The sequence below is a fragment of the Siphateles boraxobius genome, unplaced genomic scaffold (genome assembly GCF_051911475.1).
Source record: "Siphateles boraxobius isolate OS27281-9 unplaced genomic scaffold, OSU_SipBor_1 19, whole genome shotgun sequence".
NCBI lineage: Eukaryota > Metazoa > Chordata > Actinopteri > Cypriniformes > Leuciscidae > Siphateles > Siphateles boraxobius.
The window spans coordinates 16,232,089-16,300,971 of NW_027508799.1; the positions used below are offsets into that span (position 1 = coordinate 16,232,089).

Sequence of the window (68,883 nt, forward strand, 5' to 3'; positions counted from 1 at the left end):
ACTAATATACTGAAAATAGGCTTATCTAACGTGATTCATGTAGGCCTAATGTAATAATTAGTTTACTGTCATTGTGAGGTGACAAGAAACATTAAAGCCGTTTGCATCATGTTAGGCACAAGATTAATAATGAATGTGTACATGTTGAGAATTAATATAATACAATTTGTAGCCTTCAGTAAATCAAAAAAGTTCATTTTTAGGAGGGGAAGAGACCTTGGCAAAAAATGAGGAGACAGAGAAAAAGAAAGAGTGATGGAGATGAGGAGAGAGCAGGTATTGACAAAAAATCTATTGCCACTGACATGGTTTTGAAGCTATTTCTTATCCTTTTTTGTCCTTCAAATGTCTTGAAATGCACACATCAGAGAAATAAAAAAATTTGAACCCCCTGACAACCTTAAATTTAGGACCTCTTTGATTATAAAGCCCTGTCTACGGCCCTGGGTTAGGAATAAGATCAATAATGAATGTGTATATATTGTGAATGCATTTAATAAACTTAGTTAGGCTACCTAGCTTTCCTAGTAGCTTTCAGTAAATTAACGCATCTGAGAAAATGATTCATACATCAACCTATCAGTTGACCCTATGTTTACTTTCTTCACTGGCATCAGGAGAGAAAAATAATCAGCTGCATGACATGTTTTTAAAGTTGTTGTTAGCCAATTTTTTGGGATATGTAGATCAGAGAAATACAAATTATCTCGAACCCCCCTAACTAGCCTACCTCACATCCGGGACCTCAGAAATTATAAAACCCTGCCATCTGCATGTTAATGAAACTTGTTAATAGTAAGAATTAGACTCTAAACTAAAGTGTTAACTTTTTTAATCATACCCTCATTGGGGGCTGAGCCACAGACTGATTCATGTTCCACACTGGTCACACAAATTTCAGTTCAGTTAGAACCAGATGCATATTTGTATTGATGATTCTAATTTGATTATTTTATATCCAATTGTTGATATTTGTGTTTTTAAAAAGTTTTTGATTGATGTTCTGACTCCTAACCAATTTTCTACATTAAAAATTGTCTTTTTATTTGGGCTAGTAAAAAACATTTCGGGCTACCAAAATCTGAAGAGTGCCTGCCCGAAGGGCTACCAGCAATTTTTAAATTTTGCGAGCCCTGCGCATTATTCTGTTAATAAACGCAAGTTTATTATCGCTCGCTAAAGCGCCAAAAACGTAAAAAATAAAGCCTCACATTGATAAAGCCTCACAAATAACTTGCAAGTATTGAGGCCCCAGACAGCAGTCATTTAGTAATAGCCTATATTCCTTCTTTTTTTACCTACACACCAGTGGGAATATTTTCAGGTTTTGCATTTCAAATAAGGGCCAATATATAGGCTTCTCCTAGGCTTACGTTTTTAAATTACAAAGGGCCTACTGATGTTTTTGTTATTGTATTTTCAATATTATAGGCTTTTATTTGAGCATAAACATATCTGGTTATAGTAAATATACCGTTTGTTTGAAAACAACATATTTTGTCATCCTTGCTGCAAGCTTACAAGAGCGATAATATCATTAAATGTAAAGGGGGGCCCTAAAATATTTTATTGGGAAAAAGGGGGTCTCAGACCAAAAAAGGTTGGGAACCACTGCTTTAGATCTATCGTGACAAACCAGTCCTCGGACCTGATCTGTGACACGATCTGCTTGAGAGTCAGCATCTTGAACTTGAGCTTCCCTACTGAGCGATTTAATAGGCGCAGATCTAAAATTGGACGCAACCCCCCATCCTTCTTCGGAACGATGAAATATCGGCTGTAATAACCCAACTCTCTGCTGGGAGGAAGAACTCGTTCTATAGCCCTCTCTATAGCAGAGTTTTCACCTCCTGTTCCATAACCAGAGCCTGCTTGGGGTCCACCACTGTGGGAAGAACCCCTCTGAAGCGTGGCGGGCGTGATCTGAACTGAATCGCGTACCCGTGCTCGATAGTCTGCAGGACCCACTGAGAAATATTTGGAAGGCTGTTCCAATCCGCCAAAAATTCTACTAAGGGTAACAGTCTCTCGAGACTGGCCTCTGGAATATTTTGAGTGGCAGACACAGTGCCCTGTAACGGCGCACCGGCAGGGAACAACTGGTCTAACCGCATCACACCGCTCCTCGGAGCGAGCGAGCGTCCCTCGGGAAAGCATTCGCTGGGACCGTCTACGCCCCGGCACGCAGGCGGGGTTGGCAGAACAGGCCCCTGAGGGCACCGAGAGAGAACGGTCGCCGTGTACTGCGGCGAACACTTTTCTCTCTTGGTGGGGACCACCCTCAGTACCCTGACGTTTGTGGCGTCAGGGCTTCTTCGACGAAGCCTTCCTGGCGACAATAACCGTCCTCAAATCGGTTTTGCCCCTGGAAGGCCTCAACTGAGAGCGCCGCGCCTCGGCCCAGTCTTGCTGGGGAGGAGCACGAGACGCGACGCTCCTTTTCTGTTGCGCCCTGTGCGAAGAGATACTCAACGGCCGGGGCTGCTCTTTCCGCCCAGCAGCCCCGGGGACATGCACCCTAAGGGGGAGGAACTTCTGGAGCGCCGGTGCCTGCTTCTTCTCTTCTTGAAACCTCTCGATGACCATATTTACCGAGTCACCAAAGAGGCCAGCAGTCGACAGCGGGGCGTCCAGAAGGATAAGATTTAGGATAAGAACATATTGGAAAGATTTAGCCATAAGTGCCTCTCCGTTGCCACCAGGGCTGCCATAGAACGGCCTACTGATCTGGCCGTCTCCTTGGTGGCACGGAGAGAGAGATCGGCTGCCTGACGTAACTCTCTCAATACATCAGCACTCAATTCCTGCCCCTCACTAATATCTTTCAACAGATCAGCTTGATAGGCTTGAAGAATCGACATAGTGTGTAAACAGGATCCTGCCTGTCCAGCCGCCGAGTAAGCTTTGCCCACCAGAGCCGAAGTGTTTCTTAGTGGTCTGGTGGGCAACGCCGGTGTCTTGAAGGACGATGCCGGATCAGGAGATGCCTAAAGCTCGCCAACACTTCCTCAGCTTTAGGCATCGCCCCATAGCCATAAGATTTCGCCTCAGAAATATTAGAATATAACGATGTTTGTTGTGTGAATATTCTGGACGAAACCGGTCTTTTCCATGATCTCGAAACCTCGGTGTGGAGATCAGGAAAGAATGGCAGACACCGGCGCAGAGGTGCAGCGCGAGATGGCAAAAATCTCTCATCCAGCTTGCTCTTAGAACAAGACTCCTGTCTATCAGCTGGCCACTCAATGCTTAATCTTTCAACTGCACGAGTTAACACCTCTATAAGCTCCTCACTAGCAGGAGACTGAAGTGACGAGTCCCCAGTCTCTGCAGTGTCCACACTTTCAATGTCCAGTTCCTCAGAACTGGATAGCTGAAGTGATGGTGCCTCAGCCCGGGCGGAAGAAACCGCAGCGCGTGCTTCCAAAAATGATTTCACACACAGAGCGCTTGCTGAAGACTCAGAAGCTGACGCGCTTGTGTTTTGGGGTGCTTATATAGTTTCCTGGTCGATGAAGTCACCCGCCTATGACGTTCCGTCTCGCCATTGGACTGATTTCATACGTGCTTCATAACGCACTCACGCAGGGGCGTTCCCAAAGCGTTGTCACGCAGCTCGAGTTCCCTGGAACCATATTTAAGTAAACCATATTTACTTTTTCTGCGGTATATATTGCGATATAAAAACAAATTCACCTGATGATTTGAATAGCTCTATTTGAAAAGAATTAATCATTTTAGAATAATTGCAGTGATTTTTAGGGGGGTGCATAGAAAATAATAATTAAAAAATTACAAGTATATATACATGCAATAGAAGAAAGATACAATTTAAATTATCAGTGCTTTATGCTTTTCAGAGGGCTTTTCACAAAATGAGACCATTAAAGTTGGCATGAAACTGAAGTTGCGCTAGTCTTTTCTTTCCTATTGTGATGTATATCCGAGTGAAATGGCATCGCAAACAAGAACAAATCTACAGGGGGGTTGATTTTGTCCATGGGGAGTCCTCACAGTTCTAAGAATTTGGCCAGCAGGAACTACCTGAGAGGACTGGTTCTCCAACACCCACATTCATTCACGTGCATGAGGAGAACCACATACTGACAGAAACAGCGGAAAAATCCCCAAGGTCCACCGTACCAAACCCTCAGTGTGGGCTGACTGAGCAGTCCTGCTCTAGGGTGTATGCATTTAGCCAAGCTCCCTTAACTAGCTGGCAAAATACTAACAAAAAATGAATAGTTCTGAAGTCTCAGCTCATGGTTCTGTGATTCAGTGCAATTAAATTGATTCCTAGAGGAGCGATGTGGACAACACACTCACTTCAATCATGCCACAACACACCGCTGAAAATAAAAAGGTTCACACTATCAGTTCATCTGTATCACCTGTGCTTAGTTTATAATAATCATCATCATCATCATCTGTTTCACCTATCAATCTATGTTCATCTGTGTTTGGGCCTATTTAGTTCCCTTCTGTTCAGTCAGTCTTGGTCCGTTGTATTTTGTGTGTGTGTGTGTGCGTGTGTGGTGTGTGGTGTGTGGTGTGTGTGTGTGGTCTGTGGTCTGTGTGTTTGTGTGTGCGTGCGTGTGTGTGTGCGTGTGTGTGCGTGTGTGTGTGTGTGTGTGTGTGTGTGTGTGTGTGTGTGTGTGTGTGTGTGTGTGTGTGTGTGTGTGTGTGTGTGTGTGTGTGTGTGTGTGTGTGTGTGTGTGTGTGTGTGTGTCTTCTGCCAGTCTGTACCAGTTTAAGTTACATTGTTGTTAGTAAACACTTTTCTTTGGAACTTTGGACCCCTCATCTCCTTCTGCCTGCACCACACCCTGACAGTTATGCAACAACAGCCTGAAAGAAAATTGATTACACTGATGATTGAACAAAATCAAGTCAGTATTATAAAACTTGACATCAATAATAATACACGTATACATATTATATATGTAAGGTGCATACTATGTTTATAGATAAGTATGAACACATAAATCATTAAGGTTGATTAATTTACCCAAATTTATTTTGAAATCTGGCCCAATGTTAGTTCTAAAATGTAAAGATTTTGTAAAATGAGTTTGAAAATGTGCATAAATGAATCCGAACCTAGTGTTTAAATGAACGACAAATAAGTGATTGGGGTGATGTGCGTGTTTATATCTCACAAACTTCTTATCAGAATTGAATTTGGGCATGCACACACTGCACGAACATACATTTTACCACTGTTTGTGTATACAGTATTTGTTTTAAAGAGCAGACTTTACATTCATCTATTTCGGGTCCAGACTCGGAGACGACGAGCACATGAACAGTTATGCCGTGCTGTTTATATTTATCAAACAATAAAAACGCCCCATCCCGCGCCCAAAATTAAATTAAGTGTCTGTGGATGAGATTATGAAGTGAGGACTGATGGGATGTTGTTCTGCTCCAATTCACAGACGATGAGTGTTATGAGAATTTTCAGTGACATAGGGAGGAGCTGAAATCGGAGACGTGAAATCGGACACTTTCTGCTTCCCGTAGTGATGCTCGCGCTGTATTTGCACAGTTTATGACAGCTGAAGAGAAATATATGCATTTTTTTTCAAATACACAGATGTTTCAGAGACCTTTTTGATTTAATACTTTATGATCTGCTTAATATAGTGTCTGTACAAGAAGAATCTGTCTTCTTGTACAGTTTTATTTTGATAAACATGACAATTTAACATTGTGAATACATGAAAAGAGCTGCCCTTCATCTGCCCTTGAATCACTCTCTCGGTACTTTGATGCTTGATGACATACGTCACGCTCAATTCTAACAAAATTTCTAAACTCAATTCGGACAAAATTTCTAAACATGCACTGCTTCAAGTCAGCTGCTGATCGGTCTGCGTAAAGTGCTGCATGAAGTCGAACAAGCCTAATAACTAGCTCGTTCCACGTGTCATACATTATGCCATTTGTACGCCATTGCACATGTGCAGTTCATTCCAGTTTAGGTTTTAAATCCGATCATGTATTTACATGTTCTTTCAATCAGATTAGAAAATGAATCAACCACCCCTTTCAATCTGATCGAAATTTAATTCCGATCGAGCTCAACCGGATCGATGTTGGTGTTTACATGAAGGCTTTTCAGTCCGATTGAGCTGTCAATCCGATTACTAATGGATTATTTGGTTGCATGTAAAAGTAAGATCATTTGAGTGTTCCATTCCAATGGAATCATTAGTGATACATTCATTGCAGTTTGAGTTGGGAACATCAGACTTCATGACTGAACAAAATCTGGCAAAGAAATCAAGCAAATGCTTAAGAACTTACGGTGCATGTCCTGCCCAGGTGGTTGAAGAGCATTTTGTTTTCTTGTGGGGTGAGAAGAATGGAGCCAATATTCCTCACAACCTTCTGCCGTCGGCTGGTGACATCCATCAAGTTGTGCTTCTTACCTTTAAAAAAAATCTCATGTTTTGACAGTAGGAGTTGAAACACACTAAACAGGACTTGATGGCTTTGTTTTTTGTTCCAGTACAAATGTCAAACTCACCATCTCCAGGTACAGCGTAGCAGCGTAGTTTTGCATTCAATTTCTCCACCATTTCAGCAAACACCACATTTTTACATAAGACAGGTCTTGGAGTGAAGGTCTGTCTGCACTGAGGGCAACTGTAAACTCCCTTCAGATCCTCTTGATTCCAGCAGTCTGTAATACAGTTCATACAGTAACTGTGTCCACAGGGAATGGTCACTGGATCCTTCAGTAGATCCAGACAAACTGAACAGCTGAACTTGTCCTGAGCTATGGAAATGCTGGCTTCTGCCATTTTACAGAGACGTAAAGCAGCTCAGCAATCTCAGCTCAACAATCCACTTAATTGAAGAGTTTCCTGGTTCTGTCTTTGAGAAAGCGAAACTGTGAGGGTGCAGAACTGCAGTCAGCTGATAGATGGTAAAGTCTCTTCTGCCTGTTCTTTTATGCTATAGGTGTCTATGGAAGCGGAAACCCATACTTTTACATCAAATTTGGACGTTATTTAATAATTATCATTGGTTATATCTTGTGTTTTGACTTAATATTTTGACTTTTTATCTAATAATTTTGACCATGGTATGTCAAAGTTTGACTTTATCTCATATATAATTATGACTTAATGGCATCCAAAATGGCATCTTTTTATGTAATTTACTCTTTTCATGTCATCTCATAATGTTTGTCTGTCACAACACAGTGTTTTGGAAAGTACATAAACATGATGATGAAGATGAAAGGCAGTCTTTAATAAATCCACACGTAAGTAATCTAAAACAAAACGAGCAGCATACAACACACAGACGAGACCTGACAGCAATGAACAGAATCTGAGGAACTTAAGTACACGAGCAAACAAAGAAAAATTAATGACACACACCTGATCTAAATTAGGTTTTATTAACAAAGTTCAGGAACACATTCAAATAATATATCCGATCATCACATCATTCCAACCAGCAGTCAGCAATCAGTAATCAACATGTCTACCCAATCAGCATGAGTGGAGACTATATATACACAGTCAACCCACCTATGTTCCTTGATAGTTTTCAGCATCCCTCCACCCCCCTGTCTCCACACTCACCTGGTTACTTTCCTAACCAGAAATACTGGGGGAGTACTCTGGGTTCGGGAAAAATTCTGAGCTCTGAGTCCTCCCCTCGGACAGCACACCAAATACGCATACTACTTTGTGATTATTTGTAAGTGTGAACTTGTGAAAAGACAACTAATCTGAAACTATGACAACAAACTCAACTATGGAAATGGTGCAAGTCAGGACTGTCAGGGCTGCGGTCCACAGCGCCATCACTGGAGTGGGGAGGCATGGAGGAAGACTACCAGACAACACCATGGAGACAACCCGAGGCGATAGTGAAGCTGGAGATGGAGCCCACCGTGTACAAGGAGAGCTGATGAAGCAGAGAGACGCCCGTTACCTAGGCAGAGGTTGAGCTGGAGCAACCGAGGGCAGAGGTGGAGCCTGAGGGAGGGTGGAGATAGCCCCAGCCGAAGGGGCGAATGGCCCGGAAGTCCATTGCGAAGGGGGTGTGATGTCCGACCCAGGTGGAGCCGACGATCGAGGGAGCCAGGCCGAATGCCCAATGGTCACTGCTGGAGTCAAGGGAGGAAGGAGCTCAGGAGTCAAGGCGCGATGGGTTTAGGTGGAGTGTAGCGCTCTGAGGCCGGAGGCAGAGCCACAAGATCCTCACGCCCAGGAAGAGGTGGCTCCAGGCAGTCCCAAGGTGTATCCAAGCCAATTAGAGGAGGCTGAGGTGGTACTGAGGGGCTGATGTGAGACAGTGATGACTGGGTGGCACGAGTGGCTGAGCGCTGAAGCAGAGACTGAAGAAAAATGGAACAACCAACATAAAAGCCTTCCAAATGCTAGATTCGAGAGGTGGTGGGAGAGGGAGGCTGGGTGGGGTTACCACGACTGAAGATGAAGAATCACATTTGGGCATAATAAAGGGACACAGGGAACTCATCTCTCCACAAACTGGCATTTTCTGAGCCGTTGCTGTTCACTCTGTACATGTTACCCTTGGAAGAGATATCATTAGGAAGCATGGCATTAGTTTTCACTGTTATGCTGATGATACTCAGCTCTATATTTCTTCATGCCCTGACGAAATTTACTAATTCACAAAATTAACGGAATGCATAACTGATATAAAAAACTGGATGACTAGTAATTTCCTTCTACTTAATTCTGACTTCCAATCCAGTCTGATTTCTGACCTATAGTGCTACCAGAATTATAATCATACACTGAATATGTCACAGTGTTGGGTTTGTGTTCCCCAGGTGTCCACTTGATGTCCTCCTTCCCCACGGTGTCATTCACTTCATGAACTACATTTCCCTCGATCCTTGGCTTATCATTGCACTCAGCTGTTCCTCATCACTGATCATTGCACTCAGCCATTTCCCCATTATCATTGACAATTCCCTGTGTATATAACCCTGTCTGTTTCAGTGTGTGTCACGGAGTCCTTGCATTTATCACGTCACTTCTGATGACCTGTTTTCCTTGCTTCTTGTTTTGTTTCCTGTGTATATTGGATTGCCTTTGGATTTTGACCCTTGCTTGGACTTGTTTACGATTTTGGATTACCCTCAAATAAACTACTGCAGCTGGATCTTGCCTTTTGTTTCCTGAGTGTGGATGATGACAGAAGGACTCCGTCAAACCCAGATCCAGCGGTATGTTTTCTAATAGCTCTTCCCCAGTCACCGAGCGGGAGAGAAGGGAGATTTTTAAGGGGACCTGGTTTGTCAAGTTTCGCGGGTCCCATGGAGGTCACAGTGGAGGAGGTAGTCGGGAGATGATCCCTGTTCCGGTGGTCCCGGTTCCGGTGGTCCTGAGTCCGGTGGTCCGGAGAAGGAGACGCAGCCCGTCTGCCCAGTCAGAGACTGTTCACGTTTCGTCTGCCAAGTCAGAGACTGTTCACGTTCCATCTGCCCAGTCAGAGACTGTTCACGTCCCGTCTGCCCAGTCAGAGAATGTTCACGTCCCGTCTGCCCAGTCAGAGACCGTTCATGTTCCGTCTGCCCAGTCAGAGAATGGTCACGTCACGTCTACCCAGCCAGAGACTGTTCACGTCCCGTCTGCCCAGTCTGAGACAGATCAAGAGATGCCCATTCGTCTGGCCGCAAAGGCAATGCTGGACTATCTGGAGCATCTGGGTCGGATCCTGGACATGCCCGTGTCTGCCTTTCCAGAGCCGGAGCCAGTGTCTGCTGTTCCAGAGCCAGAGCCAGAGCCAGTGCCTGTTCCAGAGCCGGAACCAGAGCCAATGCCTGTTCCAGAGCCGGAGCCAGTGTCTGCTGTTCCAGAGCCGGAGCCAGTGTCTGATGTACCTGAGCCGGAGCCAGCGCCTGTTCCTGAACCAGTGTTTGTTTCTGTGTTTGTGTCTGTTCTTGTGGCTGTTACAGTTTTGGTGTCTGTTCCTGAGCCGGTGTCTGTTCCTGAGCCGGTGTCTGTTCCTGAGCTAATGCCTGTTCTAGAGCCAGAGCCAGAGCCAGTGGCTATCCTAGAGCCAGAGCCGGAGCCAGTGGCTGTTCTAGAGCCAGAGCCGGAGCCAGTGGCTGTTCTAGAGCCAGAGCCGGAGCCAGTGGCTGTTCTAGAGCCAGAGCCAGAGCCTGTGTCTGTTCCTGAGCCGGAGCCTGTGTCTGTTCCTGAGCCGGAGCCAGTGTCTGTTCCTGAGCCGGAGCCAGTGTCTGTTCCTGAGCCGGAGCCAGTGTCTGTTCCTGAGCCGTGCCGTGGCCGCCCGAGTGGTCGTCTTCGCCCTGGTCGCCCGAGGGGTCTGCACCGCCCTGGCCGCCCGAGGGGTCTTCACCGCCCTGGCCGCCCGATGGACTGTCGTCTCCGCCATGGCCGCCAGGTGAGCTGTCGTCTCCGTCCAGGCCGCCAGATGAGCTGTCGTCTTCACTCTGGCCGCCCGATGGACTGTTAGTTCCGACCTGGCTGTCAATTAGGCCATCGTCACTTGTCCCTGTTCCCCTCCACGGACCTGGCCCCCCATCCCTCCCCCTGAGCCTTTACTGTTCTGCCTCCCATCCTGGACTCTTGTTTTGTTTTGTGGTCTTTGTTGTCTTGGACCGTCTGGTAGCCGCTCCGTAGAGGGGGGGTTATGTCACAGTGTTGGGTTTGTGTTCCCCAGGTGTCCACTAGATGTCCTCCTTCCCCACGGTGTCATTCACTTCATGAACTACATTTCCCACGATCCTTGGCTTATCATTGCACTCAGCTGTTCCTCATCACTGATCATTGCACTCAGCCATTTCCCCATTATCATTGACAACTCCCTGTGTATATAACCCTGTCTGTTTCAGTGTGTGTCACGGAGTCCTTGCATTTATCACGCCACTTCTGATGTCCTGTTTTCCTTGCTTCTTGTTTTGTTTCCTGTGTATGTTGGATTGCCTTTGGATTTTGACCCTTGCTTGGACTTGTTTACGATTTTGGATTACCCTCAAATAAACTACTGCAGCTGGATCTTGCCTTTGTTTCCTCAGTGTGGATCGTGACAGAATAAGGCTGGTTTCTCTCAAGGTTTTTTCCTCCATCCTGCCACCTGATGGAGTTTTGCTTCCTTGCCACTGTCTCCTTTTTGCCTTTTTTTGCTTTTGTTTTCATTGGCAAACAAAATTAATAACTTTTTTACAACAAAATGAAACATCACTCAACTTACTTAAACTGGACTATGACGCTATTTCTTCTGGAAACAAACTTTGTTGCATTTTTCTGTTATCTCTGTAAAACTGCTTTGAAACAATCTGTCTTGTAAAAAGTGCTATAGAAATAAATGTGACTTGACTTGACTAAAATTATTAGATATTAAGTAATAATTATGAGATAAAAATTAGAAATTGACACACTACCATAATTAGCCATACATAATAAATACATAATATACATAATAAATACATAATAAAAAGTAAAAACTATAAATGTTAGAAAATAATAAATTATAATTATGAAATAAAGTCCAAAAAGTAAAAGTATGGACCTCCATAGACATTTATAGCATAAAATCACAGGCAGAAGTAGAAAATATTGTTTGAGACGTGAGCGCCCTCTGTAGACTGACTGCAGTTCTGCGCCCTCAGTTTCACTTTCTCAAAGACGAAACCAGGAAACTCGTCAAATCACGGAAAGAGATTATTGAGCTCCTTTACATGTCTGTAAAATGGCACAAGCCAGCATTTCCATGGCTCAGGACCAGTTCAGCTGTTCAGTTTGTCTGGATCTACTGAAGGATCCAGTGACCATTCCCTGTGGACACAGTTACTGTATGAACTGTATTACAGACTGCTGGAATCAGGAGGATCAGAAGGGAGTTTACAGCTGCCCTCAGTGCAGACAGACCTTCACTCCAAGACCTGTCTTATGTAAAAATGTGGTGTTTGCTGAAATGGTGGAGAAATTGAAGACAAAACTCCATGCAGTTGTTCCTGCTCACTTCTACGCTGGACCTGGAGATGTGGAGTGTGACATTTGCACTGGAACAAAATACAAAGCCATCAATTACTGTTTAGTGTGTCTCAACTCCTACTGTCAAAATCACCTCGAGCAACACAAGCATTTTTTTAAAGTTAAGAAGCACAACTTGATGGATGCCACCAGCAAACTACAGGAGGTGATCTGCCGTAAACATGATAAACTTTTGGATATCTACTGTCGTACTGACCAGCAGTGCATTTGTTATCTGTGTGGAATGGATGCACACAAAAACCATGACACTGTAACAGCTGTAGAAGAGAGGATGGAGAAGCAGGTATGATGAACACACATTCTAATGCAAACATTTATTTTATTTTATTTTGTTTTACTCTTTTTTTATGTATACAATCAATCAATATGTCATTATTTATCAGTGCTTAGCATTGTATATCTTCTGATGGGATTGCATGCATAACAAATGTCCTTGCAAATTGATATTTAATTATACAAATTTAAATTGGATATATTTAAATATGCTTAACTTTGCTACTTTGCTAACTATATACCTTCAATTAACACCGGAGCAAATGTAGTTGCTTTGCCATTTAGCAAACTGTATTTTTAAAATGTATGATTGTTTTAAAACTAAAATCTATCTATCTGTCTGTCTATCTATCTATCCATACATCCGTCCGTCTGTCCGTCTGTCTGTCTGTCTATAAAGATAAATAAATAGATAGATAGAGATAAGAATTTGTGGTAAATAAAGACAAAGTAATTTATGATCTAAACCACAATAATGAGTGCGGATTTTATTTTTATTTTATTCAATTTTCTTTGTTCGTTGTTCATTGGTTATTCATTCATTTACTCAAGTATTGCTACTGTAATTTTTGAAAATGAAATAAAGAAACCTATTCAAAAAACATAAAAAGTATAGACTTTGTACTGACTTATAGATCTAAAATAATTTAGATTCGACTTTTTTTAAGTATTTTAAAATATTTGCACTATACTATAACTTGCACATTGCATTTTTGTCCTGTAGGAACAGCTGAGAAAGACACAGACTGAGTTTAAAAAGAGAATCCAGCAGAAAGAGAAAGATTTTCAGGAGCTGAGAGAGACTGTAAAGTCACACAAGGTGAGTTTTGAGCACATGAGAAGAACAACATCTGTGTTCACTGTTGGACTAATGTCACGACTGTGTGTCGTATAACAGCGCTCTGCACTGGCAGCGGTGGAGGACAGTGAGAAGATCTTTACTGAGCTGATCCGCTCCATTGAGGGAAGATGTTCTGTGTTCACACAGCAAATCAGAGATCAGGAAAAAGCTACAGTGAGTCGAGCTGAACGACTCTTGAGGCGACTTGAGCAAGAGATCGATGACCTGAAGAGGACAGACGCTGAGCTAGAGCAGCTTTCACACACAGCCTATCACAGCAATTTCCTCCAGGTAACATTGATCTTAAAGCAGGTCTTTAGTTAAATTCTGATTTGCAGGTAAGGTTTAATAATTCAATGAATCATTAGGTGACTGGCAATGGTGTAAGCAAAAAACAATCATACACAGAATAAGTAAACACAGCTTTTTTTAGCACAAGTTGCTTTTTGATAGTTATCAGAAGCAAAGTAGAAAAGTTATTTGCTACTTTTAAAAAGTAGCCTTCATTATTTTGCCCAAAATACGTTGAAATTCACACCTCAGTTGTTCAATTTCAGCATTGGCATCACAAAAATACAGTAAAAACTGTAATACTGTGAAATTTATTTTAAAATAACAGTTTTCTATTTGAATATATTTTAAACTGTAATTTATTCCTGTGATGCAAAGCAGAATTTTCAGTATCATTACTCCAGTTTCCAGTGTCACATAATTCTTCAGAAATCATTCTAATATGCTGATGTGATGCTCAAAAATAATTGCTAAATAAAAGTATGAATTTCTTCCAAAAAAACAAAGAAAAAAAGGAAAACAATGAACATTACTGACCCCTTGCTTTTAAACGCAGTTTATAAAAATGGCTGGGAAATCTGGTTTCATTTATTGTTTGTTATGTGAAAAGTAGAATTAATGTGTCTACCGTGTGTTATGTTTGTCTTTGTCTGTAGAGTTTCCAGTCTTACTCTGTTCCTCCCGAATATACAGATGTACCCATCACTTCCTCCTCTTCAATTTTCTTTAATGGTGTGGCAAAATCTGTCTCCTTGCTTAGAGAGAAACTTGTGGATTTCTGCAAACAAGAGATAGAAATGATATTGGGTAGAGGTGAAGTTCTTAAGGTTTATTTGTGTTCAAAGATTACACTGCATTAGGTAACATGTAGATGCAATTGCATAAAATCATCACATTTTAAATCTCTGTTGGTTTTTTATAGTGACATACATCCAGATCATTCCCACCCCAGACCCCGAGACCAGGGAGAATTTCTTACAATGTAAGTGCACATGATCCTCTTTGAACTAAGAGTACATCTGAAGCTGTTTAATTTGGTTATACAAATTTCGATTACACTTTATTTCGAAGTGACGTTGTTACTGTGTAACTACTACACAAATAAGTCGTCGTCGTCGGCAGCCGTCCGTCTCGGGAGACGATGGGGTAGCTCGGTGTGTCTATCTGCACCGCCGGGAATGGCTGTGCAGACCAATTCTAGAGTGGCAGTCCTTGCCGCACTGGGTGCAGGAGAAGGGGGATGGCTGGTCAGGCTGGTGTTGCCGCTGCTTCCGCCTAGCTCTCTTTGCCACGGCAGTGTCGTTTCGTGCCGCTTCTGCTTTGATTGTTGCCTGCCGGACTGCTTGTCGCCAAGCGGAGCGATCATCAGCCAGGCTCTCCCATGCGCTGGGGGCAATGCCGCATTGCTTCAAGTCCTTTTTGCAGACGTCTTTGAAGCGCAATTTGGGGCGCCCTGTGGTTCTGGTGCCTTCAGCCAGCTCGCCGTAGTGGAGGTCTTTGGGGATGCGGCCTGCGTCCATCCTCCTGACATGCCCAAGCCAACGCAGCTGTCTTTCGCTGAGCGTTGCATGCATACTGCTCATGTTGGCTCGTTCCAGCACCTCTGTGTTGGGGATCTTGTCCTGCCACTTGATATGCAGTATGCGACGCAGCATGTGGAAGCTGTTGAGTTTCTTCTTGTGCTTTGCGTAGGTGGTACATGACTCGCTGCCATAGAGGAGCGTACTGAGCACGCAGGCTTGGTACACGCGCAGTCTGGTCGTCTCAGTGAGGCTGGAGTTGTTCCACACTCGCTGATTCAACTTGGCCATGACTGCGGCAGCCTTGGCGATTCTGCTGTTGATCTCAGAGTCGATGGATAGCGAGCTGGAGATCGTGGAACCAAGGTACGTGAAGTTCTCAACAACGTCCAGGCTGTACCCGTCGATGGCGGTGTTTGGAGGGGTCTCTGCTCCCTGTATCATGACGTTGGTCTTCTTCAGGCTGATGGTCAATCCAAACTCCTTGCAGGCGTGTGAGAGGCGGTTGACAAGCTGCTGAAGTCCGTCAGCCGTGTGTGAGGTCAAGGCTGCGTCATCAGCGAAGAGCATCTCGCGGATGAGTACCCCTGTGACTTTGGTCTTGGCACGGAGACGGGCTATGTTGTAGAGCTTGCCGTCCGACCTGGTGCGGATGTAGACACCCTCGCTGCAGTCTTTGAAGGCGTATTGGAGGAGCATGGAGAAGAAGATACCAAATAGTGTGGGCGCGAGGACGCAGCCTTGTTTCACTCCGCTGCTGACTGGGAAGGCTTCGGATGTTGCGCCGTTGTAGCATACTGTGCTGTGCATATTCTCGTGGAAGGACGTGACCACTGCAAGCAGGTGTGGGGGGCAACCAATCTTCTGCAGCAACCTGAAGAGTCCGCTTCTGCTGACCAGATCAAACGCCTTTGTGAGGTCGATGAAGGCGATGTAGAGTGGCATGTGCTGCTCCTGACACTTCTCCTGCAGCTGGCGTAGTGAGAAGATCATGTCTACTGTTGATAGGCCATCCCTGAAGCCGCACTGGGACTCGGGGTAGACGCGGGAGGCGAGGCCAGACGTCTGCAGGCGGGCCAGAGCGACGCGGGCGAACACTTTGCCTACAATGCTGAGGAGGGAGATGCCCCGGTAGTTGTTGCAGTCACTACGGTCTCCCTTGTTCTTGTACAGGGTGACAATGTTAGCGTCTCGCATGTCCTGGGGGATGTAGCCCTGTTCCCAGCAGAGACAGAGGAGGTCGTGGAGTGGTTGTAGCAGGGCTGGTATCCCGCTCTTTAGAACCTCTGGAGGGATTCCATCGCTCCCTGGCGCCTTCCTGCAGGCAAGGCAGTCGATGGCTTTGCTGAGCTCGTCCATGGTTGGTGGGGTATCTAGCTCCTCCATGACTGGTAGGTCTGGGATGGCGTTGAGAGCCGTGTCAGTCACCACGTTCAGCGTCGCGTATAGCTCGAGGTAGTGCTCCGTCCATCGCTTCATCTGCTTTTCCTGGTCGGTGATGACCTCGCCCGTCTTGGACTTGAGGGGGGCGGTCTTGGAGGGGGTTGGGCCTGTTGCCTTCTTGATGCCCTCGTACATCCCTCTTGCGTTTCCTGTCTCGGCAGCTCTCTGTATGCTGCTGCAGAGGTTTAGCCAGTAGGTGTTGGCGCAGTGGCGGGCGGTCTGCTGGGCTTTGTTCCTGGCAGTCCGGAGGGATTGTAGGGTACTAGGGCTTGGATTGGCCTTGTAGGCCAGAAGGGCTTTCCTCTTTGCCTCAGTCACGGGCTCCATTTCTTCCCAGTGGGCCTCGTACCAGTCGGCATTTTTCCGCTCCTTCTTCCCGTAGACGATGATGGCGGCGTTGTAAACCGCGTCGCGGAGGCGGGGCCACTTGGAGTCGATGGTGTCATCTGCTGACACTCCCTCGCTGAGGGCGTGTTCCAGCCTGCTGATGAACTGCTGGGTTTTCTCAGGATTGCTGGCGCAGCAGGCATTTATGCGTGGGCGACCCTTCTTCTTGGAGTGGTGCAACCTTTTGGGTGTAGTGCGCACCTTGCTTGCTACGAGGGCGTGGTCCGTATCGCAGTCTGCACTGTGGTAACTGCGGGTGAGGAGGACGCAACCAATGTCCGCTCTTCTGGTGATGACTAGGTCAAGCTGTTGCCAGTGGCGGGATCGGGGGTGCCTCCATGACACCTGCTGGATCTCTTTACACTTGAAGAAGGTGTTGGTCACGCACAGGCCGTGGTGGCACAAGAGCTCGAGCAGTCTCTGGCCATTCTCGTTTATCTTCCCCCTCCCAAAGCTTCCGAGGCAGGTGGGCCAAGCCTTGTGGTCAGCTCCTACTCTTGCATTGAAGTCTCCTAAGAGGTAAAGGCCTTCAGTGCTGGGCCACCTGGATATCGCTTCATCTAGGGCCTGGTAGAACTCATCTTTTTCCTCGGCGGTGGAGCAGAGGGTTGGGGCGTACACGCTGAGAATGTTGACTGGGCCAGAAGACTTTGACAGCCGGAGGGTGAGTATCCTCTCTGTGCCTGCTGTGGGGAGCTCGGTGAAACTGACAAGTGTGTTCTTCACAGCGAAGCCAACACCATGTTGCCTGGGTTGGTCTGGGGACTTCCCCTGCCAGTAGAAAGTGTAGTTTGTTTCCCTGATGGTGCCGTTGTCAGCCAGCCGGGTCTCCTGTAGGGCGGCAATGTCGACGTTCAGTCGTGACAGTTCCCTGTCAATGACGGCCGTCTTCCTTGCGTCGTCGATCTGCAGAAGGTCCGCGGTTAGTCCTGGACACATGGTCCTGACGTTCCAGCTAGCGAAACGAAGAGCTGGAGGCTTCTTTCTTGGTTCTTCCTTTGACTTGCCTGGTGCGAGTGTTTAGTGGCCCACTTTTCGAGAGATGCCTCTCTAATCCCCACGCACCCAGTGGGGCGGGTGAGCCATGGCGGGACGGCACCTTACTGGCTGGGGGCTGCCCAGCTTGAGGCGGGCGGTAGCTGTCCAATGAGGCGCGATGACCTCTCCCACCGTCGAAGGGGACCCCTGGCGCTCGCTTCCTTCGCCAATCGGACGAGCTTATAACCGGTAACTGCCCCCTCCCGTGTTGAGTCGACATCTTCCGATGGCGCTGGAGTGTCCTCTCCAGTGGAGCTACAGAGCCTGGGCAGGGTTATATGGAGGGCCAGCTGTTGCCCATGCAGCAGCCCCCCCCTCTCCGCGAAGCTGAAGAATCCAAGGGAAAGAGTAAAGGGAAAGACAGAGTCGATACAGCTTGGCTCCAGCTGCGCCGCAGGAGTTGCCGGTGAAGACGATACTATGTCATGCCGCCTTAGGGACTCCAGCTCCGGATTTTCTGTCAGGGTTTACTCCCTTAGCCTTTCCCCTGAAGGGGTTTGCCGCAAGGCAGCGGAGGTTTGGAATCAGAGTTGCCTTCTCCTAGATGAGCTACCATCCAAGGTTGACGAGCCCCATCTGCCCGAAGCGACTGGTTTTGAGGCGCCAGAGGACCGCCTTTGCCCCTTCTCCTGTCAGTGGGAACGGTTTCGCCGGACTTAGTAGCTAAGCCACACGGGAAGGCCAGGAGCTGGACTGGGTTGTCAGAGGCTGTTTGAGACGCACACCATTGAGGGCATTTTATAGGAAGTGGGAGCTTATCCCCACTGCCACCCCCGGTTTAGCAACCTTCGAAACCTACACAAATAAGTACTGTGTATGAATTACCTACATGTACTTACTATAGGGTTAGTGTACACAAATAAGTACTGTGTATGAATTACCTACATGTACTTACTATAGGGTTAGTGTAGGATTAGGGTTTGGTTTAGGGTTATTTGCATGTAAATATGCATAATTTATAGCTGTTACCATAGTAAATACATGTTACGCGTAACAAGGACACATTCAAATAAAGCTTCACCAAAACTTGTCATTTACACGACAACAGTGTTTTGGGGGCATGAAAACGCAAACTTTCGAAAACAGGTTTCAAAGTGCTAGTTTTCTAAGCATAAGAAAATCTAAGCTTATGTAAAGCAATTCAATTGTTATAACAGTTGAGCAGACTACTTACATAAAATGCATATTAATATCAGTTTTCACTGTATATCTTCCAATAATATGTCTTAGTAAGATGATATTTAAATGCTTATTTTCATGACTAAAGCTCTGCAGTTTTTTATTGTGGGGGTCAAAACATACAATGTAATGCAATACAATGATGATGGACAGATGTACAAATAAACGTTTCTCAAAATTCCTTAAAATAAACATTCATAAAAAATTTATAAATCAAGTAAATCTAAGTTCAAATGCAAAAAAGTTTCTCTTTTTAAAGGAAGACACAAAATTGTATGTTGTAAATAACAAAAATGTTGGAAATAACCTTAATTACATTTTAAGTAAATGTGTATACTATGTTAAATTATATATTTGAATGGATACATTTGGTAATAGATCCTTTATTTCCTCCAGATTTCTGTCAGCTCACTCTGGATCCAAACACAGTGCACAAACGCCTTCGTCTATCTGAAGCAAACAAAATGGCCGCTGACAGTGGTACAGTCCAGCAGTATCCCGATCATCCAGACAGATTTGATTATCCTCTTCAGGTGTTGTGTAGAGAGAGTGTGTGTGGACGCTGCTACTGGGAATTGGAGTGGAGTGGTGATGGTGGTGTCTCTATATCAGTGTCATATAAGAGCATTAGTAGGAAGGGGACTTCCGATAAGTGTGTGTTTGGGTTTAATCGGCAGTCCTGGAGACTGTTCTATGGTCTGTTCGGTTGCTCATTTTACTACGATAAGAAACGGGTTAAACTCTCCGTCCCATCCATTGGCTGTAGAATAGGAGTGTATGTGGATCACAATGCAGGAACTCTGTCCTTCTACAGCGTCTCTGACACAATGACCCTCATCCACAGAGTCCAGACCACATTCACTCAGCCCCTCTATCCTGGGTTTTTACTTTCTTTTGTATCAACTGTAAAATTGCACTTGTGAAAACTGTACTTTTAAAAATAGTGCTTACTATAAAAGTAATGTATACTTTCAAAGTTGATGTATCCATGTTAAGCCTGACACATGAAACAATAGTCCAAAGAAAATGCAAATTTATTGAGATGGAACAGTTTATTAAGCATTTGGACAAAGTCTAAAAATAATGAAAATGTTTTTGTTGAGTTTCATATTTGATATATCAGGTTTTTATGGCTTATATAGTACGATACAGGAGAATATGAGAATATATACGCCCAAACTGAGAGTAAAAATAACAGTATAGCAGACAACTTAAAATAAATATAAATATCCGTTGTCACTCTATCTCTCAATAATATGTCTTAGTAAGATTATATTTCAATGCGGTGAACGTGATTTCACCTAGTACCACATGTTCCTGCATCAACACCTTTGTTGATCCTGGAACAACTTTCGGATCAACCAATCAAATTTGAGGGACAAGTTTACAGTTTATGTCAAGTTTCGGCTTAGAACCAGGGTAAGGTGCTTCAACATCAGTGTTATTCACCTATCATTTCCCTCTGATTTTAGGGAAAAGTTATGGGTAGGGTTAGATTTAGGGGTAGGGATAGGGTAAGGACTAAATTTTGGGACAGGAATGTTATTCCAGGATCAACAAAATATGTTGAACTAGGAACATGTCTTACTTGGCAAAATCACGGTGACCATTTAAAAGCTTAGTTTATGTTCAAAGCTATGGATTTTTATTTTTATTTTGTAGGGATCAAAACAGTAATGCAATACAATGGCGACTTAGAGATGTACAAATAAATGTCCCTATGTATCAAATTTGATTCTAACATTTTAACATGACTTTTCTAAAAATTAATAAAGTATACCTAGTAAGTCTAGTAAGTGTTCATCATGAAATATTACTAACAATATAACATTTGTTTATTTTTATGTTTACTTTATAAAAAACAGTAAAGATTTCAAAGCAAAAGGGCTCATGGACAACAATTATACTAAAAGGCCTATTACTATAAACTATCAATCAGACAACAGTAGGCATGTAGTATTGTCTAGACGTTTTTCAGCAAAGTGTTGATCAGTTTTGAGGCCTTAAAAATGTGCGTATGAAAAATGATTCAGTAGGCTTCATGGGGTTAACGTATGTAGTTAACGACTTATGGCGTTGCAACTTCATTTAAAGTATGTATGTGATATGGAATTATTGTTAAAATTTTACTTATATGCAACAAGTTCAACTTTCAAGGGCTTTTTGACACTTTAGTAGCACTTGAGCAAAGCTGAGTGTGTAATAAATGTTAATGCACTTTAAATATATATAGTATAGTATAGTGTGGTATAGCATGTACTGACAGCACAACCTTATTTAAGCAAGTGCAACATGTTCCTGGGTAAACATATTTGTTGATCCGGGAATAACATTCCAATCAACCAATCAGATTTAAGGGACAAGTTTCGCTTACAACCAGGGTTAGGTTCTTCTACATCAGTGTTATTCACCAATCATCACCCTCTAATTTTAGAAAAATACCTATGGGTAGGGTTAGGTTTAGAGGTAGGTATAGGGTTAGGACAAGATTTTCGGACAGGAATGTTTTTCCAGGATAAAAAAAGGAGGCATTTTAGTGCAATTCTGAAACCTAATCAACTATGCTTAAAATTTATTTTTATTATAATCTTGAATGTGCATATATTCTTTGGTTATTTATAAATACATCTGACATTACATTTTAATGTCATTATACGTCAAACATATACGCTACATTTTGCTGTATTTTAAGCACAACCAAGGATGAAAAAAGTACAGAAAATATCAATATCTAGTAATACACTAAATACTACTATAATTCTCTTCACATCAGCCATATTGATATCGCAACAATTGTCTGAGAAACAACTGTAAAACAATAAATAATAATAATTCATAATGTTTCAGTGGATTTGATAAATCAGATCTGAAAGTGACAAATAAATCCGTTGGAAATAAATTCAGAAGTGTGTGCATTTTTATGGATGTGAATATATTGGGTCAATATATTATACATTAAATGCTTTATTTCTGTATGTATTTATTTTAAAAAAGAACATAAACAGGAATAAGTAATTTCAATTTCATTTCCCAGACAGAAACATTGTGTCGGCACACACAGACACACACACACACACACACACACACACACACACACACACACACACACACACACACACACACACACACACACACACACACACACACACACACACACACACACACACACACACACACACACACACACACACACACACACACACACACGCACGCACACACGTAAACCCAAACGGCATGCAATATTTTACAAGTAGACACATGCTGTTTATAAAACTAAAATATGATCAATGATTATTTACTAATTGATCTCTCATTGAGAGGAGGAATAAAAGTGTATCTCTGTATTGAAGGTAACTATTTAGTAAAAAGTCTTATGAATAGATCAATTCCAACCATGTCCTTCTTAACACACATGCTCAATATGTTCTACTGAACCATAAAGACAGCACAGGTTTGATCGTACATCTCCAAAATAGCTTCTCCTCCCCCAATCCAATTCTCCTAGCTATGTTCTTGGAATTTCTATGAAAATCATCATGTTTCATTTTGTTTTGTTGCATTGTATATTGTCTGATTTTCATTCATTTGATCATGGCTGCTTTCCCAACTGGCGTACTTTTACGTGTCACAAGTATGTACTGCATTGTTGATTGTAAAGTAATATCAAAAGCCAGTATTCCATTCGGACTATTCCAACCAACACGCACAGAGAATGTGATCCAGGCACCTTTGAGATACTATTTTGATTTGAAATTCACAAATTCTTGACAAAAAGCTTAATGTGGTATTTTTACCACAGAGTAATTTTTCTTCCTCATATGTGACAGGATATCAGAGTGATCACATTGAATGTAATTTGAATTCAAATCCTACTGTATATGGAGATAAATCTGATAGGTATCAGATTCTTTGTAACATGATATCAGTGTGATCAGGCTGTATGGAATTCAAGTGATTTAAGTCAAGTCACCTTCATTTATATAGCGCTTTTAACAATATAGATTGTTTCAAAGCAGCTTTACAATGATAATAGGAAATTAAAGTAACAGAGATTGTTTTGGCTTTACAGCAGCTCTAGAATAAAGTGTGTATATATATATATATATATATATATATATATATCATTTTTTCATTTATTTTATAAAGCAGGGGATGTATAGTAAAAAAAAATCTAAAATTTAAAATCTATTTTATAAATGCATTAATCAATGCATTGTAAGTTTTATTCAAAATGTCAACTTGATGTTCCATGAAATTATACTTTTCTTTGTTGACATATACGCCAGACTTCTTCAATCATCCAATCTTCCAATCGACTGCAATAGATCTGCCTCCACCCAATCAACAACTGATGGATAGAACCAAGTCCCCACACTACATTTTTGTTTCTTTCAATAATTTGTTTCACTCGGATAGGCTATATGTCACAATAAGGAAGAAAAGACCTGTCACTAACTTAGTTTCATCGCGACTAAGACGTCATCAGATTTCCATAAAATGCATGTTTAACAACAGAGATTTTTGACTTTCTTTTTGAAAATACAGGACAAGAGGTAGAATTATGGAGAGGTAGATTATGGAATAATAAAACAAAAAATGTTACATGTGCAAATTTAAAACACATAAACTGAGAACTCTTTATGGAATCACTTTCTGCCAACATTTTTTTTCCCCCACAAGGCAGGATTTCTGGATATTACACAAGTAAATAACACAAGTTATGGCCTTTAAATGAAAAAAAGAAAAATAATTAAGAGGAAAAACTGGTTCCAAGGTCAACAGTTGATGTTATGAAAAATATCATCCATTTAAACAATAAATATATTACCCATATATATATATTTTTTTTTTCCCCCTCAGCCCCCTAGTCACAGTAGCCTACATTGTTATATATTTCATAGTTTTTCACCAAAGGCACTTTTGCAGTAACCGTCCTCAGCACTGTTACAGCACTCTGCTCTAAAACTCCCACAACGCCACTGTACAGTAAGTTCCGTTAACACAGTTTATGCTGACTTTCTTTTGGTCTTTGACATCAGTAAAATTCAATTAAGTATTCCGGATAAATCTGGTTGCTGTCAAATATAACGAAGATCTTAGGGTTTATCATGTCATCCACACAACTGTCGAAAAAGTTTGCAATGCTCGTGTCTTTAGAAGGAGGTCTGCAGTATTGGGGATGACCCAGTGTGTATTCCCCAACTAGAACCCGGGCCAGGAACATGCACTTGTAAGGCGGGTCACTCTGGAAAATAGCGGGCGCCATACCATGTCTCTGTAGGATAAAGTTATGCTTGCTAGTCGAATGGCAAAATTTGCTGGAATATCTTGCGTCGCGTGCAAAATAGCTTCCTGTGAAGACAAAAAATGTATGTTCACAATGTAAAATGTTTCTATAATGACATTTCAACAGGAGTGGAATATTTACAATTAAACCTACGACAAAAAATAGGCAACTTAAGTTTTATTCCTTATAAAAAGTCAAATTTTGCCCAATAAGAAAATAAATATGCTTCGGTAAATCATGATGAGGAGATAAAAATTCAAAAGTAAGATATAAAAAGTCAAAATAATTATTTGCAACTCGTATTTGCATATTTTTATCTCATCCAAAGCTGGAATTGTGACATAAAAAGTCACAATTATGTAATGCTAAGACAATTATGATATACTAAGTCATAATGAGATAAAGTCTAAATTATGACAAGTAAAATTTTAACAAAAAGTCAAATTATGACAAAAAGACAATTATGACATATTTGCAAATTTTTCTCATATTTGAGACAAAAATGTGAACAGCGATAAAGAGCGACTTTTTTTTGTCATTATGACTTTTTATGTCAATTTTTAAACTTACGGTATGTCAGAATTTGGACTTTTATGTTATTATTCCAGCTTATCTCATTATTATGACTTAAAAAAAGCATATTTTTTCATATGTGGAAGAAATGGGCTTCCATATACAACATATTTAAAAATGCAGTCTAAATATGTACATAATTCAGGTTGTTGCAGTAGTTACAGAAACAATTTTTTATAAAGTCATTATTTAGCTACATTCCATCATGTCTTTCGAAACCTTTATATTTTTTACTGTGGAAATAAAATAAATATTGAATCATTTTATACCAAATGTTTAAGGTTTTCTTATCAATAGAATGATAGTAGACGCTGACCATGGCAGATTTTCAGTGAAAAAGTTAACAAATTTATAATTTGGCTTCAGGACACTGGATGTATGAATGACTTTTATTTCATACTTTTTAGAGCTTGACAGCCCTATCCACATCCACTCTGTCACTGTAAGTAAAAGAGCAGCGTGAACATTTTTCAAAGCGTCACTTTTTGTGTTCAATGAAAGATAGAAGTCATACAGGTTTGGACTGACATGAGGATAAATAATGACACAGTTGTCATCTTTTGTGAATCATCCCTTTAATGCAAAACGACTCATGGACTGTACCTTTGCCATATACGTCACCATGACTTCCTGTCAGACGCCAATCAAAGTTGTATGTACATATGGCCTGTATGTTACTGTGGCCAGTTCCGTGAAAAAGCATCTTTTCTTCAACGTTTACGGCATGTTTTATTTTTCTCAGCTGGGCCTTTTTCCTGTAATATATTAGCATTTGTTTATTAATAAATGAAATGGTCAAAAACATTTAAAATGAAAATTAAGAACACTTTATTTGCTTAGAAGCCTTGTAATAAGTGTGATATGCAGACAGTGAATTATTATTGCAATATAAACCTTTTCAGGTTTGTTTCAAATTTTGGAAAATGAGTCAACCTGCAGAAAAATTCCCACAAATCCAGGTTCTGTATTCTCTGAATGGATCTGATGGACTGGCTCATGGTTCTCTCATATAACCGGGCCACTTCTTTGTACTCAAACGTATCTCTGCATATAGCAATAAGCTGGAGAGAAACAGTCACAGTCAAACAACAACAACATAAACATTTATTCATAAAGCACATTTAAACACTATGAACCATTATATATTTTGGTGCACAGCCAGACAACGCCTCATATACAAACATGGGATTTTTAACCCTGAATTTAATGGAAAGCCAGTGGAGGGATGCTAGAATTTCCCCTATTCTAGCTCCATCCAACTCCATTCTCAAACTGAGAATTGTCATCATAACAGTGATAAGGAATGTTGTATTTCTGAAAAATGTAGGCCAAAGGAAGCATATAAATGGAAAACAATAAAGGTCCCAAAATGGATCCCTGAGGCACACCACAAGAAGCAGATGAAAAAAATAAAAAAAAATAAAACTCAAATTAACAAAACAATTTGTATTCTCTAGGTAAGATGCAAACCACTGTAATTAAGTGTATTGCAGTCAAAATTCATTCGGTGTCATTCATTTAACATTATCTTTTTTTCTTTTCTTTTTTTTTTTTTACCTGATAGGGTTCCTCTGTATTAATTCTTTCCCAGTGACTGGGTACAGGAAGAGCTGGGTTATCGCAGATAAATCTGTGAAACACAAAATAAAATAAAAATATTTTTTTTATTATTTAACGTAATAAATAATACAAATGTAATGTATGATATAAAACATTACAATATAATTGTTATAATAATAAAAGCTGTATAAATGAGCTTACCTAAAGTCAGTCGCTGAATGCAATGCCCTTTTGATTGGCCTTTCTTTTCCAGTAGTCACATTGACTTGTTTCATAGCTAGTGACATGATAGAGTTGAGAAAATTACAGTAAAGATGTATCACAGCCCTCATGGCATTTATTACCACAAATCTAGATAACACAAATCTATGCTTTGCTTGGTAACTGACCAGAAAAGTCTAATTTATAGGTATATTTAGCAGTATAGAAGTCCATTGAAGCATGCTGATTCTTGCAGTAGTATTGTTCAATTTGCTCATTGGTGACAGAACACCCTGTGCTCGGTACTTCCTGTAGTGAACAGAAAAACAGCATGCTGTGATCAGCAAAAAGACACCTTATGAATTGCCATTCATATTAGTCTAATCTATCAGACTGCAGTTTTATAAAGCACAGTACATACTTCAAACATGTGCCAGATGCCACACTCGGCAAGGTAAAACCAGTGCCACTTTGTCTCTGATGTGTCCATTTCCTCCTCACATGATTCCTCATCAGAGGGCTTCTGGAGTACCCCTGAGCTCTCCAGATGTGTTTCAGTGGCCACACAGTGCATCTTTAAAGCAAATACACAAATATGACCATTTGGTAAACTTGTGTGTGACAATACTTCATTAATAACAAGCAATTATTCATCTGAAACAATCATTCATCTGTTTGATTTCACAGGACGCAATCTCATTCAAACAAGATATTTTGTAACTAAAACATACTGGAATGATCATATATAGTTATACTTTCTAATTATGTTTACTTGGTGTCTGAGTGATGTAAACGTCACACAATTTAGCAGCGGTCCAGACCATACTCATCATCTATTCATCAATCTACGTTTTGAACTATTTTAATCTTTCAGAATAGGCTTTCTCCAGCCCACATCAACGTTTATTTACAAACTTTACTCGTGAAATTAATCTAATTTGATTTTACCGGTCGCGATCTCATTAATAAAGGATATTTGTTTACCAGAACATGCTGCAATGATAAAATATAGATTTTAATAGTATTAATATATTGTGAATACCTTTCGAAAAAGCCTCGTTCCTCTTGTTGTTTTAAACAATGTCGATTTCATCTAAATTCGTGCAACATTGTTTTTTGTCATATTACTGGGTCTGTTTCCTCGATCTCTTGTTGTTGTGCGCTTCACTTCCGCATTCGCAGCTGTGACGTCATGCGTCTTTCAACCAAAGAGTATAGAAGAACTTCTATTAACTATAACTATTAATAACTCTAATAATAATTCTATAATTTATAATAATTTTATAATTCTATTTATAACTTCTAGTTCTTCTATACTCTTTGTTTCAACTACTAAGATTATTCAATAATAATACCAAACCTAAAATACATAATTAAAAAAATTAAACTGAAGGAGATACATGGATTAATAAGCTACAAAATGCAATAATAGTAATTAAAATAATAAAACTATTAAATAATATGGATACATTGCTTTTGCATTTTTGTCACAGCAAAATGCCTTACTACAGGCTCCTTCTTTAGAGGGATGTCATGAGGAAACACATTTTTCTTTAAATTGCAGAACTGAAAACGTCTTTGGCAGTTCAGACATTGTTTGCAAAACCAGCCAGTCAGCCACATCCTTCATTTTATTTTATTTTTACTCCATTAAACTATAAAAAAAAATACACCGAAATAGGCCCGGGGTGCGATATTTTTTTTCACAGGATGGTAAGGGAAGACTCATGAATATTCATTAGGGAACTCATCCCTGATTGGTCTTAACCCCAGTGACTCGTATGTTTAGGGGCGGGGTTAGGGGTAGGTCATCAGACCCCCAGTGAGGGGTAGGTTTAGGGGCGGGGTTAGGGGGTAGGTCATCAGACCAATCAGGCATGAGTTCCCTAATGAATATTCATGAGTCTTCCCCTACCATCCTGTGAAAAAAAATGCCGTGTTGCTCCAATTTCGCGTCCAGCCGTGCACGAGCGCAAAACCTCACCACACCCGCCCCTGTCAGTGATTGGTTGGAACACTGTTTATTTTGGCTTTGAGTGGTGGTTGTACCCATTTGTTTTTGTGTGGAGATCTCAGAGCCTAGGCTGCCTACAGAGACGCGGTTTTTGGACGGCATACTTATGGGGCGGGCAGCTAGCTGATCGTTAGGAAAGATTAGACATTTATTTTGGGGCCAGAAATCACTGATACAACCTTTCATTTTAACTTATGTATTTTAAAGTTAAACCAAACGGACAAAACTCCATTACCATTATTGCACATTTAGCTTGGTCATCGTTTAAATGCATTAAACTTAAGTTGGAGGGAACAGGGAATTCAACGCTATAGCCTACTCAGGACCAAGAATTCGTAAGAGTGATAAAAAGGTTATAATTCGTACGAATTTGTATGATTTTTCTAAACCCCATTGATATTTGTTTAGGGGGTAGGCCATTCGTAGCCTACGAATTCATACGAATTTGGCAACTCCTAAAATATTTACGATTGAGCAAAAATAGTAAGAATTCGTGCGAGTAGACGGTGGGCCGAACGCGTTTTTCGTGTTGTTGATCGATCTCCATCGATAGAGTATACGCTTCTTTTATGTACGATATTAAGTCATTATATGTAGTCAAATAAAATTTGTTGCCAATTCTGTTTTGATCATATATTTTCACAAATCGCGAGACAGGTCTAGTAGCTGAACCAATCCGAGTGTAGTTTTTAACGTCATTAATAATACTAACCAATCGCAGACGGCCAGGCTAGGACCCCGAAAGGGGCGGGAGTAATATAGCAGTAATGTTGTATTGGAGGCCTATATTTATATATCTAACATAAATAAGACACTTTATCTTGGATATGGAGTGTCTTGTGCATGTTACTAGCTGTACATCAACTAACATCATACCCTTATCACTAACAAGTTGGATCAAGTTTGTACAATGCTCTTTAGAGTGGGTGAATTTAAATACAAAAGCTTTTTTACAATACAAAATCCCCCAAAAAGCTGTGGAAAAATATGAAATCACAGAAGGCCACATTCCAGATGTGACAATTCATGTTGGCTACCATAGAGAATGCTACATGCAGTACGCTTACAAAATAAATATTGAGAGAGCCAGCAAGAAGAAATAAGACAGTACAGGAAGTTGAGGTGTGTATGGCAGCTTTATAGTGGTTAAGTGTAGTTGTTTGACCTTATACGTTTGGATAAATCATGGTATACATGCTTAGAATCCTTTTTAACCCCAAACATAAATTATTGATATTTACATCTCAGAAATAGTGAAAAAACATACATATATAATTATATAATGTAATAACATATACATTAAGTTAATTATTATATATTTATTCTTATAAAAGTTGAATATGTATTATCTTAGCATGACTATCTTTATAACTTAATGACAATTAAACTATTTTGGTCAAGCAGGCTTTAGTAGTAATATATATAATGATAGAACATTTAACATATCATATTAACAACAATAAATAGATCCCTCTGAAACTATGCACACAAAAAATAAACCATGCCGGGCCAGACCATGGATGTATTAAGAGAAAGGCCAGACATAGCCCTGTGTCTTAATTGGCATTTTAGTGAACTAATAAAAGGGTTCTATAGACACAGCAATCTAGTAGACACATTAAAACATTAAAATGTTTCTATTTTATAGACAGATAGACATACAAACCAAAATAGTGCAGTATCGAACAATCTAGTTATTCCATAATTCCAGAAGTGAAATAAAAGTGTGTTAATGTATAGTTGTGTGTGGGTGTGTGTATGTGTGTATGCATAAATAAAGTAACCATTTATTATTTATTACCATCATCATTACCATCACCACCACCACTCCTCACCACCATCATACTGCCGACATTGTATTAGTCAATTTTTATTTTTATTCTTATTTCCATCTTTCCTCCTATGTAACAATTGCCATTGTCAGCACTCTCCAAAAATAAAAAGATACTATATTAATATAATATAATATAACTCTCTCCTACATCTCTTCAGTCCTTATCTTCTCTTTTTTTATGTTATGTGTAGTGTCTAAGGTGAATTAAAAGAAGGAGTACAGTGTGAGAGTGTCCCAACTAGGGACAGAGATTGATACTGTCCCATGGAAACCACTTCTCTCCTGTCCTGCCTGCCTAATTGTTTGATGTTTTTCATATACAATTTGTTTTTTCCCTATTCTGTGTTGTGGTGCATTAAAAACACATGAAAAGATTAGGCGGGAATTTGGAAATAATCTATTGATTTAACCATAGCAGTAGTGATAACAATAAACATCAGGTTAGTAATTCCAGAACAGCACTGACAATAAAAATATTGATAATAATAATATTAATAATAATTATAATATTTTGATTTGGTGAAATTTCCACCAGGCTGTCACAGTGGCAGCTAGTTACTGTATTAAAACAAGTGTGTTGTTTGATTGATTTGGTGAGGAATGGTATATCAGCTATATTTAATTATTTGCATAGTGATTGTTCTATATCTAGCCATATAATATCGGACTGGGTGGGGTGGATTCATTTGTATATGTATTGCAGTTGGTTAGCCATGGAGTAATATTGAAAATTTGGTGCTTCTAGTCCTCCTTGAACCTTGTTTTTTTGTAGTGTAGTGAGTTTTATTTTGTCCAGTAGAAGTGAGTGATAATGGAGTCTAGTGATTTAAACCAGGTGAGTGTGGGGTGGGTTGGAATCATTGAGAATAGATAATTAATTTTTGGCAAAGTCGTCATTTTTATTACTGCTATCCTGCCAATTATGGAGATTGGAAGGTTGATCCATCGAAGCAAATCGTCTTTTATTTTTTTTAGCAGTGGTGTGAAGTTGAGTGTTACCCACTCTGACAGTCTGGAGGAGATCTTAATGCCTAAGTAAGTGATCATGACATAGGTATAGGTGATTGGTGGGCTATCACATCCCATTTGGTTTTATGTAAAGGGAGGGTGGAAAGATTTATTCCAGTTTATTGCGTAATCTGATATTTTTGAGAAAGACTGGATTGTTTTAATTATTATTTGAGTAGATGCTAGGGGTTCTTGTGTAAATAGTAGAATATCATCTGCATAAAGTGAGATTTTATGTGTTAGTTGTGGTGTTTCAATACCTTTGATTGCTGGGTTTTGGCAGATAGCTGCTGCTAAGGGTTCAATAAAAATAGTGAATAGGGATGGAGAGAGTGGACATCCCTGCCTCGTTCCCCTGTACAGTGTGAAGTTTTTTGATGTTAGTCCATTGGTTGTGACTGTGGCAGATGGTGATGTGTATAAAATCTTGATCCAGTTAATAAATGACTCTCCAAAGCCAAATTTTTGTAATGTGATGAATAGAAATTTCCAGTTGACCCTATCAAAAGCTTTTTCGGTGTCTAATGTGGAAATGAGAGTATCTTTCTGTTGTACTGATGAGTAATGCATTAAATTGTATAATCTGCGGGTGTTGTTGGATGCGTGTCTACCTTTTATAAAACCGGTCTGATCAGGATGGATGATATAAGGTATAATTTTTTATAATAATGCTTTGCTAATAATTTTTTTGTCGACATTTATAAGTGAAATAGGGCGATAGTTAGATGTGAAGGTGTGGTCTTTGTTAGGTTTAGGAATGAGTGATATAAGTGCTGTATTTCATGTGGGATGGGAACTTTGCATTATGTTTTATTTCCGTTATTGTTCTACTAAATAGTGGATATAAAGTTGACCAAAAATGTTCGTAGAACTCAGCAGGGAAGCCATCCGGTCCTGGTGCTTTATTATTTTGCATGTTTTTCAGCGCGGAGTGAAGTTCTTTTTCAGTGATTGGTAATTCGAGAGAGTTCATTTGTTCCAGGTTAAGTTTTGGTAGAATGGTGTTATCGAGGAATTGGGTTATATCTTCTTGGTTTGGGTCCAGATCAGATGAGTATAATTTTGTATAGTATACTTCAAATATTTTGTTTATCTCAATTGGAGAATTGGTTAGCTTCCCTGCTGAGTTTCTGATGGAGGTTATAGCTGTTTTTTCTTTATTTCTTTTAATTTGATTGGCTAAAAATTTTCCGGATTTATTGCTATGGTGGAAAGTTTCTTGAAGAATTCTGTGAGTCAGAAACTGGTTTCTTTTGTTTATTATTTCATTAAGCAAACATTTATATTTTCTTAATTCTTTATAGATGTCTTTTGACTGATTATTTGCATGTAAAATTTCTAATTCTTTTATTTTTTTATTAAAAGGGTTTTATGATGAACCGTGAAAAACAAAGGCCATTTTCATTGTTTTAGCAGAATAGATGTGTCAGGGCTTAGTGAGATCAGGTCAAGAAGATGTCTCACAGCAGGGTTGAGGATCTGGGATTACCTGGGGAAACAGATTAGCAGAGTTGTAAACAGTGTAGTAAAATTATTAGTTCCCGCCACAGTCTAATAAATGAGGATTTACATTTATGAGGCACTTAAAAAAAAGTGTAAATAGATGAGGCTAGGTAAAATGCATACAGTAATCACACTTGAATGCCGCTGTTAATGTTTCTCGACTTCGGATAGGATTCCTGCTGGGAAATGTTTGACTGTGTAGATTTCGTTAGAGAAGATTTTATGATGTGAACTCATGGAAGTGAATAGCTAGATAGAGAACGCATTTGCAACGCTAACCCTACAGTCGTGGTAATGGCACTATATATTGAACGAATACTATTGGCAGACGGTAGTCACGTGACGATATAATTCTTTTTTTGATTGGTTAGATGTATAGTGCTCCCTCGCGTTTGCCTAATCCGTTAATTAAACGTACATTTAGTTTTCAAAAAAATATGATCGACTTGACACTGCCAACAAGCGGACACCTGTTCAGAAAAAAATGATTTAGTTTATGTGAAAAAAAAAGCTACTCTATCCTCGAGGATCTATCATTTCAAAAACTAAAGCAGATATCAGCGTTCGGCTCACCGTCTAGAGTTAGTGAATACAAATTAGCCACTTCCTACGTAGGCTGACTGTTACGAATTGCCATGAGAATTCACGTGTTGGTTGCAAGAAGGAATCGACGAATGAGAATGCGCTGAAACATATTTTAATGATAGAGCTACTAGATGAACAATCGTCCGTCCATCCGTCCCCCTATCTATCTATCTATCTATCTATCTATCTATCTATCTATCTATCTATCTATCTATCCGTCCGTTTATTGATATATCTGTGCTATAGACATAGCCCAATATTTTGGCAAGAAGCGTGTTTTCACATGGCTTTTGCACCCCTGTACGTCCCGCCCTCTCCCACTCCTTATCGCATGCAGAACTCAAGAACACTGCTGCACTGACGTTCTGTGTCCATGTCTAATAGGGAGCTGTTCACAAACTTTGGTAAGTCTAAGGACTTTTTTTTATCCGGATTTTCAATTATTATACATTTAAAACAATTTCTGCTATGTATCATTTCTCCTTTATGAGTGAGATTTATTTAAGAATTCCATGTAAACATTCTATCACTGTTTGTCCACTTCCTGACAAACGTTGTGTAACTTCTAGGTACAAAATATAGCCTACAATATTAATTTGTAAATTTTAGTTCCATTACTGAATTTAAGCGTCTATGATTCATAGTTCAAAGCAAAAAACACATAATTCCTTGCAAAAACTCACTTTTCTGCATGCTGATGGACTTTTCATAACTTGTAATAAACCGAATGCTCACAGAGAGATAAATATAGAAAAGGTCCATGGAGGAGACTAGAGATGGAGGCATTGCTGATGGGGAAGCAATGGACCCTGGGGCTCAGAAAGGGAGTGCTGAAAACAGACCCCAGGCCAGGGAGAAATGGTCCAACAAGACTGAGTTCCTGCTGTCCATGGCTGGAGAGATTATCGGCCTGGGGAACGTGGTGCGCTTCCCTTACCTGTGCTACAAAAATGGAGGCGGTAAGAGAAAGTTTGTGAGAGAAAGAAGGTTGGAAATTAGGACTGTTGAAGAAGTGTGTGTTAGAAATAAAGAAATAAAAAAGAGGCATTAAGCCTGCAGCATTTGGATCCTCTGCACCATGAGATGGATTTGACCTTAAATTCCAGCAGAAGCCCATGCTTTATAACATAATCAATAGATCTCTGTGTTCTTCAGCAATGCTCAGAACTAATTTTTGCTACACATCATGGACTGTTTCCCCGAGCACATGCTGATACAACCTTTTTTTGTGTGTGTGTTTTTATTGGTGCTTGCAAACAAAACATCACTATTACCATTGTATTTTATTAAAATCCCTAACTCTATAAACCAAAAAGTGCCATGAATATTATTATTATTATTATATTTTAATTTTCATACTTATATTTTAGCCACCTATTGCAGCTCTGCACACTATGGCTTCTCTCAACTAATTCATACAAATAAACAAATAAATAAATAAAATGTAACACACACACACACACACACAGGTTTGTTTTGCTATCCTTGTGAGGACGTTCCATTGGCATAATGGATTTTATACTGGACAAACTGTATATTCTATCCCCCTACACTGCCCCTATCCCTAAACCTACACGTCACAGGAGACATTCTGCATTTTTACATTTTCAAACAACATTACTTAGTATGATTTATAAGCTGTTTTCCTCATGGGGACCGCTGGCTGGTCCTCAGAACGTAGGTGAACGTAGGTGATCACACACACACACACACACACACACACACACACACACACACACACACACACACACACACACACACACACACACACACACACACACACACACACACACACACACACACACACACACATTAATATTGTCTTATTATTATTAATAAAAATAATAATTTTGTAAATAGGCACAAGTTATATTTGTAAAAAAACAATTCAGAATGAATGTTTTTTTTAAGATCTTGAGAAACAAATTATGTCAAAGTTATTGCGTTTTCTTCAAGGTCCTTATTCACATGTGATCTAGAGAAGCTACAGTGTGGTGAACATTATTTTTTTTATGTCATGTTATCGAGATGTTCTGTTACAACCCTTAAAGATAACGGCAACAAGACTTTTGAGCCTATAAGGTAAATAACTAACAAATGTTTGGTCTCTCCAGGTGTTTTCTTCATTCCTTATTTCATCTTTCTCTTCTTTTGTGGAATCCCAATATTCTTCCTTGAGACAGCGTTAGGTCAATACACCAGTGAAGGGGGCATCACTGCTTGGAGGAAAATCTGCCCAATGTTTGAAGGTGACTTATGATTTCATAAATTGACTGCGCTATTGAAACTTGCTCTAAAGTGCGTTTGTAATGTGTGCCTATAGGCGGGTCCACAACGCGACCTACTCTGCCTTTTACACACACACAGGGTGCAGCAGCACACATGCCAAATATAAAAAATAAAAGGATTACAATGTAAAAGATAATTATTCTGTATATAAAGATATGGTGGAATCCGCCTTGTCCCTTTAACCTCGCGTGTGAACAGATCCGTTTCCTCGCTAGAGAAGCATTCCATTTTACCGCTTGCAAATTCCGGCATGTAAACAGCGAATCTGCCAAGGCACAAGTGCAACTGGCTTTTAAAAGGGATGGGAGATGAGACTCTGATTGGTTTATTGCACGTTACACCCAAAACACACCCATTACTCATTAAGAGAATAGGGACAACCCTTTAAGACCATGCGCCCGTCATTTTTCCCGTCTTTAAACTAACAAAAGTATATTCGGACAGGCCATAAGTGCACTTGCGCCGTGCGCTTTAGACCATGCGCTTAGATCGTTGAAATAGGGCCTCATGTCTTTAATTGTTGTAATTTATGTGTGATTATTATTTTGCACATGTGGATTTTCTCACACAAACTTGTTTTTGTTCACAGGTGTAGGTGTTGCGTCCCAAGTTATAGTGATTTATCTAAATATATATTACATTGTGATCCTGGCCTGGGCTTTGTTTTATCTATTCAACTGTTTCTGGAGTACTCTACCTTGGACTTCCTGTGACAACTATTGGAACACAGGTGTGTTATGTGATGCATTTCTAAACTTTATTTATATGGGCTTAAGACATTGAATAACTGTCAAGTAGTCTCAGGCTTGCCCAATGGCACAAACATGGCAGCTCTTAATCCAGCAATATCAACAACTGCTTTTTGCTTAGTCAAGTATCACTGCTATTGATTGTCCTGCAGTTCGTTCCGCACTGTTTGTGCTGACATGAATGAGACTTCTCATTGTGCACTTTGTTGAGGAAAATTAGCACTCAGACTTATGGTTTTCTTTGAAAGAAATGTTTGAATTTTCAAAATAAATACAATATAAATAAATAAATAAAATATGATTGCAAGATAAAAAGTTGTGGTTAAGGAATGAAGATGCAATTATGTAAAATAAATGTGCAATTATGAGAAATTGTAAGATATAAAGTCACATTTCAAGAAAAAAAGTTGGAATTGTGAGATATAAAGTCACGTTGTAAGATATTAAGTTTCAATTACATGAAATAAAGTCACAATTATGAGAAATAATGTTGCAATTACGAGAAACAAAGTCATAGTTACAATGAATAAAATCACAACCATGAGGAAGTCAATTAATTTAGATAATGTTGTAATTGTGAGATAAAAAAAAATTGCAATTAGAGATGCACCGATTACAATTTTCTAGGCCGATTCCGATTTCCGATTTTTCATGAGTTTGGCCTGCCGATGCCGGCCAACATTCTAAACTAAAAAAGAAAAAGCGATATATTTACTTATTTAGGAAGCGTCTCGGTTACGTATGTAACCCTCGTTCCCTGAGTAGGGAACGGAGACGTTACGTCGGATGACGACGAATGGGGTTTCGCTTGGAAAGCCTATCAACTTCGAGTATTACAAAACGAGCCAATGGCAAAGAAATGCCATGGGTCTGCGGAATTTGCATAGCGTATCTCCGCCCTACCTCGTGGGTATAAAAGGAGGACGCCGGCAACATGCAGATATGTTTCTTCGCTGAGGAGCCAGGACTGAGCTTCAGGCGATCCCCGCGGTACAGTGGAAAGTGGCAGGAAGACGTAACGTCTCCGTGTGCTGGAGGAGTGCTGGAGGAACTCGGGGCTTTCGGGGAAGCTCACCTGAGAATATCGCACGTATCCAGTCCGTGGAGTGGAATGGCGAGCAAGCGAAGACACCTGAGCGGGTCCAGTGCTAGCTGGTTGAAGCGAGTACATGAGAGGACACAGGCTCCACTCGGAGATTGTAGAATCTGGCGAATGGATCTCTTGATGGAGGCCAGTGCAACCAGGAGCGCTGTCTTCATTGACAGGAACTTAACCTCCACTGATTGCAGAGGCTCAAATGGAGATCTCTGCAGGGCAGTTAACACCACTGAGAGGTCCCAAGAGGGAACGAGAGGAGGGCGAGGAGCATTCAGTCTCCTTGCCCTTTCAGGAACCTGACGATCAGGTCGTGCCTTCCCAAAGACTTACCTTCAACAAAGTCATGCTGTGCAGCAATGGCGGAAAGCATGACGCTGATCGAACATCTCCGGGGGTCTTCTTGGCGAGAAGAGCACCAGTTGATGAAGAGGTTCCACTTCAACGCATAGAGATGTCTCGTGGACGAGGCTCTAGCGGAAGTGATGGTAGCCACCACCGCTGGTGGTAGGGTACTCAAACCTGCCTCGTCCCATCCAGGAGCCACACGTGGAGGTTCCAAAGATCGGGACGAGGGTGCCATAGGGTGCCCCGTCTCTGAGAAAGGAGGTCCTTCCTCAGAGGGATCGGCCAGGGAGGTGCTGTCGCGAGGAGTACTAGTTCGGAGAACCAGATCCTGTTGGGCCAGTAAGGCGCAACCAGAATGACCTGCTCCCCGTCCTCCCTGACCTTGCGCAAGGTCTGCGCAAGAAGGCTCACTGGGGGAAACGCATACTTGCGACCCTGCGGCCAGCTGAGTGCCAGAGCACCCGTGCCGAGCGTGCCCTCAGACAGGGAATAAAACTGGGCACAATGGGTTGAGTCGTGAGAGGCAAACAGATCTATCTGTGCGTCCCCGAACTGGTCCCAAATCAGCTGAACCGACCGGGGATGGAGCCGCCATTCCCCCGGGAGGAGCTGAAACCGTGAGAGCTCGTCGGCTACACAGTTCAGAGCTCCGGGGATATAAATGGCACGAAGCGACCTCAGATGCTTCTGACTCCATAAGAGGAGGTGGCGGGCGAGTTGCGACATACGGCGGGAGCGCAGACCACCTTGGCGGTTGATGTACGCTACAGTCGCGGTATTGTCTGATTGGACTAGTACGTGTTGGCCCTTGAGCACGGCCCGGAAGTTGCGCAGAGCAAAACGTACAGCCAGCAACTCAAAGCAATTGATGTGCCATAGGCGCTGTGGTCCTACCCAGGAGCCCACGGCAGCACGTCCATTGCATATGGCGCCCCAGCCCGTGGAGGAGACATCTGTCGTTACAACAACATGCCGCGAAGCTCGTTCCAGAGGCACTCCGGCCCGTTGAAAACTGACGTTCGACCACGGGGTGAAGGTCTGACGGCAGGTCGGAGTAACTGGTACTCGGAAGGTGCCGTGTTGCCATGCCCACCTCGGGACTCGGTCGCGAAGTCTCATATGAAGCAATCCGAGCGGCGTTGCCGCGGCTGCAGATGCCATATGCCCCAGGAGCCTCTGAAAAAGTTTCAGTGGAACCGCACTCTTACCCTCGAACTGTCTCAGGCAAGTCAGCAGTGACTGCGCGCGCTCGCTCGTAAGCTGCGCGGACATGGCGACCGAGTCGATTTCCATACCGAAAAAAGAGATCCTCTGCACGGGGCAGAGTTTGCTCTTCTCCCAGTTGACCCGAAGGCCCAGACGGGCTAAGTGCCGGAGCACTAGATCCCTGTGTTCGCAATAGAACCCTCTGCGCCGAAACCCGCTTCACTGCTGCTCACGCGACGCTCCTGCTCTCGGTGTGAATGCACTCATTGATTAACATGCACACCGGAAAAAAAACCCCGCGCTGCTCACGCTTGCGGTGTGAAACGGTTGTAATTCAGGAGGTTTCCTACATGTGCGTTCCATGTGCACGTCAGCACGTGTGATGCTGATGTTGTTGCGCGATGTTAATCATGCGGCGCCCAAGTGCATTTGACCGGCAAAAAAATCGTAATAAATCAAACTGCCGGCCATGGCCGATCACGTGAAAATCGGCCAATTCCGATCACCAGCCGATCAATCGGTGCATCTCTAATTGCAATTACAAAAAAATAGTCTCAATGAGAAAGTCACAAGAAATAGCCACAATTTCGAGAAGCAGAGTTGCAAATTACAAGAAATAAAATCAAGTTTTACAATAAGTAATAAAGTTGCTGTTACGAGAATTACATTGCCTTTGAGATATAAAGTTGCAGTTACAATAAATCAAGTTACAATTACAAGGACTAAGGTTGCAATTATGAGAAAAAAGCATTTGTGAAATATGAAGTCATTGTTCTAGAGTTGCAGTTGTGATATGTGACGTCACATTACAAAAAAGTCACAATTTCGAGAAAACAAAGTCATAGTTACAATATATAAAATCACAATCATGCGAAATAGTCAATTACGTAAAATAAAGTTGTAATTGTGAGCTAAAAAGTTTCAATTACAAAAAATAGTCTCAATGAGAAATAGTCACAATTTGTAAGAAGTAAAGTTGAATAAGACATATATAACATATAGACAATAATATAAGACATATAGTTACAATTACAAGAAATAGTCGCAATTGCAAGTAAAATCGCAGTCACGAGAAATAAAGGGTTACACTTTATTTCGATAGTCACTTTAGACATTCTACTAACTATAAGTAACTTTTCAACTACATTTCAACTAACTGTCATTAGAGTATTAGTAGACTTTAGTAAACTGTCAGTAGACTGTTAGGTTATGGTTAGGTGTTAGGGTTCGGGTTAGGAGAAAAAGTTGACTTGTAGTTGCCAAGTTACTTATAGTCAGTAGAATATCTATTGGGAGACCAACAAAATAAAGTGTTAGCAGATATTAAGCAGACAGACTACTAATACTCTAATGACAGTTAGTTGACATGTAGCTGCAAAGTTACTTATAGTTAGTAGAATGGTAAAGTGGACTATCGAAATAAAGTGTTACCAAATAAAATTACAATTCTGAGACAAAGTCACAATTACATGAACTAAAGATGAAATTTTCACGAAATAGTCACAATTACGTAAAACTGATTTTCATCCCCAAATCAATTTTGAGTTCACTTTGATCTCCCATTTTATCAACAGAGTACTGTCAAAATATAAGTGCTACATACAGACCTGATGCTGACTGGTCTTTCCTGTACAATGAGACGTATAGATTTGGTGACAACTACAGCATGAGGTAACCTCACTTAACAACAGAGTAAAAACCAACACTATCTCACGACCTCACTGTACGAATTCATACGATTTGTCTATACTCCTACAGTGATGGGTAGGTTTAGGGGCGGGGTCAGGGGTAGGTCATTCGTACCATTTCATATGAATTAGGCAACTCGTAAAATACGTAGGAATTTCCGTGAGATAAAAACACGTGCATTGTCTGTTGTTCTCCCAGATGTTTACATGGGCATGGAAGATGTTCTTTGAGTTCAGGCTTTAGATGATTAAAAACACACTTTTAGGAAAAGTTCCCTAAACAAAGTCCCTTTTGTAATGCATTTAGAAACAATGATTTATTCTTTGTTTGGACTTACATAACAGGAAAATGAAACAGGAAGATTGTCAGCAGAGGTTCTTTTTTTATTTTAAATAGAAAGAGATTTTAGTGTAGATAACTTATAATAATTCAGAAACATATACAGTTGCTTTTGTTTGAAAAGAATGCAATTGAAAGGCTTTGGTGAAATCACTCTCTTTTTGTCTTTCTTTCATCAGTTTCCAAAATGAATCAGAATGGCCAGCTTTTACAGTGACCTCTTCCGAACAGGAGTACTGGTTGTAAGATACATAATTTCCTAGACATATCAAATACTGTACACATTTCTTTGGTTCTCAGCAACCTAAATCTATTTTCTGGATTTATGCATGTAAACATTTATTAATTAAATGAATATCATACATTTATAGTACATAATAATATACTATATATTTATTGTAATGATATAATATCTATATAAGGAAGGAACTGCATATTTTCCATTTTAACTATGTTAAACTTGCTTTAGTGTAAGTCAGCTACTTTAGATTATTTTTGGTAATGTCAGAAAATTCACAAAATGTAGTGCTAGTTTAAGTCCTGGACTATGAGTGAGATAACCCCTACCCTTATAAAGGGTGGGACAAAATGAAAAACATCCAACATCTGTGAGACAAAGACCTTTAAAGTTTCATCATGCAGACATGGGTTATTGAGAAATCTGGGCTAAAGAACTGAGCCAGAGAACTTGATGAAAACAACATGTTTATAGTTTGTGCAGTTTCCTAAACTAACCCCCACAAAACTAAATCACGGAAAAAATAAATCTGTGTCTAGCTTATAAATCTAAAACTTTGAGTTTTGACATGCATGAAAGTAAAATGAAAATGTGTTGTTCATAATATATGTGTGTTTGTTTATGGAAGTAAAATTGAAAAGCGCTGTTCATTGTGTGTGTGTGTGTGTGTGTGTTTGTGTGTGTGTGTGTGTGTGTGTGTTTGTGTGTGTGCATGGAAGTAAAATTAAAATGTGTTGTTCATTGTGTGTGTGTGTGTGTGTGTGTGTGTGTGTGTGTGTGTGTGCGTGTGTGTGTGTGTGTGTGTGTGTGTGTGTGTGTGTGCAGTACAATTAAAATGTGTTGTTCATTGTGTGTGTGTGTGTGTGTGTGTGTGTGTGTGTGTGCGCATGGAAGTAAAATTAAAATGCATTGTTCATTGTGTGTGTGTATGTAAAATTAAAATGTGTTGTTCATTATGCGTGTGTTTGTGTGTGTGTGTGTGTGTGTGTGTGTGTGTGTGTGTGTGTGTGTGTGTGTGTGTGTGTGTGTGTGTGTGTGTGTGTGTCTGTGTGTGTGTGTGTGAGTTTATGTGTTTGTCTGTGTCTGTACCCTCAGCCATCGTATGTTGCGGAAGACAAACAGCGGTGGTCTGGGGAGTGTAAATGCTGATCTTTCCATGTGTCTTCTGTTGGCTTGGGTTATCTGTTATTTCTGCATCTTTAAAGGAGTGAAGACCACAGGCAAGGTCAGATGATGCTCATGTGTGTACAACTGTTTGCTAATGAAATGATCAAGAGAAAACAATGTCATATTGTGTACTCATCCTAAACAAAAACTAGCTATGAAAACCCATAGACTTACATTGAAGGAGCTGAGACTTATCTAGGGACCAAAATCTATGGACTCTTTGAGCAACCATTCATAACACACTAGCAATCACCTTGTAACCAGTGAACACACTTACAAACAAATAGTACTGTAGCATGCTAACAGTCATTCAAAACATTTTAGCAACAGCATAGTAACCACTCAAACGACCCAACAATTTACTATCAAACTGAAAACAGCCCAGAACACCTCAACAACCACATAGAAATGCCATAGAAACCTCCTTTAGAACAACCTGCAGTATAGCAGCATGCTAATACAAAACACCTTTGCAAACAACTAGCAACCACCAAATATCTTAGCGAGCACATACTATAGCAATATTCTAGATAGCACTTGTACTGTATGTGACATTCCAAGATGTCTGTTAAAGAGTGCGCTTCATCTGGAAATCCTCTGTTGTGGACAAACATCTTATAAAAAAATAAATCAAAAGCTGCTTTACATAAATTTTAAAATCATAATTTTTTTCTAAATTACAAATAAGATCATTCTAACATCAAATAACATACTGAAAAACATCATACGGTTTTAGAGATGAGCAAATGCGATGAAAAAAATATTTTCCACATAAAACATGCCTCTGCAATGTTGGTCTGCTATCAAGAATGCTAAAACTACTTAGAAATTGCAAAGTAATGAAAACCACCCACAAATGCAGCATCAATCTGTTGCGGTGCGACATAACGCAACAACGGTCGTGCCAAGTGTAGACATGGTGTTAGCATCATAGCTGATCTTTTTATGTATGTAACACTGCAGAAAGATCACTAGAAGATCATAAAATGGGACTTGAGTATTATTTTAAAGTCTCTTAATTATTGTGATACGTGTGTCAATATTTTACAGGTTGTGTACTTCACTGCTACGTTCCCCTACTTAATGCTGTTCATCCTTTGCATCAGAGGAGTGACTCTACCAGGGGCTGCAACTGGGATTTCGTATTACATGTATCCTGACATCAGTAAACTCTCCAGTCCTGATGTAAGTGGAACACAATTCCTCCATCCCAATCCGCATACTATCCACCCTAAATAGTGTCCGAGATTAGAATTAGTATATCAAAAATCATGGTATGTTGAAATGAGTACCCCAAAGATACCCAGATGGTTTTCGAAGTGCAGATCCATGCACACTCTAGCTGGCAATTTCCACTAACTGCGGAACGGCTGCGGATCCGCTCCGGAATGGCGGCGGAGTAAATAGATTTCCATTCAAGTCAATGTGTGTATTTTCAATGACTGCGGAACGGTTGCGCTCCGACTCCGTCCCAGCTCCGGCGATCCGCAGCCCTCCGGAGCAGATACGCAGAGCTTCTATTTTTGCCAGATGCCGGAGAGCTCCGCAGCAATTCAGCACAGGGCAGATTGTTATATTGCACAATCATACGTGAATTCTTAAGATCTCGTGGGTCCTCGTGACTTCAGCTGTCAGTCATGGCCGCAACCATTCCGCAACAAATCCGGACCTGCTGGGTATTGAAGGACAGTGGAGCACGGAGCCGACATGTAGCCGACATGCAGTTGGTTGAAATCCGGGGTAATGCAGGACTGGGCAACTCTGGCCATCAAAATCAATGTTCTTGCAGGATGTACCTGATCAAACTTACCTGTCTGTAGCTTTCGAGGAATCCTGAAGAACTTGATTAGCTTGATCAGGTGTGTTTGATTGGGGTTGGAGCTAAAGTGATTTTGAGGGCCAGAGTTACCGTCTCAACTCCAAGACCATATTTTCATGGTCTTGGTCTTGTCATGGACTCGGAAGCAACACTGTGGATACATTTTGTAGTTTATGCAGACTTGCATATATAATCTGCTCTGTGCTATTGTGTCTCTGGATGGGACCACACTGTTTGTGTATTACAGAGGTTTGTGTATCATCAGTGTGAAATCAGGTCTCATTCCCTTCCGCATGAAACCATATTTACACTCTGAATTATTCAGACCCTCTTCTGGTCTCAGTCTTCAGCGAGTCTCAACTTCAGCACTGAGAGAAACATTTGGCCATTAACTGTTAAGTGCAACATTTTGCAAAATAAACAGGAACAATTCTCTGCATGTTAAGTAGTGTAAATGAAATGAGCAGTCTGTATAAGGATTTTAATTGTGACAAGTTGACCGACAGCCTGGATGGACGCTATGCGACAAAGTAGTTCCAATTTTATGACGTGTAGTATGTCCCAAAACTTGCCTACCCTTGCATTCTCTTCTGCTACACTCAATTAAAATGCTCATTCGAAAAATTTGGCTGTGGCGGCATTTATGAAAAATTATATCACGTTGGTTCTTGTACATTTCACTGCTCTTTAAAAGTAAAAGGTCCAGTAAGTGGCGCTAAATTGCTTTCAATTTAACATGTACTTTTGCTTAAAAAAAAAAAAAAAACATTTAAATGCAATTTATATATACACTTGCAGAGTTTAGCTCCAATCTGAATTAAACACACCTGAACCAGCTAATCAATGTCTTCAGGATTACGAGTAAGTTCCAGGCAGATATTTTTGGAGCTGGTTGGAGCTAAACTCTGCAGGAAAGTGTCCCTATAGGAGTGGAGTTTGCCCCATGATTGAGGGTATCGAGTAAGTAGGGAAAATTGGAAATAGCAAATGTGTGGTTCTGGATAGAATATGTCATGGGTACTCATTACTGTTCCTGGAGATCTCCCTTTGGTTAAATGTTTTTTTAATGGTCCACTTTAGACAATCCACTAACTAAGTCATCTACATGCCATCTAACTTGCACTATTAGTAGACTGTTAAGTTAGGTTAGGTGTTACGGTTCGGGTTGACGTTATTGAAAAGTTACATAATAGTCAGTAGAATGTTGGGGGAGTATCAAAATAAAGTCTTAGCAAATATTAAGTAGACAGTCTACTACTCTAATGAGTGTTAGGGGCTGTTTACACGAAAACGTTTCAACTAAAAACGGAAAACTTTTTATGCGTTTTGGCCATTCGTTTTGCACGACCACAACATTTTGGGTGCCTGAAAACACATTTTGAAAGTTTTGAAAATGGGTTTCAAAGTGCAAGTTTATGAAAATGGGTTTCAAACTGCAAGTTTTTGAAAATGGTCTCCGTGTAAACAACAAAAGCGTTAATCTCTGAAGATATTCATTGCCATCCAATAGCCTGGCAGCAGAATACAGCATTTTTTGTCGTTTTCGCGGATCTGTGTGAATGGGCATCGTTTTGATAATGGTGTCATCTGTACATGAAAAACATCCTCAGGTTACTACTGTAACCCTTGTTGCCTGAGAAAGGGAACGAGGACTGCGTCGAATGACACTTTGGGGGAAACGCCCCTCAGCATAGCCTCTGAAGTATGAATGAAACTAAGCCAATCTCTGATTGGTGTTGCGTCATGACGTAATGTGTGACGGCATACAAGTGTATAAAGGACACCGGCACACATGAGATGTCAGGTTCTGTGATGAAGCAAGCGCTCCCAGGCAGGGGAAGGCGTGGCGAATGGACGCAGCACTCGTTCCCTTTCTCAGGGAACAAGGGTTACAGTCGTAACCCGAGGACATTCCCATTCGAGGGAACTCGGACTGCGTCGAATGACACTTTGGGGGAATGAGTACCCACTATGCCACAACGCGCCCTGCCTGTCCTAGTGTGAAGCTGCTCACAGGCACAATTAGGGCGAGAGCACGAGAGTGCCAGGCGTAGACGGGATGTCCATATAAAACCTAATAAAGGTGTGGGGGGTTAGGGTTAGGGTGGCCCATCCTGCTGCATCGCAGAACTCTTGGATTGGGGCCCCCGAGAGGAGGGCTCTAGAGGACGCCATGCCTCTGGTCAAATGAGCCCCCACGGCCAAAGGTGAAGGCAGATTTCGCACCTGATAGGCCAAGGAAATAGCATGGACAATCCAGTTGCTGATGGTCTGTTTGGAGGCGGGAAGACCCTTCTTGGGGGACCCAAAACACACCAGCAACTGATCTGACTTCCGCCATGAAGAGGACCTCTGAATGTAAATTTTTAGAGCTCTGACAGGGCAGAGCAGAAAAAAGTCTCTCCTGATCCGCCGTCACGTGAGGTGGAGGATGAAAAGCCTGCAGAACCGTAGGCATTGCCGCATTAGATGGCACCTTAGGCAAATAGCCCGGCCTAGGGTGTAGGATGGCTTTAATGTCGCCTGGAGCAAACTCCAGACACCCGTTAGATATAGAGAGCGCCTGGAGATCTCCTACCCTCCTCAGAGAAGTATGGGCCAACAGAAAAAAACACCTTCAGGGAAAGTTTCTTGGCATCAGCCGACTCCAGTGGTTCGAAGGGGGCCTCGGCCAACCCTTCGAGAACCACTGCCAGGTCCCATGTGGGAACCCTGGTACGAGCCGCAGGTCTCATCCTCCAAGCCCCACGGAGGAAACGTACGACCAACTGCTGTCTCCCCAGAGGCCCATCACACAGAGGAGCATGGAAAGCCGCAATGGCAGCCACGTACACCTTAAGTGTGGACAGGGTAAGACCAGCTGAAAAGCGATCTTGGAGGAACTCCAGAACTGAAGCCACTGGGCAGTTAACTGGATCCACCTCACGCTCTCTACACCAATTGATAAAGACATTCCATTTTAAGCCGTACAATTTCCTCGTGGAGGGAGCTATAGAGCTGAGTATGGTCTCCACTACTCCAGCTGATAGGCCGGCCTCTAGGTACGGTGCCCCCTCAGGGGCCAGACCCACAGCTTCCATAGCTCGGGCCGAGGGTGAAATATTGAGCCCTCTGCCTGTCTCAGCAGGTCCGTCTTGAGGGGAATCTCCCACGGAGGGCCATCTAGGAGCGATACAATGTCTGAGAACCTTACTCGGGCCGGCCACAACGGGGCTACCAGCAGTAGGCTGATCCCGTCGCGACGGACCCTCTCTAGAACTCCCGGGAGCAGAGCGATCGGCCACGTCTGCACCATGGCATCCAACCTCAGCGGGGCTGGATGAGTGAGGGAAAACCACAGTGGACAGTGGGTCGTCTCTCGAGACGCGAATAGGTCCACTTCCACTGGGCCGAACCTCTGAGATATTGACTCCACCACCTCGGGGTGGAGTCTCCATTCCCCGGGCCTCAGCCCCTGTCTCGACAGGATGTCTGCTCTCTGATTTTGACTCCCTGGGATGTATGTTGCTCTTAGAGATAACAGTTTCCCCTGGGACCACAGGAGGATCTGATGCGCCAGTCTGCATAGAGGGTGAGACCTCAGCCCCCCCTGATGGTTTAAATAGGCTGCTACCGACATATTGTCTGACCTCACAAGGACATTATGACCTTTGAGGTCCGGCAGGAAGCTCCTCAGAGCTCGGAACACCACCAACATTTCCAGGCAGTTTATGTGCCAGGAGGAATGATGGTCCTGCCATAGGCCTATCGTTAAGCGGCCGTCCATGACCGCGCCCCAGCTCGTGAGGGAGGCGTCTGTCGAAACGGTTTTCCCGTGACATGACGCTCCCAGCACTGGACCTTGGGACAGCAACCAACCTTTTTTCCACATAGATAGGGAATGAAGGCATCTGCGTGTAACCCTGATCATGCGGAACGGGTTCCCCCTCGGGGAGAACCCCTTGGTTTTCAACCACCACTGGAGGGCCCTCATGTGCAGCAGGCCAAATGGAATAATGTTGGACGCTGCTGCCATGAGCCCCAACAGTCTTGTAAAATGTTTCACTGTAATGGCTTGGCCTAGCTTTATCCTGGACACTGTGGCCAGAATGGACTCGATTCGTGCAGGAGACAATCATGCCCGCATCGTGACCGAGTCCCACACCACTCCCAGAAACGTGATTCTCTGGGCTGGTGTCAACACGCTCTTTTTCGTGTTGAGTCTCAACCCCAGGCTTTGAATGTGGGCGAGGACGACATCTCGATGCCGAACCGCCAGCTCTTGTGACTGGGCCAGAATCAGCCAGTCGTCGATATAATTGAGTACCCTGATGCCCTGGAGCCTCAGGGGTGCTAGAGCTGCATCCATACATTTGGTAAATGTGCGTGGGGAGAGAGCTAGGCCGAACGGAAGAACCCGATATTGGTATTCTTCGCCGCCGAAAGCGAACCTCAGGGACTTCCTGTGAGATGGAAGGATGGATATGTGGAAGTATGCGTCCTTTAGATCTATCGTGACAAACCAATCCTCGGATTGAATTTGACTCACGATGATGGGAATAGTGAGCATCTTGAACCTGAATCTCCTCAGAGAACGATTAAAGTGTCTGAGATCTATTATTGGACGCAACCCCCCATCCTTTTTGGGAACTATAAAGTAGCGGCTGTAAAACCCGGACTCACTGTCCGGTGGAGGAATATGTTCTATAGCCTCCTTTACCAGCAGGGAGTTTACTTCCTGTTCCAATACCCGACCCTGTACTGGGTCGAAAGCCGCAGGGCGGGCTTCCGCGCGAGATGGGAGAACATCAGAACTGACAGAGGAATCCTGAGAATGTGCCTCAGCAGTCTCGAGATACCCTGTCAGATCCATTTACGAGCCCCATGAAGAGCGTTGCCACGCCGCCTCAGCAGACGCGGGTCCCGCACCACGGGGCTCGCGAGTCTGACCATCCTCATTAAAAATGGCCAGGCGGGAGCGAAGCACACGGATTGGAAGTCTTTCACAATCCTCGCAAGCAGCCCCCTTGAGAGCTGCCCGCGCGTGCTGCACTCCCAAACAATGTGTACACAAACGATGCGTGTCCCCACCCGTGATATAACGAGGGCATGGATGCACACACCGAGTAAAACTTGGGCTCGCCATAATATATATATATATATATATATATATATATATATATATAGTTGTAATGCTTTGTGACAGACAACACCAAATAAGACAGACAAGTCAAACAGAGAGCGCTTTGCTGAAGAACAGAAAGCAGACATCTCATGTGTGCCGGCGTCCTTTATAGCTTCCTCCTGTATGCCGTCACACATTAGGTCATGACGCAACACCAATCAGAGATTGACTTAGTTTCATTCATACTTCATAGGCGATACGCTGAGGGGCGTTCCCCCCAAAGTGTCATTCGACGCAGTCCAAGTTCCCTCGAAAGTGAACTCAAAGCAAAGACTTATCCGTTTTAAATCGAAATAAAGTGCTACCCTGGGTGTGTCTCAATCAGCTCCCCAGTTCAGTAGTCAGGGTACTGATCAGGGAGCCTGCCATTTTAAGGGCTGTCTCAATTTTAAAATCCTTCCAGTGCACTAAAACGTTCGCTCCCTAAAAAGTCCCACAGTGCACCTTGAAAACCAGGGAGCATCAATGCTCATTATGTTTCCTTAGAAGTTCTGAAATGCGAAACAAATCACGTGAAAAGTGTTTTTATGGACTATATTCTGATGTCAGGAAGTTTCTGAGTTCATTTATGAAAGGATGAGTTTGGAAGTAGGTCAGGGGTCCTTATAGAATGAAAATTAGGTAGACCTATCCAAATATTCAAAGAATAATTTTTTCAAGTTAACTTATATTGTCACTTACAACTAGGGGTTGCACGAGTCGATTCCATATCAAAACAATACTCAAGTTCATGCTACTCTAAATGAAAAGACATGAAATAGTTCTTATCAATAAATGTTTATTACAGTTTTTTACAGTCGCTAGGACACATTTCTCAATACTTAGGTCACTTTTTCAAAACTCTTCACACAGTGAGCACAACAGAAGTATATGTGGGCTAAACTGTGGATCATTTATCATTGCTTTGGCACAAAATGCATTCAATGACTACATCTTTCAAATTACATTAATTGTTTTCTCACTTCGACACAACAACCACCAAAACTCTGTGTACTTACAGGCCAATTTGCACATTCTTACATACTGTTTTCAAAACTGTTAAACTTATGTTCAAAACAATAACATAATACAAAACTAAATATAACAGCAATTTGCTACATTTCTACAGTAATATTGTAATGAAATATATTTTGAATCTAAAAATGAAATGCTATAAAAACAATTGGACAATCGGACCAACCACAGCTGATTCCTATTGTATCTGTATCGGTGAATGGTGAATACAAATTCTTGTATTTGGTAATTAGTCTGTGCAAAAAAAAGAAAAAAAAGACATAAAATATATTGAAGCATAATGCATCATGTCTGATTCATTCCAGTAAAATATATTGCAGTGAATTCTAAACAGTAGAGAGGTGTGCTTGTTTTACAGAAGAAAACATTGTATAATGCTACCTGTTGTTAGTGTTTTTTAGGTCATTGTTTTGTGGATGACAAAGTGTGTTTGTTGTATGTCAACCTTTGCTAGTGTGATGGAAGAATATGTTGATTTGAGACATGTATGAAGTGATATGGTAGTTTTAGTGCATTTTGAAAGTAAAATGAACTGCTGTGCCGAGCTGAAAGTTGGTTTGGATAACTGTGTGAAGAGTTTTGAAAAAGTGACCTAAGTATTGAGAAATGCGTCCTAGCGACTGTAAAAAACTGTAATTCATAGCCTAATGCAACAATTACATAAGTAAACTCTCAACACACTATAATTATGACATTACATATTTTAATTTTCATGTAACAGAGTAAAGCCAAATAAATAACCATTCTTGCCTTTCATTTCAGACGCAATGTCCGCTTTTAGAGAGTCGAATTTGTGGCCAATTATTTTCCAGAGTGTAGCATTCGATGGAACGGTGTAACTGGGTTCAAAGAAGTTGATAATTCCCCTCAAGCCCTCTCCTGAAACTGCAGAGAGTGGTCTTATATCCTTTACCATAAAATCCCGTCTTCTTCTCTCTGTAATCGGGGGTTTACAAAATTTACAAAATTTAATTGACAAAAAGGAAAGTTCACATCACTTTCACATCAAAGATCATAATGGGCTTTTTTTATTAGCAACAATAACAACAATAATAATAATAATATTGACATTGACAAACCAAGAATAAACAGACAGAAGTGACAGAACCCTGACACATAAAATACCAACAAAAAAGCATAAGTTCAATTTTTATAGTTGGATTTGTCATAAGCTGTCATGTGCCTTTCATGGAACAGTACACTGTTATGTTGACTTGTAAGTATATATTCTGTTTCATTGATGTAGCATGTGTAGAAAGGTCCAAATGTGTAAATCTGGCTCATGAGGGTGGTTTGGTTGGATCGGAATCCATGGAATTGATTCCATGAAAATTACTTATTAATGTTCTTAAGAAATTGTTGGCTGTGATGATTTTGTAATGGTTTCAGGCAGGGTGGTTTGTTTCTGTGATCCTCAGGCATAGCTGCTATCACTGGGTCTGTAGAAGGGAAAACAGATGCGCATGGAGACCAAAATATGCATATCTCTTGTTTTTGGAAAGTATCTACAGTAGGAATTCTTTTCACAATGCAAGTGACAACATTCTCATTATAAATAGTTATAATCTTAGAGATGGATTTTCTTTGCTTTTACCGCAAACAAAATAACGTTTGATGAGAAAATGAAGCGATGGAATGCATGGGAGGTGTGCTTTTGTTTTTGGAGGGGAGCCATGGTTGTCCTGTGGGGTTTGTTCTGGATATGCATTACAGTAGGGAGGTTTGAATTTTGTTGTATTCAACAAGGCATCTGGAAAAGTAACATTGGGAGGAAGCAGATAACAGATCTTCAATTCTGGGTTATGTAATGGTCAAATTGTTGTTATAGGGTGTCCTCCGTTCAGTGTCCCTCCTGCCACTCACAACAGTTGTGCCTGGTGGACTTCGTAAATGAAGAAGCAGAGTTCATACTCGTTTTTGAGTCTAATATGAATATATGTTTATGCTATTTGATGTTTTAGCACACACACACACACATTGCATTTTCATGTTTTATGGGGACTTTCAATAGACATAACGATTTTTATGATGTACAAACTTTCTGCATTTTTACATTTTCAAAAAACATCACTTAGTATGATTTATAAGCTGTTTTTCTCATGGAGACCAAAAAAATGTCCCCATACGGACAAGGATTTCGGATATTGCCATTTTGGTGGGGACTTTCTATCTTAAATACTCAAAGCAAGATCATTAACAGAACAGGTGAGACAGTAAACAGAAACCATGACAACTAATAATTAACTAGAACAGAGACAAAGAAAACCATGACTAGAAATTAAACAGAATAGCACAATTGTCAGGTTGTGTGCAGGTTGCCGAAGACGAGGACACGAGAATAGCAGTATAGTTGATTTATTTACAAACTTAACTTTCTGCAACATACAGGAACAAAAAGAACAAAACTCCAGGACTTCAGAAAACACAACCATACAAGGACGACGACCAACAAACACTGAGGGAAAACACAAGGCATAAATGAACAGGGACTAATATGATAATTAACAGAACACAGGTGACGGGAATAACCAATCAGACAGACCGGGAAAACTAACAGGACTGAACCAAAATCACAAACACAGGGGAAACCAAGATCACAAATCAAAACTCAAACATACTAAAACGTGACAGTAATGAAAGAATGATTGTGACAATGGTAAGAATAAGAACACTTAATTTTACAGTGTCTTTGTTACAGGTTACATGATATCCAAATTATGCATAATTACATGCAACTAACCATAATCCTAACCCTACAGTAAGTATGCTATTAATTGATATTACTCAGCACTTAAATGTATAATTACACTGTAACAAGGACACCTTAAAATACAGTTTAACCAAGAATATTTTGTAGAAGATATTTTTTCCACAAATTATTATAATTAACAACACCTAAAAAATATGTATGTTCTAATTTGTCTTTTGTTTGACCCAGTGCACACATTTAGCAATTTTACTCACTGAAAATGTTCAGCGGTTTTTAGAACGGAGTGCCACTTCTAAGCATTGTTTTGGAAGAAGATCAGGATACACCAGAATCACAGCCAGATTTCAGAGTTTACCTTTCGAAATCACAATCTGACCCCTGTTTCGGACCTCAATGAGACACAATAAGCTTAAAGGAGGCAATAAAGATGATGTCTTCCTATGAAACTTCATGGTGTTGCTGTAAAACATTATAATGTTGTGAAAATGAATTATTAGTGGGAAAAAATAGAATTTTTAGCAATATTTGTTTTATTTTTGTTCTTTTGATTTATTTTCTTTCTTTTTTCCCCCTTGACTCATCAGAGACAATTTGCTCACACAGGAAGTGTGTATACATTTATAGGCAGATAGGATATCATGTATATACAATGTTGGAAAAGTTAATAAACACTTGCATTACAAAACTGAATTGAAGGATGTCAAACCTGTAACCCTACAGTAACCAGATGTGCAGCAGACTAGAGGCCCAATATAGAAGTGCCTTGCTCAAACTGGTGCAAACAAAACAGTCTAGGGTAAATATCTGAAATGAACCTTATAACCAAATGCCTGGGGCAAATTTAACTCCAAAATATAAATAAAAAATAAATAAATAATATTTTACATACATACATGTAAGCCTATTTATCAAGTACACCCCCACATTCTCATTCTTATAATAAAACAGGAACAAAAAAAATCTCATTCCAATTATATACAAATTAGAAAGAAAAAAAACGAATATCCTGATCCCAAACATACCCTATCAATACTATCGCAATGGTATATTGTGTGTGTGTGTGTGTGTGTGTTGGTGTTAGCATGCACTAACATTAAAATGCTAGCTACTACTGTAGCTACTGCTAGTTATAAGTAATAATAAGTGTAATAAGTACTCGTTTAAAGTGTACTACTTTTTCAGGGGAAACGACTGGGAGAAAAAAAATTGATCTCTGTGTAAATCATGTACATATAAAGCAATTTGTTCAGTGTTAAAACTGCAAGATTTTCTCTTACATACATTCTTCATCTCTTTTTTTCTGCAGGTATGGTGTGATGCAGGCACTCAGGTGTTTTTCTCATATGCTGTGTGTCAAGGAGTCCTCACAGCACTGGGCAGTTATAACAAATACAACAATGACTGCTACAAGTCAGTAACCTCCTGCTTTAATGTTCAGCACCGCACCCATTTCACTCCCTGATTCATATAACATTCATAATTTATCAATGTATCTGTATTCTATGTTCCACAGGGACTGTATAGCACTCTGTTTTCTGAATAGCGGCACTAGCATCTTTGCTGGGTTTGTGGTCTTTTCTATTCTGGGGTTCATGGCCCATCAGCTAGGTCTACCCATGGAAGACGTAGTATCATCAGGTATACACTGCATTACCCCAGTAAAAAAAAAAAAAAAAAACTACACCGAAATCTACTTGAAATACATTTATTCCATATTAAGTATACTTCATTAACATGTTTATTGACATTTAAGACTTATATATGTATACGTGTATATGTGTGCGTGTGTGTGTGTGTGTGTGTGTGTGTGTGTGTGTGTGTGTGTGTGTGTGTGTGTGTGTGTGTGTGTGTGTGTGTGTGTGTGTGTATGTGTATGTGTATGTGTGTGTGTGTGTGTGTGTGTGTGTGTGTGTGTGTGTGTGTGTGTGTGTGTGTGAAAGGAATTATTGAATCTAATGAAAAAAAAAGACCTGAACAAATCCTAGATCGGAACCTCTCTGAACACTTTTGGGATGAATTGGAAATCCAATTGCGAGCCAGACCCTGTAGTGTATTATAGTCTCTTGCTATGTTGGTGATGACCACAAGAGAGCATCTCAGACCAACACTTGTGGCTTGCATAGTCTGAATGTTATTTTGGACACAAAATATTGATGTAATGTATACATAAAATTAGATATAAAAAATCTGATAAAAAAATAAATAAATTAGAAATGTATATATATAAAAAAATGTATTTGTATAATTAAAACACATTAATAGTCAGAGTTATCAAACATTAATTAAAAAAGAATATGTTTTATTATGATCATTTTCTTGCAGATGCTGGATTAACTTTCATAGCATATCCTCGAGCCCTCTCTCTGTTACCCGGACCTCAGTTCTGGTCTGTTCTTTTCTTTTTTATGGTACTCCTGCTGGGCCTTGACAGCCAGGTACAGTTATTCAGCATGCACATATAGTATATATTTTTTAGACTTTAGGATTGACCACAAGTGTAAAGTGTTATATGTACGTCTTTTAAAGTTTGTCTGTGTGGAGAGTTTAGCTACAGCTCTCATAGACCTGTTTCCTGGAGTTCTAAGGAAGCGGCGAGAGCTTTTGGTGTTGGGAATCGCCGTCATCTGCTTCTTACTAGGACTGCCATTCATCACAAAGGTATAAAGAAGATATATATATATATATATATATATATATATATAGATAGATAGATAGATAGATAGATAGATAGATAGATAGATAGATAGATAGATAGATAGATAGATAGATAGATAGATAGATAGATAGAAATTATCTAACTTTTATTTTGTGCCATATTGTAGGGCGGAATCCATTTGTTCACTGTGATGGACACCTATGGCCCGAGTGGAATTAACTTGCTCTTTATCGCCTGCTTTGAAACGATTGTTGTCGCATGGGTCTATGGTAGGAGACATGAACACTTTCCTGTGAAATACCTAGTATTTGACATAGGGTACAATACTCTGTAAAGTATTCAAATCTTTTTTAATTATTATTTTTATTGAACATTCTTATTGAACTACATCCTTTACAGTGTATATCAAAAATACCTTTTCTAAACTTGCAGCAAATACATAATTATATTGTACTATATAATTATTACAATGCAATTACATTGTATTATGACTATTCATAACGTGTTACAATTGTTAGTGTGTATTGAACATTTACATATTCTTAAACAATTTTACCGAGTAGTTTAAGTTGAGTGAGTATATCTTTTAACCCATACAAACATATTGGGGTTCCTTGTTTAATAGGCACTTTCCATAGACATAATGATTTTTATCCTGTTCAAACTGTATATTCTATCCGCTTACCCTAACCCTAGTCCTACCCTTTAACCTACCCATCACAGAAAACATTCAACATTTTTACATTTTCAAAAAACATCACTTAGTGTGATTTAAAATCTGTTTTCTTCATGGGGACCGAAAATATCCGAAATGTTCATTTTGTCCCCTTAACTTGGGTTTAAAAGGACAACACACACACACACACACACCCACACACACACACTCACAACTAAAACTAACTGCAATAAGAAATACATTTTCAAAAATGGGTGTAAGATAAACAAGAAAAAAAATGTCACACGAATGACTGGTTTGCAGGTGCAAACCGTTTCTACGACAACATTGAAGATATGATAGGATACGCACCATTCCCCGTGCTGAAGTACTGCTGGCTCTTCATTACCCCTCTCATCTGTGCCGTGAGTTCACAATTTGTCTCTAGCACAGTCTCGCTCTTCTGTAACTGTTTTTGTTCATTGTCCAGAAATCTGCATAGTTTCCTCATTATTTTACCATTGATTATTTCACGTTTCATTGGCGTTTCATTGATATTTCACCCTTCATTGACTATTTCAGGTTCCATTGTTTGAAGTTTTTTTGGTCTTCTGTCTCTTTTATTTTTATTTATCTTTTTTTACACACCTTTAAAACAACTAATGGCAATCTATAACTACATGCATTTAGATTGACTCATTTAGCAGACACTTTAATCCAAAACTATTTTCAAATGAAAAGTAAAATGATTCAGTGGTCATTTTGAGGCTGGTTCTGCAGAGCTCAGGCTTTTCAAAATCCTCAAGGTACTTTAACTATATAGTATCTTCAGAAAGTTATATGTCCTATGCTCATTCGCATACAACATAGTTAATTAACCGTTGTGAATTAAGTTCTTTTTCGAACCCAGAATTCATTTTAAAAGCACAGGAATGTGTTTCTTTTTTTGCCCTCAGTCTACTCTGCTGTATAGCCTGCTGGGCAGTAAATCTGTGCCTTCACTTGATCAATCTGTGCCACACTGGAGTTACAAGTTTGCACCTCTACTCACAGTCATTCCCATGGTCTGCATCCCAGTCTTCCTGTTCATCTCTTTAAGAAGGGTAAGAGAGAGCCACCAATCAATTCAACCCATCCAATCATCATCCAGTCATGCATGCATTTATTAAATCATTTTTTTCCATGTATCTCATTCAATTCCATCTGTCGCAGCATTTGTTCTCCATTCTTAAGTACTGATATTGATTCATTCTCACTCCCAGCTCGTCACATATGAATGCTTGGTTAGGGCCCCTTGGTGTCACTTTTTAATGCATAGGGTACCGCTTTAGCGTCAATTTTCACTAAAATAGTCCAGCTTAAGTAAGCTTAGTGATGGTTCCATCAGGATGGGCATCCTGAGATAAAACAGAAAAGTAAATGGAATAGAATTAGCGTAGCTGCTGTTCATAACATTAAGCAAAGATAATCATGTGCATTTGATCTGCGATATCTGAAAGGTTATGAGATGGATATTTAATCTAGATTGAAACTGGGAGAGTAAGTCTGAGCCCAAAACATTATCAGTAAGGCTATTCCAGAGTTTAGGAGCCAAATGTGAAAACGCTCTCCCTCCTTTAGTGGACTTAGATATCCTATGTACAACCAAAAGACCCGAGTTTTGTGACCTAAAAGAGTGTGATGGAATGTAGGGTGATAGAAGATGTCCAGAAGATAGAAGAGGCTAAACCATTTAGGGCCTGCTATTAGTCAATAGCAATACTTTGTAACTGATACGGAACTTAATAGGTAACCAGTGTAGAGATGATAAAATTGGTGTTATATGATCATATTTTCTTGACCTATAAAAACTCTAGCAACTGCATTTTGGACTAATTGTAGCTTGTTTATTGAGGGTGCAGGACAACCAGCTAGTAATGCATTACAGTAATCTAGTCTAGAGGTCATGAATGCATGAACTAACTTTTCTGCATCAGAAACAGATAGCATGTTCCGGAGCTTAGCGATGTTTCTGAGTGGAAGAAGACTGTTTTTGTAATATATATAAAAAAACAAGTTGCTGTCTAATATAACACCCAGGCCTTTAACTGTAGAGGATTAATTTACAGGACACCCTTCTAAATGCAAATTGTATTCTAAGAGACTAGTCCAACAAGTAATACCTCCGTCTTATCTGAATAGAAGAACATGAAAGGTCATCCAATATTTTATGTATTTTATATATTTTACACACTCTGTCAACATATTTTCGGCATATGAGTATTATCGCATAACAGTAGAAACTAATTCCATGTTTTCTTATAATATTACAAAGTGGCAGCATATTGAAAATAGCAGAGGGCCTAACACAGATCCTTGCGGCACTCCATAATTTACTGACGTTAACTTAGGTTTTTCCCTTTTAAAAAGACAAAATAGTAACAGTCTGATAGGTACAATCTAAACCACTTTAATGCCTGTCCCTGAATACCAGTGTAATGTTTTAGTCGATCTAAGAGTATTTTATGATCTATAGTATCGAACATTGCACTAACATCAAGTAAAACTAGTATTGAGATACAGCCTTGGTCAAAAGCTAAAAGTAAGTCATTTGTAATTTTAACGAGCGCAGTTATCATACTGCGTATCATACGAGTACTTCATAAAGCCCAGAAAAATAATTGTAGTTCTTGGAAAGTGGATTCTGTAAAGTAAAATATCTCCCTTTGGAGTGGACTTTGAGCTTTAAAGACCTTGCAGATATTTTGTATGCTCAAACAGCAACATTACACACTAGCTAAAGTTTAAAAAATGAAAAAGCATAATAGTGCCCCTTTAAGGAAATTAATGTTCAATCTCCTTTCCATCTCCTCAGGGTCGTGACATCATCACCCCCTCTAGTGACCTGAAGCAGCTCCGACCAAACAGTCCACGCCTCACACTGTTTAATCGTGTAATCATCAAAGCACAGAGATCTCGAAACATTCAGGAAGATGGAGCAGAGAAAGCAAACACAGAACATACCAGTGGAGTTTGAGAAGGCAGAAGGATGATTTTGAGTACAGATAGGACTTTATGTATTATAAAAAGCCATAACATATTACTCATATTAAATAATATTTTTGACTTTAATAAATTAGGTTGATATCAGGTCAAATGGGCCATCAGGTAAAATGGGCCATTTAAGGTTTGGGGGTCCCAGCTCCTCTGGAATTTAGAGCCAATGACTGCAAATGATTTCAAACTGTTGTCATAACTGTGCTTGACAAGTAACAGGTGATTTGATTAGTTTATGGTTGATGTGGTGGGCGGGGGAATCATTCAAATCAAGGCTACACCAGAAAGCTGCATGGTAAGTAGCCTGGCATACCAAATCTAACTTAATGTTATAAGGATGATAAATCTATAATAAAAAAAACATGCACATAAAAAAATATGCATAATATCCGTCTTGATGGCATCAATCAGAAATAATGTTGTTAGTTTGGTATATGAACATATTTTTTGAAAAAGTGATGTTTTTCTTGGTGACCCAATTTACCTTACCCCACTAAGGTAAAATGGACCACATGGTTTCAGCTAAAATGGGCCATCATCTGTGTGTGTGTGTGTGTGTGTGTGTGTGTGTGTGTGTGTGTGTGTGTGTGTGTGTGTGTGTGTGTGTGTGTGTGTGTGTGTCTGTGTGTGTGTGTGTGTCTGCCTGTGTTTATATTACATTGCGGGGACCAAATGTCCCCACAAGGATAGTAAAACCTGAGATCACCTACATTGTGTGGACCAGCCAGCAGTCCCCACGAGGGAAAAGGTTTAATAAATATACTAAACTTTGAATTTTGAAAATGTAAAAATGCATAAAGTTTTCTGTGATGGGCAGGTTTAGGGGTAGGATTAGTGTAAGGGGACAGAATATACAGTTTGTACAGTGTAAAAACCATTATGCCTATGGAGAGTCCCCACAAAGATAGCAAACCAGACATGTGTGCCCTCACACACACACACACACACACACACACACACACACACACACACACACACACACACACACAAACACACCACTAACATCAGTCAATGCTGTTCCAAAATTGACTTTTTTAATTGCACATTTGAATACGTGGGTTTGCACCCAAAATGTTTTTTTTAATGGCGCATATGAATATGTTTGTTTAACTGCAGTTTAAATGTCATGTGGCTGTATAAGCAATTGTGTTTTAAAATTAAAATTGAGGATAAATTAGCCTACTATTTCCCTTTGCAGTTTGACTGGCCCATTTTACCTGAACAACTGGCCCATTTTACATGAAACTGCTCATGCAAAAAAGGTTGGCACAGCTGATGTTTCAAGAAATGTAGGGCCTAAATAATTATATTTTATTACATAATTTCAACACAAAATTATCAAAAAAAGTCATTATGAATCATAAAAACACATGGAAAAGGCATATATGGTATTGTATTATTGTCCCAAAGGATTTACCAAAAAGTGCCCCCAATTTAGCTGATATCACCCGTTAATTTAAATATAAACTATACTTTATTACCTGACAACAAATTGTATTGCAGTATATTCAATTTTTCAAATGAAATATCACTTAAGATGTCAAATGAACAAAATAAGGTTAATTTTTTAAGTTTTTAATTATTATTATATATTATGATGTTTTTAGGAGAACTAGAACTGTTTCCATGAGTTCAAATTGAGGTTTACTGCAGCCGAGGCAATTTAAAAGCATTAAATATATGTTTTGAAAAATAATGTTCAGCCTCCGTATTCAAGATTGGAGTGGAGTAAAATAAAGTTAAACTATACAAAATGACTATACTTCAAGTTTTAAAATGACCATTTTATGCAGTACAAAACTTTTTACTTATTGGCAACTTTATATATTAAATTTCAAGTGATATGATTGCATGTTCATAGATTCTTGAATTCATTTTAGTCCTAAATATGTTAATTTATCTTGCTCTAATTTATCTGTTTACATTGTTATCTTGTTATATTTGTATATGCATTTTCTCATTTGTCTCTGTCATTATATTGGTAACTGAAGCAATATAAAATGTTCTATACCATTTATATAAGGAATATAATACCTGATATATTTGAAATGTTTCCTTTTATTCAAATTTATTAGATCCTGTTGCATTAAAACATACTATTATTTTTTTTATTTTTTACTTCAAATGGATAAATAATTTGTTTGATTTAAGACTTTTTCCAATCTATTATTTGTTGCTACTATATTATTACACTATATAAGTGAACACCCCCTCCAAAAACTCACACTTAATAACTAAGTGATAAGAACAGTTTTAAATACTGGTGCACAATCAATATATTGCTTGAATATTTGTTAATCATAATTCCTGTACTGGGAGTTCAATCTCTCTTTTTCTTCCAGTTGGTCATTAGCTTTCCTCATTTGAGCCTCTCATCCATGTAATCTGAAGGGACATTCAATTAACAGATAATGTCATGTAATGGCTTCGGGGTTTACCATGCCTGTCATAGCACAAAGGTGGGGCTTAATGGAGGAGTTTACTCTGGTGGACCAATAGGAGGCGGCTCTCAATGGGATGAGTGTCTATGATGGTTTCTGGCTTCTTATAAGTTCTTATAAGGTTAATTATTAGCCCTACATTTTGACAATATTTTGTTAAATTTGTGTGTGTGTGTTTGTTTTGTGATTTGATTTAATATATAATAGTCTTTATATATATATATTATAGTCTTGATATATAACCATTAATGTTCCACTAAATTTGCCAAACACCAAGTCTACATTTTGAACAGTATATCAGTTGTTTCTGACCTGAACTGTTTTAAAACCCAACAAATATTTTTTTCTTTTAGAATAAACAGCTTAAAAGGTGTGCTTGTGCTATCTTTCTTTTAAATAAATGATGGCTGAACTTTATTTTACAGTTTGTGTGCTTTTACTTCTACTTAAGCGTACTTAAGCAAGATATATAAGTAGTTGATATAACTTCATAACAATGTAGTTGATATAACTACTTGGACTTAATATGGGTTATAACTTTATACCTAGTTATAAAGTACATAGAACAAACATGTAGAACAGGACTGTAAAAAAAAGGGTTATATTTTAAGGTGAAACAGGAACATGAATCAAAACCAACCGTGACGCTAATTATACATTTAAGTGCTGAGTGATATTAATGAACTAGATGTACTTACCATAGGGTTAGGATTAGGGCTTGGTTTGGTTTAGGTTTATTGCATGTAATTATGCATAATTTATAGTTATTACTATAGTAACTACATGTAACATAGGTGACATTGACACTGTAAAATAAAGTGTAACCAAAATGGCACTTAGTTTCTTATTTTTTATCATAACATTTCTTTATACTATAATGCCATAATGCTTGCAATGTTTTTACTGTATACACACAAATAGGACACTATAAGTAAGGGAATTATAAAGTGTTTTCACTGTAGCATTTTACAGTCTTTTACCATTTTACAGTGTGCACAATAGTTGAAGACACGTAATATACAGGACCGATAAGACTATATCACTGATCGCTCTGGATCTTTGTCTGAATGCTCTGTAATCTCTGTGTATCGTACGCCTAATGCAACTTTTATGACCTCAATCTGCAGTGAAATATTAATTTTGTTTAAACTACACTTGGGGGCATCATTGTCTTTCCAGACAGCATACATTTTCTACAGGAGACCTGATCTCAAAGTGCAGCAAGAAATTGCAATTCCACTCAATGAGGCTCTTAGGAGGGACAGTTTGCTGAAGGTGCAAAATTGCTGCAGGGTTTGTGACAAATCACAAAACACTGTCATCTGTGCATCTCTCATTCCCTCCCTCTTGTCTCAAATACACACGCTCTCCTTCTCTCTGCAGGTCCTGTGATGTAGATTTATGTCCCCTGTCACAGTATTAAAAGATGAAATTCCTCAAAGTTGACGTGCTATCTGTGCATGCCAGGGACCCATGCAGCTCAATAACCTCTGCATTGATTTAATGCATCTGCAGGCATGACTTGCATTGCCACACATGCACAATGAGAAGCTGTACACAACCTCTTACAATGCAAAAAAAAAAAAAAATTCTTCCCAATGTGTATTTGTGTCTAATTATGCAGTTAAAATCAATGTTTAAAAATACTTAAAACGTGATGAATATGCTAGACAAGCAACACAGATCAAGTTGGAAAAAAAAATTCCTCTACTGTAGGTACGTTCCTATATACAATTCACTGCAGTTTCCAGCTGAAATGAACACTAGTGCCATAAAACAACAAAAAACATTAGCTTTTTTCCAGACAAATTATAATTATCACAAAAAGAGCACAAAGACTTGGAGAAGCAAGCGGAAATAGCATGGTTGCTTCAGTAAACTCGCTTTTATCTCACGTTTGCTTTTGTTAACAGCATCGGTTAGGTTTAGGTCAGGGTTTAGTATTAGGTGGTAACGTTACGTTAATTTCAAATGCGATAGAGCATTAACTGCCATGATACGTACAATAATGTTGTCATGATACGTAGTAAAACATTGCCAGATTCACATTAATCTACAGCAGATGAACCTTAAATCACTTACAGGGTCACTCATTGAGCATTTCACTTTGACGTTTTTGTGCAATCTGCAAGAAGAAATGTCTCAGTTACTAATGTAACCCTCGTTCCCTGAAGCCGTAAAGTCGACGTGACAACGTAATTGGGATCGCCTTGAGAGACCAATCTACTTCAAGAGTATCAAACAAGCCAGTGCACATTGGCATGCGATAATTGCATCAGCTGCTCTGCTTGCAGTGCGAGCATATCGTCGCTGTCCGATGAAAACCGTGTATGTCCATTTTGCCGATTTTTAGATTTTTCGACGGATAGAATGTCCAGGTTCATTTCCGTATACAGTATGCTTCACATTATCTAAATGTCCAATGAAAAGTTGTGAAATCATGTCATCTGATTTTCACGTACATCCATTTGGTGTCAAAGCTGTCAATCACGCCGTGTATCTCCCACCCTGTGGAGGCATCTCGCCGGTCTCGTGAAGTTATCTTAAACCCCGTTCACACCGCCAGCGACTTTGTCGCTGTATGTCGCTAGGCTCTGTACTATGATGTCGCTTGTGGGCGTTCGTAGTGCTGTCGCTCTAATGTTATTGGTAGACTGCACGTCTGGCCATATCTATACAAAATACCATCACAAGTGATATATACAACTATACAATTTTAATTTTAGGAAAAAAACTAGGAATTAGGCTAAAAAGAAACAGTATTTGCTGTTGGGAGAGTGTTTTTATATTACCATAGCAGTGTTCAGTGGATTAAATAATTTACTAGATTAACGATCGATCAATCAACAAATTAAACTCACTCATACTGTCAGAAATTACTAAAACGTCATTCGTATTTGACAAATAATCAATTTTCTTGTCCCTAATAGTCAAAACAATGCAGGGGAAACTGTAAAATGAACTGCAGCAGTACTAAACTTGCATCATAAAATTAGACAACTCGAACTATAAATGTATGAATTAAACTCACTGAGACTGTCGACAGTTTCTTTTCCATGCATCATTTTATTATATCCATATATGTGGTTACAGTTAAATCATATTAAACAGTGTAATCATCCTCGAACTCTTCTGTCTTGCCTGCACTGGAGACGGTGACGTGAGCTCCACTGAAAAGGCTTCTTTCCTATTGGTTGTCGCTCGCGAAAATCTCTTCTCATTTGCATAAAGTTGAAATTTCTCAACTTTTGTCGCTTGTCTCTTGTCGCTTGACACGCCCGCATTCTGTCGCCAACGGTCAATGTCGCCCGTGTCGCCGGATGTCGCCAGCGCTCCATTGAAATGAATGGGATCATGTCGCTTTGTCGCTGGCGGTGTGAAGCTGTGTTCACCCTACACGCGACCAAGCGACACGATACCATTCATTTTCAATTCTGAGCGGGCGACTTCCGGCGACACGCGCGGTCGCGACCGTTGGCTACCGGATGGGGCTTGACTGGCGACGCAACAAAGTTGAGATCAGTTTAATTTTATGCAAATTAAGAGCGACTTTCGGAAGCGACAACCAATAGGAGCGGAGCGCGCATGATCCTTCTCCACATCATTGGATGTCATTCATAAAGGCAACCAGTAGTGGGAACGCCCACAAGCGACCTCATCGCCAGCCACTGGCGACATGCAGCGACAAAGTCGCTTGTAGTGTGAACGGGGCTTGAACGGAGCTTTAAGCGTCTCTGGAAGCTCAGCATTGGATAGCCGAATTACACAGTGAGGTAAAGTATCAGCAAATGTTTCTTTTTAACAACTGTTCTCAAGTTTATTATATATTCACAAAATTACGATAGGACTGTGCAAACAAAATATCAGTCTAGCATTGCCATGTCAGTGTATTGATTCATTGTCCCTTCATAGTTTGCAAGAGACATTTAATAAACTGAGCGTTTTTAATAAACTGAGACGTAGGCTATTTAATAAAATGAGCGTATTTAGTTACTTACCAAATGGACTTCTCTGTTCTAAGTTAGTAGAGTTACTTACCTCATGTCCATCTCAGCTTTCCTTCATCGAAAGACTCTTTATCTTCATCTGTTCTCCATCTGTGTGGTTCCAATCTTACCTGACTGTTATCATCCTTACCTGTTCACGATCCATAACCTAAAAAAAAGACCCTACACTTGGGTTTCCCATCAAACTGTGTGTGATGTCTGTCTTAAAAGAAGACCAGTAATAAACTGAGACGTAGGCTATTTAATAAACTGAGTGTTGCCTATTCATCTGTCAATATGAAACGCGACTTGGTCATTCTAATTAATGATCGGAAGAACGCGTATCGACCACCGTTACTGTAAAATATGCACGTATGTCCATTTAAACTCGATTTTGGTCAAATGTGGATTATATCATTACACTGGCAAAAATATGATTACATTTAAAGATGCCGTACCAAGTATGCAACGCTACGTTCAACTGCTTTTGTAATTATGGTGTTTTTTTTCACTTCCTGAACAGTCCTGAACTGATCTTCACTTCCTAACTGAAGATCGGGCAGCGACGATATAATGAGCAGCAGGTGCGTCCCATATTGTTTTACACTGAGGAGCCAAGACGGGTTCGGACGCACAGCGATGGTCAGCAACAAGTGGCGACGGGACATTGTGTCTCCCGTTCCCTCCTTCAGGGAACGAGGGTTACATTAGTAACCGAGACGTTCCCTATCAGTCACTCACGTTTGACATAACGTCGACGTGACGACGTAATTGGGATCCCTATGGAAAACGCCACGGTTGCTGCCACATCCAGCGCCCTACGCAAGACTCTCAGACTCCCAACTGGCTGGGGCGGAAGGCCTGCGTTCCGTTATACCCCACACAGTGGAACTCTTGGATAACACTGGGAAAGCGTCCCTTTCCACGGCAGAGGGACGCTGCAGAAGACTCATCCTGCCCGAAGGGAGGTAACATGTGGAGAATGTCACTGGGGTGGCTTCAGCCTGAGAAGGGGGAGGCTACACCAGACAGTGATGGCAGAGCAGACTCTGCCAAAGGAAATACACGGGCTCACCGCAGGGAGCTTGTCATGGGGCCAGCTGTGTGCCAGAGCATCCGTACCGAGGGTCCCATTGGTCAGGGAATAGAACATAGTTTCCGGGTTGGCAAACAGATCTACCTGTGCAGTCCCGAAGTGCCTGAAAATCAGCTGGACCACCTGGGGTCACTTAAACCTGATCACTTAAACCTTAATAAGAAAGGCTAGACGAACAACGTGCCGATGTGGTCATGCTCTCAGAGAGAACATAACCACCCACGAGCACAGTTTCAGCACACTTAAGCCCAGGCATGTGAAACAGTGATAGTGGCCTTCACATGAGGATAGGAAATGACTGCAACCAGGAACACACGGTTTGAATGACGTCTTGAAAAAGACGCAGCGTCAAACCGTGTATGTTTTTTCAGGAAAAACTGCTCTCTCTGGTGCTGGAGCACCAAGGGATGACTGCGGCTACTCAAACAGGATGATAGTCTCACATTCTCATTGAAAGCAGATTCTGAGCTGTGAAAACAGCAGTTTTTCCGGCTCTCTGTGAAATCCCGGCCAGCACTGTCTCCGCTGTGACACTACCACCAGCTTTGAAGAGGCATTCTCCTGAAGAGCAGACTCATTTGCTTCTTTTGAAGTTTAACACTGTCAGAAGATTGTTGAGCAGGAACAGTAGAACCGCTCGGCTCCGAAGCGAAAGATAATATGGGACGCAATTGCTGCTCGTTATATGCTCGCGCTGCAAGCAGAGCAGTAGATGCAATTATCAGATGCCAATGTGCATTGGCTCATCTTAATACTCTCAAAGTAGATTGGTCTCTCAATGCGATCCCAATTACATTGTCACGTCAACTTAACGTCGAACGTGAGCGACATTCTCATGGAAGTGACAAAACACAAGGACTTTAAAGTGTGAATGCAATTTAAATATAACATTTGTAACAAATAAAGAAGCAAACTGAACGTTCACATTGGCTCTTCATGCATTACAAGATGTGAACAAGCAAACTGAATGAGTAGTGCACCATTTTTGGTTGTATGTTAACAGTTTCCCCCCTATGTAATCCTGTTTTGCTGTCACCACGAGTCTCACAGATTCAGTGTGGGGTGTAATTAGCCTCTATTGATTTGAGGGCAGCATACAACAAAGTGATGAAAACCAACTCTGACAACTCCAATTCTGTGCCTGTCGCTTAACGATCGCAGGCAATGACAAATCTAATGTGAGTAACCTCTGATTTGCTGTTGACATTGTGGCTGCATTTGAATATAAGTCTTTTCAATCCCAAGAAAAGTGACAAAGAGTTGTTGAAATTGTGCTGCATTTGGATATATGTCTTTTCATTCCCAAGAAAAGTGTCGAATAGTGTGAATAAACATTTTTTATTTTGCACGTCATCCAAAATATCTATTGCCACTTACATTTGCTCTGTTAGGTTATCTACAGGCAATGCAATTTCCTAAGTCATGCTTCTCTTGGCGGCCAGTTTTTATAGAGACACATAAACTACTAAAATATGCCCTTGAAGTAACTCAGTGTCTTGGCTAGAACCATGATATATGAATATTTAATTACAAATACAGTGATGTAACACTCTTAATAGCTTTTCCCAGTCGTCACACAATGCATCATGCTCCCACCTTTTAAGCCAACCAGAAGAGTCTCTTTAACCCTT

At 40.4% G+C, this 68,883-nt stretch overlaps 3 protein-coding genes across 6 annotated transcripts; 2 read left to right on the plus strand and 1 right to left on the minus strand.

Annotated features, from left to right (window-relative positions):
• The first annotated feature begins 11,624 nt into the window (after window positions 1–11,624).
• On the plus strand, window positions 11,625–21,888 carry LOC143741658 (tripartite motif-containing protein 16-like). The gene is made up of 6 exons (XM_077233950.1): window positions 11,625–12,300; window positions 13,015–13,110; window positions 13,189–13,422; window positions 14,079–14,235; window positions 14,345–14,404; window positions 19,386–21,888. The coding sequence occupies exons 1-6, from the start codon at window positions 11,713–11,715 to the stop codon at window positions 19,910–19,912; spliced, it is 1,662 nt and encodes a 553-aa protein (XP_077090065.1). The 5' UTR covers window positions 11,625–11,712; the 3' UTR covers window positions 19,913–21,888.
• A 1,713-nt stretch (window positions 21,889–23,601) lies between these two features.
• Window positions 23,602–27,806, minus strand: LOC143741659 (protein mono-ADP-ribosyltransferase PARP11-like). 2 transcript variants are annotated; one of them, XM_077233952.1, is made up of 8 exons: window positions 27,653–27,806; window positions 27,032–27,184; window positions 26,799–26,919; window positions 26,611–26,686; window positions 26,407–26,479; window positions 25,783–25,910; window positions 25,453–25,604; window positions 23,602–24,341 (listed from the first exon to the last, which is right to left on the minus strand). In XM_077233952.1, the coding sequence occupies exons 1-8, from the start codon at window positions 27,701–27,703 to the stop codon at window positions 24,025–24,027; spliced, it is 1,071 nt and encodes a 356-aa protein (XP_077090067.1). In that variant the 5' UTR covers window positions 27,704–27,806; the 3' UTR covers window positions 23,602–24,024. The 2 variants fall into 2 exon arrangements, with proteins under 2 accessions (XP_077090067.1, XP_077090066.1); XM_077233951.1 differs by having other exon boundaries at window positions 25,744–25,910; window positions 27,653–27,785.
• Window positions 27,807–33,851: 6,045 nt separating this feature from the next.
• Window positions 33,852–60,106, plus strand: LOC143741660 (sodium- and chloride-dependent GABA transporter 2-like). Of its 3 annotated transcripts, XM_077233953.1 has the most exons (16): window positions 33,852–33,958; window positions 34,292–34,513; window positions 35,669–35,803; window positions 36,433–36,573; window positions 40,817–40,913; window positions 41,450–41,512; window positions 42,604–42,733; window positions 43,726–43,860; window positions 54,689–54,792; window positions 54,896–55,020; window positions 55,705–55,817; window positions 55,909–56,040; window positions 56,205–56,307; window positions 57,018–57,118; window positions 57,650–57,796; window positions 59,548–60,106. In XM_077233953.1, exons 2-16 carry the CDS (start codon window positions 34,315–34,317, stop codon window positions 59,707–59,709), a joined length of 1,887 nt encoding a protein of 628 aa, XP_077090068.1. In that variant the 5' UTR covers window positions 33,852–33,958; window positions 34,292–34,314; the 3' UTR covers window positions 59,710–60,106. The 3 variants fall into 3 exon arrangements, with proteins under 3 accessions (XP_077090068.1, XP_077090069.1, XP_077090070.1); XM_077233954.1 differs by lacking the exon at window positions 33,852–33,958 and having other exon boundaries at window positions 34,231–34,513; XM_077233955.1 differs by lacking the exons at window positions 33,852–33,958; window positions 34,292–34,513 and adding an exon at window positions 35,548–35,636 and having other exon boundaries at window positions 35,738–35,803.
• Window positions 60,107–68,883: the final 8,777 nt, after the last annotated feature.

Coding starts and splice junctions, on each gene's coding strand:
- LOC143741658 (XM_077233950.1), top strand. CDS start 11,713: ATGGCACAAGCCAGCATTTCCATGGCTCAGGACCAGTTCAGCTGTTCA. Junction 13,111..13,188: donor AGACTGTAAAGTCACACAAG/GTGAGTTTTGAG, acceptor GTCGTATAACAG/CGCTCTGCACTGGCAGCGGT. Junction 14,405..19,385: donor CAGGGAGAATTTCTTACAAT/GTAAGTGCACAT, acceptor TATTTCCTCCAG/ATTTCTGTCAGCTCACTCTG.
- LOC143741659 (XM_077233951.1), bottom strand. CDS start 27,703: ATGAAATCGACATTGTTTAAAACAACAAGAGGAACGAGGCTTTTTCGA. Junction 26,687..26,798: donor CTATAAATTAGACTTTTCTG/GTCAGTTACCAA, acceptor TCATGTCACTAG/CTATGAAACAAGTCAATGTG. Junction 24,342..25,452: donor TGGTGACGTATATGGCAAAG/GTACAGTCCATG, acceptor TTGTCTTCACAG/GAAGCTATTTTGCACGCGAC.
- LOC143741660 (XM_077233953.1), top strand. CDS start 34,315: ATGGAGGAGACTAGAGATGGAGGCATTGCTGATGGGGAAGCAATGGAC. Junction 34,514..35,668: donor GTGCTACAAAAATGGAGGCG/GTAAGAGAAAGT, acceptor TGGTCTCTCCAG/GTGTTTTCTTCATTCCTTAT. Junction 40,914..41,449: donor GGTGACAACTACAGCATGAG/GTAACCTCACTT, acceptor TTCTTTCATCAG/TTTCCAAAATGAATCAGAAT.